Here is a 67,592-nt window from a genome sequence, read left to right on the forward strand (position 1 = left end):
CTTTTCTTATCTTTATTCATGATGAGAGATCCAGAAGATTTTAGGGTTTGTTTGACTGAAAGATAACAGAACGAATGGACGAAAATGCTTAGTTCAAGCATTCTTATAATATGGGAGCTTATTGATAAGGATTAGGTCATCAGTGAAGGAGTTTTTTTTTATATAATTATCTAACATTGAATTTTATTAATTTATATTTGAGGATTATCAGAGCGTAAGGGTATCTCTCAATATAGGGCCAAAAATAAAGAATTTTTGTTTTTTAATTAATTTTAACCTTATTTTTTCCCATCATCTTTGAATTCTTTAATTTCCCTTTTCATTTTTAAAGCATAGAACTATACAGAAGCTTTAATTTTTGGACAATTTTGAAGAATAATTGAGAGTTGAAAATATTATGTCTCTGAGTAAAAGGTGATTGCGACAATAGTATCATAAGCAAGTGGTTACGACTTGTTGATGACTTGCAAGTTGCAATGCATGATAACTACAACTCAACAAGGTCAAAACTGATTCTGTGTGGAACTTGCTTAGTCATAGGAATAAAGACTTCAAGTCGATCTGTAGATTAGATAGACGTTCATTTTGCTGATATCGATCTCAAGCAGCTCTGTGAATCTTGGTACAGTACAAATGTTTTTTTTATAAATAAAATCCATAAAAAAATGAAAAATAATTCCACAAGAAATTATTGTTCTTCCCAATATTATATTCATCATTTTTCAGATTTTTTTTGGCCCGAATAAGAACATGGTACACGATATGAAATAAAGAAAATCGATCCAGAGATCAGACAAGTTTGAATATTGTGCGCGCGCGCGCGCGCACTCGAACGAAATGAAGATTATTAGCTGTAACACTCATTAACATGAGAACTTGTCCCAGAATAGAGATATTCATTTGAGTCCTTGTGTCAATTTGCAGTGAAGTAGTCGTCTTTCTCTCTGCCTTCATACACTGACGTCCTAGGTTTAACAAGGTTATGTTGCTGGTCTCAGGCCATATGAACATATATAGAGCCAAAACATACGGGGGATCGGGGAAAGCTATAATATATACAGATATATATAGAGCATGAGATGAATTAGGAGGTTTTGATTGAAACGAAGAGATCTGAGATGAAGTTAATGTACAAGAAATTTTGTTTATTATATATAGGGGGGAAAAAAACTCTAGGCCTTCTTCTTCCTAAAATCAAAGCCAGCGAAGAAACCAAAATTGAAGTAGATGATAACCTGATGATAAGAGTTGACGAAAAGAGGACAACATAAGCACTTACGATCAGATCGATGGATGATCCACTCTTCGATAATGTTTATATCGGGAATACATAACATACATGTGTGTGTGTGTGTGAGCATATTGATATTTCAAACACAAGCTATACAGTGAAATATACCAGAGTGATATTGATTCGGCTCATCTTCTCCGATACATATGTACATACATACACGATTGTCACGAATAAAAGACGAGCCGAACCAACACCGCCCTTGTCTATTTCTGCAGAATCGAGAGACCTCTGAGACTTTCCTTTTTAGTGGTTCGAAGCAGATAATGTAGCCCCTCTTCCGATAACTAAACACTCTGAAGAATTCATGGACTTGCAGGTTGATTTTTGTAGAGAAAGATAGCTATATATTTATACATATATGCAAGGAAGCACACAAGAGTGATATTGATTCGGCTCGTCTTACAAGCTCCTCATGAGATATGAGAAATGAAAAGATGAGCCAAACCAATACCACGCCATGACTACTTTTGCAGAACCTATCTCGCTTGCGCTGAGACGAGCTTCAATTCTGAGGGAAAAATAACGACCCTCCCAACTTATATATAGAACTAATAAGGGTGTCCAATATTTTATATATATATGTATATATATACTTGTATAACCCACAATAACTTTTCTGGAGAGCAACGTGAATACTATAATTAATATATAAAGCATCTAGAACATTTATCGTGATAAATAGATTCACAAAGCTAAAAATCCACTATCATGGAAGGACTAATTCTCTTAGTTCAAATATGCTCCCCTTTTTTTTTTGGCCATGTGAAGTTCTCTCTTCAAGCCATGTGCCAACATTGTGATGATTTAAAACTGTCTATGCATCATGGCGATTCCCTTGGCCCAACAGCTGTATCATCATGGAGCTCTAATGGTTGAAACAGTATAAAGGTTAAAAGCTAAAACATCATCTTTATTTTAATTATTCACTGCATCGATCTACATATATATATATATATATATATCCTTGCTCTTTCAAGCAAGCATGGAGTTGTATTGTTTTCGATATGGTTTATATATAGTTTATTATTCTACTGTCAATAAGATAGAGTAAATTACTTGAAGGAGCTCGATCGAGGAATCTTATCGGCCGGTAGATTTTACCTCATAAGGTTCCAAATTAAATCTATGCTTGCTTGGGACCATTCATATCACATCGTGCAAATTAATTACCCCTCAAGGAAAAAGTTTATCGTTTAATTATTGGCTCTTTAGATTTAACTGGAGTCTAAGCAAAAATTAAATTCTGACAGTTTGTGTGTACACTAGACGACGATATTTGATACCTTTTTTGTTCTTTTTAGGTTCGTCAAAAGGATTTAACGCCATGTTTAGTATAAGATAAATGAAGGAATTATTTATTATTTATGAAAAGAGATATCTAATTTTGATTGTAATTCTGATATCTAGTATCATAGTATCATATTGTTTACCGCTATCATTTGTTTAATACATAGCACTATCTGAATTTTTCAAATCGAACGAGTAAACCTAAATCAAATTAAATTGACTAAAACTAATTAAAAGAAAAAGTCAAAATCAATTCAATAATTGATTTGGTGAGATTTGTTTTTGGATTATGAAAAATGCATTGTCATAACAGTAATGTGATGTTTAAAATATTTCTTCTAGCATATGCTTGACTTTGACAAGACCCTATTTTAAAATGACAGGGCTTTTTGACTTGGTTTATGAGACCTTGCAACTAAAAGAGGTGTAAGAAACCTGGCCATGAGAAATTGGATGATTGTTTTCAACTATATGTTTAAAGAGATTAATCACTGTGTGAATTGACTTGCTTGTCGATCAAACTCATAATATTGATTTTGCTATTAAGATTTTGCACCCAAATGCCATAATTTTATGAGTTTAGACATGTTCTAGTTACTTTCTTTTGCACAGAATCATGACCTTGTATTAAACAAAAAAAGAAAACTAAAAGGGTCAGGTTTAGGGCCATGCCCATTTAGATCCATCTACTATTTTCTTATGGTAAAATAGCAATGAATGATCATTTAAGAATATTTATATTAATTAAGGATTAATTATTATTAAAATTTGGATAGAAAAAAGCTCAACTAAACTATTGTTAATTTATTAATAAAAGACTAACCGAATTAATAAGTATCTATTTGAATGTCACGATCACAAGTCTTTTAGATAGAACTCACCTTCAAAAGATGTCTCATAAAGGGACGGTGCCCAACTAACTTATAAATTACACTCTACCAATGTAGCCTTTTGATGTGAGATCCATAACATTGAGTTAATTTTAACAATAAGTAATTCTTAATTAATATAAATTTTTTCTAACAATTTTAATTGATATTTTCCCTTTTCTTAAAAAGCTTTCACTTTTTTAAGTTTTTTTTTAACATTATATATATATATATATATAGAGAGAGAGAGAGAGAGAGAGAGAGAGAGAGAGAGATCTAGGGTAGGAATCATTTAAGCCCTTACTAGTCCGTTAGGGTAGGATCAGGAAGGGTCTTACGGCTAGGTTGTTTAAAGGTTGACCATGATTTTCACTTGTGTTTTTGAAACTCATTTCCATAAAAATATTGCAATAATATAAAAATCTGAGAAAACCTATGGAAGATTGCCTGGAATGGACTGCATACGACATCTTTCTTAAAATCCTATCATCTGCCAATTTTTGAAGTTCGTGTTTTATGTAATAAAAACTCGGAAATTTTATCGATCGCATCTGTTTTTGCACTGTAATTTTGCAAAAGCTTGTTGGCTTGGCAGCCTTTTGAATTTAAGAATTGATTTCCACTCCACCATGATGGCTGGGAAATCAATCAGCGGTTAGAATTTTGGATGCACAACCACTGCTCTAACATACTCAACCTAAGTGTATCAAAGATATTACATTTCTATATCTAAGATACACTTTGGTATTTTCGAAACCAGGGATGTTTTGCAGATAAATCTTTCACCCCCACAGTGACATATCAATCAAGCGACATCGAGAGCAAGTGAATTCGTCACAGCCAGGCAATTTCTTTGCAACACGATAGGGTTGTGTCGAACATTACCACACAATTTTGATTTGATGATGGACAGAAACATGTTTCTGGCAACCTATCGGAGGCATCGGTTTATTGACTTTAGACACAGCAGAAAACATGATAGAAGATCTGAATAATATTAGTTGGAAGGCCTTCGGCTGGCTTTTATCTCCTTGGAGGATCATTTTGGTTTGCTAATTAATTCTAGATGGAGTGCTTTAGGTCTTAATTTACTCAAGACTTCACACTGTACGTTTCTTAACAACGCACAATTGGCACTTTGGTCTTTTCATTCACTGCAAGAATACGTTGGCGTCCTTTTAAGTTTTAACTTGCCTTGACCTTGCAATCTTTATTCCTTAATTAAAGTTCCCTTTTTTATGGAAAGAAAATCTGACTAAATTATTTTTTAAGAAAAGATATTTATATCAAAGAAATTTATAGGTAGATCGAGTGTGTCACGTTATTTATAGTATATCTAATTAAAATATTCTTAATTATCTAAATAAAATCTTATGTGATATTATTTTAATTGATTTTATTCTTATAACATAATCATATTTAATTTATAGCCTTTTCTCTTCTTACTATAATTAATGTTATAATCAATTTATATTTAATGCTATTTGAATAGCATATTTTTATTAGATAAATTATAAATGACATGGTGCACCTGATCTATTTAAAATTTTTTTAAATATTAAATTAAATTTTTTTGGAAAAACAACAATCAAGGACCACCAGAAAAAATTTATATCAATCAAGGATTAATGTTGTTAAAACCTAAATGAAAAACAAATACGAATAGACTATCGTTAATTTATGATGAATTATTGTTAAAATCTGAATGGATACAGAATCCATTCAAGTTTTAACAATAAGTAATTTTTGATTGACATAAATTTTTTTCAATGATCCTTGATTAATATTTTTCCAAAATTTTTTTGGAGAAAAAAGAGCACCATGAACCAAATCTACCAAAATAAAAAAACAAATTATTAATTAATTCAATACATATATTAAACTAATTAATCAAGTGCATGGGCCGGTTCATTTTAGTTTTGTTTCAAAATTGAATACAGCCGAAATTACGTAAACACACTCACACAATTTTTCATACTGTGTATGCATCGAGGAATTCTAATTTCTAACCCGTGCTCATAGGTAAAAATTATAGTTCTTATTGATATATAGCCATTTGTGACAACTCACATTTAGAGGGAGAGTCTCGTTTTAACGCTTAACCTGTACTCTCTCTCTCTCTTTCACACACAATATTATGCAAATTAAATGATTCAAAAATATCAAGAACAAATTAATAAATTCAGGACGACAATAAAATAATTGTAATGATATCTTTAATTTATAATATACGTAATTAACCTCTCATGTAAACAAATATACATGTTGAGGTAGATGACACTGCGCCCAACCCATCACGTGTGCGTTGAGGGGGAAAACTCAATCTTAGATTGTAGGCTAAGTTTAGCCGATACATCCGCTTATGGATTAAAAAATAATAATTTTTATATGTGAAAAGCTTATATATTTAACTTTATATATTTAATATATTTATTTCTAATTAAATCAACATATGTAATTTTTTATAAATTATTTATTCTATTATAAATTTTTGTTATTGACTTTATTTAATATATTAAGATTTATTTATCATGATTTGATTGAACATAAATACTTTAATAAGTATATAAGTTTTATACTTTTTATATCTTCAAAAATAAATAAATAAATAAACTAATGTCTTGTTTACACATATTCATCCCAGCAAATCAGCACAAACATGTAGGAAACATGAGAAGAGAGCAGTGGATTAAAAAATCACTCAAATCTAAAGACAATACATCATAAGTAAAGGATGACCACAGGGAGCCAAATTCTTTTCAGTATGGCAATATTCCACTCTGAAAAGTCTTGGTCGTCGCGAAAAATCATGTAGGATCTTTCTAAACCACCAATTTTAAAATTTTAAAGAATCTCTTCCTGTTCATGTGCGTGCGTGTATTATCCCATTTGAACATCATATAATGTATAGCTGGTTCGACTGACTACGTATTGTTTCATTATTGCATTTTAGAGAGTCTTTCAACAAGGATGCACTACACACAATTAAGCATGTGAAGTTCCTTCGTTGTGCTGGATTAGTTATTCTTAAACAACCTCTACAAATAATTTCCCATCATCAATCTTATCGCACAAAGGCGTCCGGCCACCTGGCAGCAACTCCAAATGTTAAGCAGTCTCTAAACCCACCTAGAAATATTATTATTATTTTGAAATCTTATTTTATTATTATTCATATTTTATTTTTTTGTATACTAAACATTACCTAGGAGTAAAGAGTGGGAAAGAGTCTAACACTATGCAGAATATAATATCAAGTTAATTGAGATGCCATGAAAATTATTAAAAAGTTGTGTTGTTAAACTCACTTATATGTATCAACAATTATATTTTATTTAAAATCTATCCCACCGACTTGATCTAGAAAAAAATTAATACATGGACATTATATGTTATTTTTGAATCAAATTAGTTGAATCAAACAAACATACCAGTTTCTGGTGGATTAATATACAGTAATAAAATAATATCCAAATCACATGCAAGATGGCTGAGAGTGATGAGCGGATCAAGGCTTCGAATTCAAGCATGGTCCTCATAAGTCACAACTCATAACAGATGTTCTACTGTGTGTGTGTTTGTGTGTTTGGGGAGGGGGATAAAGTTAACAAGCTAATAATTATATTTTTAAAATTGTTAAAAAAATATGTAACCTTTCAATTTTACTTTTTTTTTTGGTAATTGATAACAATAATAAATTGTTGTCCGGAAATTCAAATGATAATAAACAAATAATGGGCCAGTAAAATAGGGAAAAAAGTATTGATCACCCTAACTTTTCCTTATAAAGAATCAAAGCTTTTAAACTATGTCTCACATTACATATAATACAAGCTTATTAGCTCACTGTTCAATGAGTGAGATGTCCATTTTTCATCATATGTTTAAGAAGTGAAAAGCAAGGGTTTAGGTTTAATTAAAAGAACTAGCCCCTCATGTTGAAGAATTGAGGTTCATATCTCTATTAGGGAATGCGCTGAAAATATAAATTTAGTATTAGACCGGATTTCAAAAGCATGATTAACTTCGATAAAATGATAACAGTGCGCATATAAAGGAGTGAAAAGCAAAATAAGAAGGAGGGGGAAGTGTCAATTGGACAGAATATATGGGCCCAATGCCCAATCATGTTCTCATAAGATCTGTCTTCCGGATGCCCTCTAAGTTGGGCCAAGGCCCAAGAGGGAGAGGGCAGAATGATGACAGGAAAAACGACGGGGGAAAGAAAAACCTATAAAGGAAAGGTGAAAATTGATGATCACTGAACCCTGGACCGGAGTTATCTCTCTCTCTCCTTCGCTGTACTGTTTTCTGTCTCTCACATCCACGCACTCGAAAGCGGTTCATTTTTTGAGGTCTGGGAGTTCAAAGATACAGTTGATGCCTTGTATGGAGGAGCAATCGGTACAGAAACTGCTTTACGAGACGCGACGTCACGCTTCGAGAACCTACACTTGCAATTTCCCTTCCCCATACCAGGTTCTGAAGATCTTATTCACCTCTTCTTCCCACATCCCACTTTCCTGATTTGTTTTCATCTTATCTGTATGATGGATTCACCCATGAAATTTGTAGCGAAATTTAGTCAGCATTATTGATTGGATTTTTCATTTACTCCTGTTTTTCTTCAAATTCAGGTAAATGAGGGTGCGAAGGGAGGCCTCTTACACTTGCTCTCGGTTCGAGGTATATCTGGATTTTCAGCATTGTTTTCTGAGCCTTTCGTTTCTGAAGAAGTTCATCGCACTTGTTGTGCTGATGAGTAGCGAAAATGCTTCATTCGTTATCGGCTTTCTTTTGGTATTCATGTATTTGTTTTCGGATGTACTTGTTCATTGCTTCTATACAAGGACGGAGTTTTTGCCTTGTTCATGTATTCAAGTTGGTCAACATGTTCCGTCTCTACTAAAACTGAATGTTATATCCAGCCATCCGAGTCACCATCTGCGCTAGTAAGATTATTGTAGCGAAAGATTTTGTTGTTTTTCTTCACCAGCTGTTTACTGAATACTGAATTATCCTTAGCACTGGTTCAGATCCAACCCATCTTCATCATTGAGCTTTTCCCTATTATAATGAACCTCTTTCAGTGGGTGCTTGTGTACAAACAGGCATTGAGTTTCACGTGTTAATTACAAGGTGCATTGAATCAAAGTCACAAGGAGCATTGAGGGTTTTGGGTAGTTTTACAAGAGATCATTGGGTTAAACCTTTGTGTTGTCCTTGTGCCAAAACAAAAATGGGACGTCGAGAATTTGTGGATATGGTGCAGGGGAAATGTAGAAGTTATTCATTTTGAGGACTAACTGTTGCCTCACTTATTTTTTTTCTTTTGCCTGTACTTTCTGTCAGAGAATGTGATAACAAATTTTCTCAGTGATGCCACTTGCACGAGATGCATATTTTCAGGACAAGTTGTTTCGAAAAGCAGATCTATTCAAAAATTTATATTTGGTTTGAATATAACCTACATTATTTTCTTTACATTAATTTTATGTTTCTCTCATGTTGTGAAGGTGTCAATCAACTCAAAGAGAAATGGACAGAATATAATCAACCAAAGCGACTTAGAAGGTTGATGTCTCTGTTTATTTCCCCAAGGGGCAAACATGTTGCTGTTGCCACTGGAAATCAAATAACAATTCTGAGTAAAGAGGATGACTTCCAGGAGCCATGTGGCATTTTCAATAGTAAGATTTTCTTCTTTATGTCCATAAATTTGTTTTCTGTAGATCAGTGGATATTAATCATCGGATTATATTGGAATATTTCAGTTTGGGAATTCTTTTGTAGAATTGATGATTGAATCAATATATATTTCTGATAGATAGTCCTCTAGTGGATCAGACAGGGCGTTGCTGCATGCATTCTGTTCACATATAAATCACACAATATTTTTTTAATGATAAATTATTGGGTAAAGTGCATTGATGAAATGTAAATGTTGGGTTTCATCACTCTAAGTTCTTAGACATGGATTAAAAACATTGAGCATATAAGATCATTGATGACCTTATATGTGCACATGCCATAGGAAGCATCACCTTAGATGATTCGTTGTGCACATATATACGATAAACTTTAGTAGCCTCTCCTTTTTCCTTTTGCCTGCTCATTTGAGTCTTTAGATTATGTGAATCCTCCTAGAGATGGTAGTGCAGTCTAGAAATTAGTCACGAATCTGCTGCATTAGCCTATTAGGGCAAGTGTCTGAAAGGAGAATTCTTTTGCACAATTTGGAACATGTGATACAGGATGGCATAAATGATATTGAAACACATTGCGGACTCAAACGGTGTTATTTAGTGTAGAAAACTGAAGTTGAAAAATAATTTCTTTTTGGATGATTTTCTCTCTAAATTTGTTTCTTATGTGCAATTGGTCCACTAGGTTGCAGCCTTTGTACATTTAGTGTAGGAGCCTGGTCTGAGGACGGTGACATTCTTGGGATTGCTGATGACACTGATACACTGTATTTTATCAAGGCGAACGGTGAAGTGGTTGCAGAAATTACAAAGAGGCATTTGAAAATTTCTTCACAAATAGTTGGCATATATTCCAATAGGGACTTAAATACACAGAAGTCTTTCTTGTGAGTATCTTCCCTTTGTCTGCATCTTTGTCTGCATCTCTTGCCTTCAATACTGTTAGAAGAAAATGAATCACAATCATTTTCGTGCTGATCTTCAAATTATTGTTATAATTTTATCTTTTCTATGATTTGACACCACGTCAATAAAATTAAAGCAACCACTTAATGAAGAAATGTTAATTTGAAATGTTGGCTCGGTTTCTAGTTGTAGGTTCACTGTCATTACACTAGACGGTTCACTTCAACATATTGAGATCAGTTATGAGCCAAATGGCTCCTTTTCCAAGAAGATTTCTGATCACAGGAGTCGTCTCTGTAACAATGTTTGTGCCTTTGACTACCATCATGAACTTAACCTTTTTGTGGCTGTTGCCTATCCCACCATCATGTCTCTACCATCTAGCAAACGCTCTGGTATGTTTTTTGCTTATTTTTTTCAGTTATCGTTTGTGGTATATAAATATAATTGTTGATCGTGGACTGGAGTGGTATTTCCCTATAGATTCAAGTTCTGTTTCACTTCTTTGTTTCAGGCATGGTGAAGGGTAGGGGTGACAAGTTTATTTTAGACTATTGCTTCTGTTGATGCCATATATGTGACTTCTTCCTGGTTGGATTCAGATAATCAATTTTAGGAAAGAAAGAAATATTACATCCTAATATATAAATATTTTTTCATCCAAACTAAAGTTCGTGTCCCACAGGATCTTCATCTGGACTTGCTTAAAGTGTGGCAAATTGCTCAGAAACTGCAAGATAAACCTGAATTCATTGATTTTCTTGTATTTTCAACAATCTCTCTAAGCATGAAATATGTTGCATTTTATAGACTTTTTGTCTTATTCTGTTGAGAAAGATTGTCTGTACATGCTTTTGATGTATGACTTTCTCTGATTCGTCTGCACAGATTTGACATATTTCAAAATTAAACATAGAAACCACTGTTCTTTATCTGGTTCAAGGAGTAGTTCATTGCTGAAATTTGCTTTAAGGTTTTAACGTCTTCTGAATATTGTGGAAAAGAGAACTTTTCATATCACTTATCTGCTGCTTTTCCAAGGTCTTCATTCACTAGTTATGCACAATTCTGTAGGGTCCTGCCATCTTACTCTTTGGCGTAAAAGTGCCAATGAAGAGTTGGAGCAGTTGTGCTCTACTCAGTTCGAAGGCATATATTTCAAACCAAAAGGCTATAAAGGTCAGCTAACATATCCAAAAGTGCTAATCTCTATGGAAGGCACCTTTATTGCGACTCTAGATTTGACAGGATCATTTCAAATCTTTAAATTGGACAAAGAAAGCTTTACTCTCTGTAGATTTGTATGGGAGAAGGGAGAAGATTTACCTGATCCTAATAATTTATCAAAAGGAGGGAGGGCATCTTTTATTGGTATTATGGATTTTTCTTGGTGGTCTGATCGTATTATTACTACTGTCAATAAGAGTGGTGTGGTTGTGCTGATTGATATCCTTGATGGCTCAAAAGTTCAGGAAGATGATCCTGTGTACTTTATGCCTGTTCTGGAGAAAGAACCAACATCTACAGGCCACCAATTTCTTTTGGGAAGTTCATCATGCCAAGAAAATTATGATTCTTCTGATGTTGTGGCCTTAGATAAGTTGCAGCAGATGGAGTGGATCATTGAAGATGCACTGAATCAGATTCATTTTTCTAGGTTGCACTGGTGCCTCATTTCGTTTTCTGAGAAATCTATCTCTGAAATGTATGATGTGTTAGTTAGCAGGAAAAGGTTTCAAGATGCTCTAAATTTTGCTGATAGTCATGGATTAGATAAAGATGAAGTTCTGAAGTCTCAGTGGGTGAATTCTGACCAAGGATCCAATGAAATAAACATGGTTTTATCAAAAATCAAGGACCAAGATTTCATCCTTTGTGAGTGTCTTGAAAGAATTGGACCAACAGAGGATGCAATGAAGTCTTTGCTTGCGTATGGTCTCCGTATCACTGACAAGAATCGATTTTCAGAAATAAATTATCATGACAGTAGACAAGCGTGGGATATTCGCATGGCTAGACTTCGGTTGTTACAATTTAGAGACAGGCTTGAAACATATCTTGGAATAAACATGGGCAGGTAACCATGGAAGTTATAGATATCAGTTTTCAAATAGAGAGGACTTTATGTTTTTATTGTTTTTGTCCTAATAAAATGCTATTTTCTGTCATGCAACATTTTCATTCTATTGTTTTGGTTCATTGCCTTATGTTTCTTCTTGCATTAATTTCACAATTTTTTAGGCCTTTATATTCTCATACATCCCTTAAGTGATGATGTCTTCATAATAATATGCACTATATGATTCATGTAAAATGTAAAAAGAATTTATGCAATCATTAGACACCCATTACAGATTTACAACTCTATATCTCCCTATTTATGCTAATAGGAGAGTCCTGTAACTAACTACCTAGACTTATTTTCTCAACTGCCTATTATTCCCATGTAACAATACACTTTTATATTAGGTTATTTTCTTCATCAACAGAAAAAGTAGCATTAATGTGAGAATTTTTGGGTCTCCTAATTTACATTTGAATAAATTGCCACTGAAAGGGGGAAGAGCAAAGGATAAATGGTTATTCTGGCATAGAAAAGTTTTTCTAGAATCCACTACTATATTAACCTAGTCTGTTTTTAAGCTTAACTGGACCACTATCATATCACCATGTATTTGTTAATATTATTGACAAGAAGCGTACAGAGTAAAGCCTAAGACTGAAACTATTCCTAGGCAAGAAGTTCTCCTTAATACTTTACAAACAATTGGTCATAAGATTTCAATGAAGGGAAAATTACAAATACTTTTATGGAAAAGGAAGTGCATATTTTCTCCAACTCTGAATTTTGTAGCCACACCCTCTGTGATTTAGTGATTATGTAAACAGAGGAAATAAATGAAAGGCTTATTTTCTATTCATTCCGACTTCCAAGTAATGCATATAAGAATATAACTATAAAAGTTTGCCAGCAATCAAAGCTCCTAATAATACTACTAAATTTTATAAAAATATGTTCATTTTGACATCATGGAATGTTCTCTGCGAATGAGGTGTTAACAGAGCCATCTTAATTTATTCATGTTTATTTGTTGACCATTTCCTATATCCCCACTTTGTGTGCCATCATATGTAACCTATATTCTTCAATACATGCTTGCATGTGCAAATTTATTGCTCTTGGATTACTTTAGACAAGTCATTCAACACTTATTTTCATCCAGTTATTCTATTGGTTTCTACTGACTCAGTTCATTGACATAGTTTTATGCAGGTTTTCTGTGCAGGAATACAGCAAATTTCGTGTTATGCCTATTAGTGAAGCTGCCTTTGCATTAGCGGAAAGTGGAAAGATTGGTGCCCTAAACTTGCTTTTCAAGCGTCATCCATATTCATTGACCCCTTCCATGTTGGAAATTTTAGCTTCCATCCCAGAAACAGTTCCTGTGCAAACATATGGGCAGCTTCTTCCTGGGAGATCTCCTCCTTCTGGTGTTGCTGTGAGGGAAGATGATTGGGTTGAATGTGATGAGATGATTCGCTTCATTAATGAGTCAGTCAATAGCCATGACATTAGCATCCAAGTCAAAACCGAACTTATTGTCAAGCATAGTGCTGGATTTTCTTGGCCAACAACTAATGAGCTCTCAAAGTGGTATAAAGATAGAGCGAAGGCTATGGATAGCCTTAGCGGGCAGTTGGATAATTGCCTCAGCTTGCTTGACTTTGCCATTCGCAAAGGCTTATCTGAATTGCAGCTGTTTCATCAGGATGTCCTATACTTGTACCAAATTATTTATGCTGATGACAGTGATGGTGAAATATGCTTCAACATGAGTCTTGTCACATGGCAACAACTGACAGATTATGAAAAATTTAAAATTATGCTTAAGGGAGTTAGTGAAGAAAATGTAGCTAAAAAATTACACAACAAAGCAATTCCATTTATGCATGAAAGGTTTAAGGTATCCATAGTTGAAGATGTTCATCTTTGCAATTCTGCAAATCAAAACAAAGAGGAGTCATTTCTAGTCAGATGGTTGAAGGAAAATGCCTTGGAGAATAAATTGGATATATGCTTGTCAGTAATTGAGGAAGGGTGCAGAGAGTTTCAAAGTAACGCCTTCTTCAAAAATGAGGTTGAAGCGGTTGATTGTGCTTTGCAATGCATATATTTGTCCACAGTCACAGATAAGTGGAGTGTCATGGCAGGCATATTATCTAAGCTTCCTCAATTGCAAGGTGTGATTCTGATATTGTAATGCTATTGAGATGTCATAACCTTTCATAATTTGTCAGGGCATGGTTTATTGCTCATTTGGTGTGAAAAAAATTGGAAGACTTCTCGTAAAGTTTTTTTCCTTATGTTCCCTGATATCTTGAATAGTATAAGATTCCTATGTTTGGTATGATGGTTAAAATTTTATCATAGAAATTATATAGTTGGCATTTTATGCTTACAAAACTAAAGAATCGGGGATTTTAGATTCCCCTGGTTAAAATGCATCGTATGCCTCTTGGCATCTTGAATTTTCTTTTGCACCTCGCTCCATTTACATGACTCAAATTTCTTTTTGTTGTTATTGTGGCCAGTACATTTTCATATCTCCATGCAACCAGATTCCATCTCTGATATACTTTATGAACTTGTGATCAAGAAATGTATTATTTTCATGATTTGTACTGAGGCTGACCCTTGTGACTTTGTTGTTGTTTTTCTCCTTAGTCTTTATGGGCATGTCTTTAGCAACTCAACATTCTAGCTATTCAATATTGTTTTGCTGTTTTTTCATTGTATATGTGATTGCATTATAACTTTGTTTTGGGGAGTGCATGTTCTTGATTCCCAAAGGGCCGGTTCCATTGCAAATCATATTTATGCATTACATGTGTATGTTGAATGAATTTTTATTTATACAATTGATTGTGATATAGAAGAGAGAAAAGAAAGTAGAATAGAGATAGAGAAGTAGAATAGAATTGAGAAAACAGAAGAGATAGAGAGAACCAGAGGGATGAGAGAGAGAGATAGAAACTGAATAGTGCTAATTCATTATGTCAATACGCTAATTGCAAATGAGAAGGCATCCTAATATTTATATGATTCCAGGAAATGCCAAGTCACATCATTGAAAGACAGCTAAATGACCTAACTACCCTCAACGGTCAATAACCATCTAAATGACATATACTTTTATTATTTTTGTATCAGACTCATTAACATTTCTTATGCAACATTGAGTGTAATAGAAGTTTTCTAAATTTTCAGATGGTGCATTGCAAGCTGAGAACTTTGAAAGAAGACTTAGAGTTGCAGAAGGCCATATTGAAGCAGGGAGGCTTTTGGCATTTTACCAGGTTTGTATTTTCTCACTTAATAGTTGAAACTTGTTTCCTGTACATATACAGAAGGACTGGGCAACTCTGCAACTTGATGAGCTTTCTATTTTATTTTCTTTGGGTATCTTATTCTTCCCTTTATCTTTTTTCTTCACATAATTGCTTCTCAATGTGTATTTCACTGTGGTAGATTATATAGTTGTCATTAAGCATTGTTTTTCTTCCTTAGACTTTGTTATGTTATAAATGAGGTTATGTAACTAGTTTACAGTATGATTTTAAAAGTTGAGGTCTTTAATATTTGAAAATAGGATTAAGTTACCATTATTGTTCTTAAGTTAGTAGGAATTTACCATACACTTTATTTTTGCAGGTCCCCAAGCCATTAAACTTTTTCCTAGAGCCTTATTCAGATGGAAAGAATGTGAAACAGATCATTCGCCTTATACTGTCAAAATTTATTCGCCGGCAGCCTGGCAGATCAGATAGTGAATGGGCCAACATGTGGCGTGACATGCAGTATTTGAGGGAAAAAGCATTTCCTTTCTTGGACCTTGAGTATATATTGGTTGAATTCTGCCGAGGACTTCTGAAAGCTGGGAGGTTTTCTCTTGCAAGAAATTACTTGAAGGGTACCAGTTCAGTTGCTTTGGCACCAGAGAAGGCTGAAAGCCTTGTCATTCAAGCAGCTAGGGAGTATTTTTTCTCAGCTTCAAGTCTTTCATGTTCTGAAGTAAGTTTAATCCAACTTAATAACTGCAACATGAACATATATTTTATGTCACCCTTTTGCATGAAAAATTGCTTACTAAATTTTTATACCAAATATCAGTTATCCTAATCCAATGTTTGAACTTTGCTACACAGAAAAGTGATTTCTAGAAAGGAAATGGGAAATGTATCTAAAAAGAAAATGAGATAGATGCATATCCAATTTCCCTTATGGAAAACACATTTCCCACCAAACATTAGTTAACGGTTTAGGAATTGTAGTGACATACGACAAACCCTCTGGGCCAAAAAAAAAAAAAAGAGAGAGAGAGAGAGAGAGAGAGATTAGGCTGATAACTGAAAGTTTAGTGTAATTGCTATCTAACTCACCTTCTTGGAGCCATTTCCTCATTGAAGTTCTGGATATTCTTGTAGTGCCTTTTGTTCATGCTAACCTTCTTTTAAATTATTTAGTTTAATAGATACATCACTGTAATTTGGTTCAGATCTGGAAAGCAAAAGAATGTCTTAATCTATATCCAAGTAGTGGAAATGTGAAGGCAGAGGCAGATATAATTGAGGTGCTAACCGTTAAGCTTCCAAACCTTGGAGTGACACTTCTGCCTATGCAGTTCAGGCAAATAGTAGATCCAATGGACATTGTAAAGATGGCAATCACAAGTCAATCTGGAGCATATTTACATGTTGATGAACTGATTGAGGTTGCCAAACTTCTTGGCTTACAATCACCAGATGACATATCAGCTGTTGAGGAAGCTATTGCTAGAGAAGCTGCTGTTGCTGGTGATTTACAATTAGCATTTGATCTTTGTCTTGTTTTGGTCAAAAAGGGGCATGGTTACGTATGGGATTTATGTGCTGCAATTGCACGAGGTCCTGCCCTTGAAAATATGGATGTAAATGCTCGTAAGCAACTATTAGGTTTTGCTTTGAGTCACTGTGATGGGGAGTCCATTGGTGAGCTTCTCCATGCATGGAAAGATCTGGACATGCAAGGTCAGTGTGAGACATTAATGATGTCCTCAGGAACAAGTGCTTCAAACTTTTCAATTGCAGGATCATCTGTTGTCCCACTTTCTGAGAAAAGCAATCCAAATACGCTATACCTAAAAGGTTTTGTTCAAGATTTTGACAGTGGTAGAACAGACAACCAAGATGTTCATCTTGATAAAGTTAGAGACGTGGTTTCCATTGTAGCCAAAACCTTGGCTGTTGAGAATGATACAGATTGGGCTTCCATTTTGACAGAAAACGGGAAAGTCCTGTCTTTTGCTGCTGTTGAACTCCCATGGTTGCTTGAATTGAGTAAGAGCGAACTTGACAAGAAATTTGATACTGGAAAGCTGTACATGAATGTGAGAACCCATGCTGTGGTAACCATTTTGTCTTGGTTGGCAAGAAATGGATTTGCCCCAAGAGACAATCTGATTGCCTCTCTGGCAAAATCAATTATGGAGCCGCCAGTTACTGCAGAGGAAGATATAATAGGATGCTTCTATCTTTTGAATCTTGTGGATGCCTTTAGTGGGGTAGAGATTATAGAAGAGCAGCTCAGAATGAGAAAAGATTATCGAGAATTTTCTAGCATTGTGAATGTGGGGATGACATACAGCTTACTGCATAACTCTGCAATCGGAACTAACCCTGCACAGAGGAGAGAGCTACTGCAGAGGAGATTTAAAGAGAAGCATGCACCACCAACTTCTGGTTATTAATTTCTCTAATTCATTTTGTTTTTATCTTACCTATTTGGCTCTGGGATTCCATCTATATATAGGCTGTTACATTTAAAAGCGTAATTTGTTAATCAGGCTGAAATTGATTGAGGGTCATTTCTTCTGCATTTTCTTGGTCGAGTTACATTAAACACCCATGATTTGTTCGACTACCACTTAATCACTAAGTGGTATTTTATTTCAAAATTTTAACTAACATAATCACACGAATGTTAAAGCAATGAATAATTTATTCTTGCATGCCTATTTCAGTTATATCTTGAACATTTTTGTAGTCTTGTGACTTATGAGGGCACAAGGCTATTGCTGGTATTGATTAAACAATTCAATTTCAAAATGTAAGCTTAATCCTAATATTGGCCTTGAAAGAACTGTTGTCTGATGTATAATTGAAACATACTTTCAACAAGGAGATTGCTAAACAAAGCACAAAGAGTTAGATGATCTTTAAACCATGCAGGGCAAATTTTAATTGAACTTTTCTTTTCATAGTTTGCTGGTATACATAACTACTAAATTATTGTTTGCATTTTCATTTTGTTTTGCAGATGATGTGAATAAAATTGATAAAGTACAGTCCTCATTTTGGAGGGAGTGGAAAATCAAGTTAGATGAGCAAAAGCATCTGACTGAGCACTCTAGAGCACTGGAAAAAATAATTCCTGGGGTTGAAACAGAACGCTTTTTGTCTGGGGACTCTACCTATATTCAGGGTGTTGTTCTCTCTCTCATCGAGTCTGTAAAGTTTGAGAAAAAGGGCATTTTAAAAGACTTGGTAAAATTAGCTGATATATATGGCTTGAATCGTACTGAGGTAAGTGGGCTTGCAGGCATACTTTAGCCTCTTTGAGCTGGTAGTTCAGAGTTTTCCCTGCTCCCTTTAGTCTTGCCATTTTTGGTGTAAATCATTGTTAGGCTTCAGCGTAAGGTAGATATAGACCAATGTTATGCTTCAGGTGGTCTCGGGCTTGATGGGCTTTTACATGTTCAAAAGCCTGCTTTTTTAAAAGGTTAATTGGTTATTTAAATCCATGAATTGATTAGGTCTTATTATTGCTGTTCCTTTCAGGTGTTACTGCAGTACCTAAGTGTTGTCCTTGTTTCTGATGTTTGGATGAATGATGATATTACAGCAGAAATTACTAATTATAAAGGAGAAATAATTGTTACTGGTGCTGAAACCATCAAAACCATCACAATGATTGTATACCCTGCTGTGGATGGGTGCAACAAGCTTCGCCTTGCTTATATGTACAACCTGCTGTCTGAGTGCTACACGCAGCTGGATAAAACTGAAGAATCATTGCAATCAATACACCATGATCAAGCAAATGGAAATATATGGTTAGCTCATTATTACAAGGTCATTGAGAAGGAATGCAGAAATGTTTCCTTTATTAAAAATCTGAACTTCAAAAATATAGCTGGGTTACATGGTTTGAACTTCGAGTGCTTCAGCAATGAAGTTTATGCACATATTGATAACGATAGTTTGTCAGCTTTGGCAAAAATGGTTGAGGCTTTTGTCAATTTTTTTAACGATGCATTACCTCAGGATTTCATGTCATGGCAAGATGTTTACAAGTATTATATACTGGATATGCTGAGAGCTTTGGAGACTAGGGCTACTACTGATGTTGGTATTAGAACTCCAGAATACCTTCAAGGATTTATAAATAAGCTTGAACAGACCTATGATTTATGCCGGATGTATATTGGACTTCTGAGTCACTCTGATGCTTTGGGGATCATGAAGCAGTACTTTGCTGCTATATTGTCTCTTAACAGTTCATACAGAAATCTACCTGATGACTCAGCATGGCAAGACTGCCTTATCATTCTTCTTAATTTTTGGATGAAGTTAACTGAAGAAATGAAGGAAATTGTAGTGGAGGAAAATACAGGAGTAACTATGAGCTTTAATCCAGAATGCTTAATGAGTTGTCTGAAGGTCTTAATGAGATTGGTGATGGAAGATGTCATCTCACCTAGTCAGGGCTGGGGTACCCTATTTGACTATGCTAACAGTGGTTTAAGTGGTGGTTTGGCTGTAGAAATTTATAATTTCTGCAGAGCTATGGTTTTTTCTGGTTGTGGATTTGGAGCTGTTGCAGAAGTTTTTTCCCTTGTATCATCCGAGTATTTAACTGGCTCAGCTAGTGATTGCAGCACAGGTTCCCAGAGTCTTCCCCGTTTCTATTTAGATATTATGGAACCCATTCTTCACGATTTGATCAGTGGATCCCATGAGAACCAGAAATTGTGTCATATACTGTCATCTCTAAGCAAGCTAGAAGGTGATGTAAAAATTATGAAATGTGTCAGACATGTAATTTGGGAAAGAATGGTCCGATTCTCTGATGATCTCCAGTTACCAAGTTCCCTCAGAGTTTACGTACTAGAGCTTTTGCAGTTCATCTCAAGTAAAAATATTAAGGGTTTCTCAGATGATATACAAGCCAATGTGGTGCCATGGGAAGAATGGGATGAGTTGCTTTATGCTAGTAGAAAGAATAAGACTGATGTTGATGAGGGGATATTGGATCAGAAAGACTCTTCTAGTAGGTTCACAAACACTTTGGTAGCTCTCAAGTCATCTCAGCTTGTGGCATCAATATCACCCAGCATAGAAATTACCCCTGATGATCTCTTGAATGTGGATTCGGCTGTTTCTTGCTTTCGTAGATTGTGCAGTGAAGCCAGTACAGATATCCATTTTGATGCCTTGCTGGCTATTTTGGAAGAGTGGGATGGTCTCTTCAGTCCTGGCAGAGATGGGGAAGCCACCGCCCAAGTCTCTGAAGGAAATGACTGGAACAATGATGATTGGGATGAGGGATGGGAGAGCCTTGAGGATGTAGAAAATGTTGCAAAGGAAAGGAAAGAGGACCCAATTTCCGTTCACCCATTACATGCTTGTTGGACAGAGATTTTCAAAAAACTCATTAGCCAATCAAGTATTAGTGACGTGATGAGACTGATTGATCGATCATTAGTGAAATCTCATGGAATATTGCTTGATGAGGATGAAGCCAAAAGCTTGAGCCAGATAGTACTTGACATGGATTGCTTTAATGCTTTGAAGATGACGTTGTTGCTACCTTACAAAACGTTGCAGTCGCAGTGCCTAGGGGCAGTAGAGCATAACTTAAAGCAAGGCATACCAAGAAAACACAGTGGGGACCACGACTTCTTAATTCTTGTTTTATCTTCTGGGATCATTACTTCTATCATCACCGACTCCACCTATGGTGCTACCTTATCTTATGTGTGCTATTTGATTGGAAGCTTATCCCATCAATGTCAAGCAGCTTTGTTATCTGGTCATGCTCAGAATGGGATTAAAAGTAACAATGATAATGGGAATGAGTTGCTTCTTTTCAGAAGGATCCTTTTCCCTAATTTAATATCTGAGCTTGTGAAGGCCGGTCAGCATGTTCTAGCCGGATTTCTTCTCACTAGATTTATGCATACCAATGCCTCATTCAGTCTCATTAACGTTGTTGATGCCAGCCTCATTAGGTACTTGGAGAGGCAGCTTCAATTGCTGCAGGCCAACGAGTTCCCTGTTGAGAAGACATGTAATACACTAGAGAATACTATTGGTGGCTTGAGAGGCAAGCTGAGCAATTTGATTCGATCCACTTTGTCATTGCTCCGTGCTAGGTAGATTATAAAATGGTTCATATTTTCCTCATCTTTGCCTTGCCTCCCTGATTCTTCCGTGTTTGGAATATAGGTGTTTTATCTAGTTAGCATGCAGGAGTTTTTATTCTTGGATGTTTTCTTTCAGAGGGTTGGGGTGATCGATGGATTGTCTGCTTAGCTAGCAGCGAAATAGATATTCACAATTTCACGTGTATGTGTATTAAATGAATTAGGTTTTTTTTTTTTTTGGCATTGCATGAGGAATGAGTTTTTTAAAAATTTTATTGTCATACACACTGATATTTTGATCTGATCATGTATTTATGCGCCTGTTCGATGATTACAATGGGTATCGATTCTTTACTCAAAGCTGGTCATGGAAATCATCTTGTTTACGTGGGCTTATGCATGATACATCGCGGACATTTTGTGATCACGATTCTACTTTTATGAATATCGCATTAGGATGAAAACTAACAATAAAATATGATGTGTGTAGAATGTAAATGATTCATAAATATGCTCTGTAGACCATTACTAAACGAGTAAATTCTGCAACTATATGTACAAGGGTGAAGCCAAGAATTTAAAAATGAGGAGGGTCGCGATTAGAAGAGATATGTAGTATATTAAGTTCATGTAAATTTTAGAGGGACTAGACAAGCACAACGCCTCCATAATTTTGAGGGAAAAAAAGGTGGGGGGCGAGGGGCGGGGGGTTTGTTGGGTTAAGAACTTGGGGGGCATAACCTTTGCCAGCTACCCTCTTTCGGCCACTGTATACACAACCCCTAGGTGGCTTGAAATTTTTGTAAGCGTCTCGGTTTATTATCCGGTGACGACGGCTACAAATGTTGCACCATGCTCCAGTTATGAGTGTAAAGACACAGACAGTGGTATCCTTGCTGCTGAAAGGATGCATAACTGTGATCATTTATCAGCACCAAACAGATTTCGTACGATGCGCGTAGGAATAGAACTTTTGTCGCTCAACAGGGATATGCTAACATTCACCCTAACGAGTCATAAGTAAATCCGTATAGACCATTATAACCAGTCCAGTCACTAGCATCTGATTTTATTATTTTTTCCGTTGGTGAATGTAGCGCTCGATTTGTACTTGATGCAGCTACAGATTTTATTGGGGGAAATAAGGATGAAGAAGAGAATGCATTAGGAGAATGTAAGTTCAGCTCCCATTACAACAGTAAAAATAAGACGATGAAAGAAATAGCATGGCAAGTATTCCATTCCCAACGGGACAAACTGGAGATCCCGCCCCCCAAAAGAATAAACATGAGAACTACCAAAATGGAGATTTCTCCTCGAGTAATAGCCAAGAGACATCTATTGCACTACAGTATTTCTACCAAAAGCACCAACGGAATTGTTCAACCTATAGTTTTCGTCCCCTCCTTCCCATTTTTGGGCAGACCAGTATTCTTTTATAAGCTGTACCTTCATAGTCAAGTAGCGCCTGATGGCGCTTAGACACGATCCAATATATGTAGACTGAAGTATCTGGTCAATCAGAGCCTCCAACCTTCCACAGAACATCATTCTCACATGTTTAAGGGCTCTGACTCGGTGTCCCTTTCCCTCAATTCCCAATCTTCTGTTTCTGTTTAAAACAAGTTAAATTATCAGAAAAGAATACGCACATAAGAAATTCTCAAAGTTCATGTAGCAAAAACATCTTTTCTATCAAAAAACAACAAACGCATTTTTGCATTTTAATTCCAATTAAGGCCAATGACTAAGTTCGGTGGTACATAGGGTAGATCTTATGGCACTAAATGCAGAGGAAGAGAGCACTAAGAGGAGCCTGAGCCTTTACAACGAAACCTAGGAAAAACTAAACCAAAAGCGGATATCTTCTATCATCCTATTCAGATAACAATCAGCTCCCATAATCACCTGTGCCAGCTGTGTCACGACCTTTAAGAGCCTTGGCATGTTTGTATTAGCCACTCTAATGTGATTTTGCACTTTCTGAGACAGCTTGTGAGAGATGCTTTGCCTTAGGAAGCCCAAAATCACGTTTGCAACTCTATTACAAACATGTACTCAGCACGCCAGACACAAGACGGTGATTCTCTCTCTCATCACTATTTGACCCAAAACCCGAAGGGTCAGAAATATGTGAGCAATCAGCCTAATCCATTATTCTACAATTACTAGAATATGAACAAGATTGGAGTGCAAAGTTTTTACTTGGCTTATCTGCAATCACCAATAGTCGCCTCTGCAAGACACATGCCACAAAAAGGAAGATAGAGCACATCCCAAACATAACAGTGATAGGGAATGCATCAACCTGCTCAGGCAAGACATAAGAAGTCAGAATTACACATGCATGGCACGGAGAATTTACTATGCTTTTTTCTTACTGGGTACCATGTTAGAAAAATAAGGCTTGAATGTTCGACAAAGAGTTGCAAGGTTCAGTGGATAATGGCACGTTTAGCTTAACATTGAATCAACAGGGTTATAACCAAATTCCAAGTTTAAACTAAGCAAAATAAAAGTAGGTTTGAATTCCAAGTTCAAGTAATCTGTGCAATTCAAATCTAAGCAGGGGGTGAAACATACATTGTAGAGCACAACGCACACAAAAATGTTCAGAGGAATGCGGAAAAAGTTCATGATGGTGCTCCTGGCTTCCTCAGGAATATATTGCGATCTCATCTTCATAATAGATGGCCAGAATATGCCAACACAAGCCTCAAAAGCACAGAAGCCAAGAACCTGAATGCAGCCCGAGAATGAGATGCTTCCACCTTTTACCCTGGAAGGAGCTACCAAGAACTGTTCCACATCAACCAAGTCATAACATGGTAGAATAGGCATGAGATGTACTCAAATCTTTACTTAAGAAAAAAGGACTGAAAAAGGAGGAAATAAAAGAAAGAGCATACTGAAACAATATCATACATTGGTCAGAATGGGAAGGATTAGTGATGCAGAAGAGATTAAAAAAACAATCTGCATGTAGCTCTCTACTCTGGGGGATGGATGAGCCATCAACCGAGATGCAAGTGAGCTTCCCAACATTGAAGATAACATGAATGTTGCAAAAATAAATCCATGAGGAATCTCTTCATCATTTGGGCTCAGAGCTGGAGTCCATAGGAACACAAAGGTATACATTGAACCTTCAAAGAGAGACTGTATGGCACCTAACAAGGCAATTTTCTCATCTGAAACAGAAAAACGTAGCTATAAATAAACAAAGGAAATTCGCAATTGAAAAAAATACACATAAAACTTCATATTATAGAAAACTTCATGGCAACATGATAAATACAAATAACAAACTTCTCACCTAAAGCCATTCAAATTTCATGACAACCTGAGTTGATAGCAATACCAAGTACTAATTACAAATTACAATTTCTTCTGTCCTGGAGCCATTTAAAAGATTAAGCATTCCATACAGATAGAAACGGAATTGCTAAAGGTTAAGAGTCCAGAACTTGACCTGTGAGGGAACTCTCACTTAAGATCCCAAGTCCCAGCTTCAGGCATACTATACACTAAACTAGGATTAAAAGATGACCAATTCATTCCTAATGTAGATTTAATAAGTTAATTCAGAGTTCTATATTATACCATGTACATAGAAATATCGTTAAAAAAAGAAAAAAACAATGGGCCACGTATGTCTGAAGTGAGAATTCTACCGGAAGCAATGGCCACAGCAGCACCCCTGAACTGGGTAAGCAAGTCCTTGTTCTCAGAAGGATCCCCATAATTTTCCGACCATGATGATAATATAATGGCCATACCAACAGCAAGAAAGCAGGCAGCAGCATCAAAGGGTGCCACAGGTCCAAGAGACAAAGAATCAACAAGTACATTTCCAAAGAGCCCAGACACAATAGCAACGAGACCATTTCCAAGAAATATAGCCTTTGCAAATGTTAATGATAACCATTGTTGTTCAAAGCCCCTCTGACAGATGATAAGTAAACACAATTAAAATCATCAGCACAAGGTGCAAAACAAAGATAATAAGACAATAGCTAAAATGCAACAACTGGTTCATAAAACATGGACTTCAGCATCTATTGTAGTCAATATAACTTTGAATTATGACAATAGAAGTTTCAATTACATAGGGTGTTTCAGTTTGCCCATTTCAACATACCCACTGCTAATGTAGTTTTTTGGGTGTTTGATGATAATGTTGTTAAAGGTAAATTTCTTAACAAACAAAAGAAATACTTTTAAAGCCATATAGTTATAACTCACCTTGTTGTGCTCCGCAACAAGCCATGACTCAAATGCTGAAAACAGTAATGAGGTGGCAATACCTCCCAAAACACGGCCCAACATCAAGATTTTGTACTGCGGTGAGTGTTTAGTGATGCAGCTCAGGATGTAAGTTATACAGTAAGTCACACAAGCCCTCTTCCGTCCCCTGATTTCAACATAAGAAACATGATACACTGAAATGTTATGACAGTTTATGCAGCAAAAAGCAAGATGAGTCGGGGAAAAGTATCTCACTGTTTGTCAGCTAGAGATCCCACAATGGTTCCAAACAGCATGGATGACCCAAAACCAGCAATGAAAAGTTGGCCAATCTCCCCTTTACCGTATCCATATGTACTGTAAAGGTAGTAGACATATGGACCTTGCAACCAGTCTCCAGCTATAGTTATAGAAATAGCATCCTATTAGATTAACAAAAACTTAACAGTAACTCCAAACATTTCTTTTCAACAAATGCAAGAGCACATAAGCGCCTATGAACAAATCAGAAGCCAATTTCTGCAAGCAGTTTCCAGTGTACGTTTTTCCATTAATTAATAGCATTTTATCTAGATACAAATTCATTAGTGACATGCAGCTAAAATTTGACAAACACATCGCATATAAATGAACTAGATTTACTCATTTTAATAGCTAAATTAACTGCTGCAGTGAATAGTCTAGTTTTTAGTATCAGCTCCTTGAATAATTAATAACAAATTTGATAAGATAATTAAGTTTGGTAAGAATTATTGAACACTAAGGATCAAAGGAAATAATTAAGCTCACTGTATTAATTTATTTCCGAAAACAAACGAGAACAACTACAATTACAACTACAAGACCAGAAGATATTCCAGAGCTATCACACAGAGCCAGATTTAATAGAGGAAGGAAATGGCATCCCTTATCAATTAACGACGAAGGGGGCAAGCCAGGAAGAAGAGATAAATGATAGCTTTTGTAATAATTCCTTTTCGTCGGTAAGCCACTTCTCGCAATTTACAGCTGAAAATTTCCCAGACAAACGACATGCAGAGCCAAACACCTCTATAGTACTATCCGCTTAAATTCAGAAAGCGAACAGCAAAAAAACAAAATCTACAATGCTGCCAAATCGCACGAGATCAATCAGAAAAATCACAATAATTAGGATTGATTCGGATCTTGAAAAAAAGAACGTTTTCAATTCCAATCCAACCGAATCACCAAGAAAACCCCGAAAGACTAGATCCAAAGACACTAACTGCGCACAAACAGAAAGACATTCAAATAGCGAGCAGATTCGGGAAAGATCTAGAGAGATAGAGCAAGAACACAGATCTAATGTTGAAAAATGACGAATATACCCATCATAAGTGAATAAACGAGAAGGTAATTGTTCTTGAAGGAATTGAATGCTGAAGATGTGATGACTCGATCTTTGTTGGTCTTGCTCAGCTCGAGTGCTGCTACCACCGCACCCAATGCGCCAAACACGAGATAGTAGAACATCTCCATTTTCGGTTTCTCTGGCGATTTTTGAGTGCGAGTACCAGAAACAGATTAGGAGTGTCCCCAGAAGAACTGAGCAGAGTAAGAATTCTCAAATACGACGAGCAGAACGAGAGAGATGGAGAAGAGATGCACACAGATCTATATATATATATATATATATATTGGATTAAAACGGAGCTACGATTGGGTGCGACGCGACCAGAATGAATACCGATACTAACTACTACTAATTTCAAAAACTGTCCCTCGTGATTGTCCCTCCGACTTTCTTTTTTAGGCTTTGACTCCGGCTAATGTGCTTGGCGAAAAGCATTAGATCAAAAATAAAAAAGCAAGACCTTTTAATCACTTGTTAATTTAATGTTTATTTTTATACTGGACCTTTCATCCAAGGTTTTGAATCGATATGAGTTCTCATAAGGTTGAGTAGATGTTAGTGGCCAAAAACAAAAGTGTGAATTGATATTAATGCTAGGCAACGAAAATATCTCTAAAGAGTTAAAAATTAAAACATATAGCTCGATGGTGGTAATGCGGTATACTCTACCTTTTAGGATTACAAGTGAATATCTAGAATATTTATAACAATTTCAATATTTATAATTTTTTTTAAATACAACTATTGATACTTTATTTCTAGCATGTTTTGGTATTAATCTCTAATTAACAACAAACTTACATCTAGTTAAGACGAGGCAGCTGCCCCTACTAACACTAATTTGATCACTTAGTTATAATAGTGGAAAATTTCACTTACCCCATCTAAAAAATTCTCATTTGCCCCCCTCTTCTACTGCTCTTGCATCACTTAATTTTTTAAAAAATTTTATCTTCACCTCATTGCCAGAACTTTTTCTCACTCATTCAATTAAGGTAGTTAATATTATTTGTATTGCTAATTTTGTGGGAGATAGAGATATCAATGTGAAAAATTAAAAGGAATGTCAGTTCATATTATGTAAATATGAGAATATAATAAAATATTATTGAATATATTTTCAACTTCTCAAATAAAATATTAAACTTTATTTTCTAATAAAATAGAAAATTTTTTTCAATTGTTTATATTAAAAATATTTATTTTAAAAGTGTACAGCTCTTTTCATCAATAGAGTACCCGAGTAAATTATCCAAAAAAAAAAGTACTAGAGTATGATGTTAGATAGTTACTACTTATTCTATCATTTTTAATATAAATTTTTTAAAAAATTAATCTTTTATTCTTTCAACTTTTAACTCACTTATAACTTAGCCCCTCAACTATAACTCGATGCGATTCAGTTCCTTAACTATAGCTCGCTGTAACTTAGTCCCTCAACTTTTGATTTACCTATAATCGGTGCTTTTTTTTAATTTTTTTAAAATTTTTTTATCAAATAAGAGGGATAAAAAATGCTCATATATTATTTTAAAATATCATCTTCTTATTCATTAATGTGAGATATAAGCAAACATGAAAAAAAATTAATAAATATTAAGGGACTAATTTGCAAGTGATTCAAAAGTTAAGAGATTGAGTCATAGGCGAGTTATAATTAAGGATTGAGTCACAACGAGTCATAATTGAGGGACTGAGTTACAAGTGACTTAAAAGTTAGAGGACTAAAAGATTAATTTTTCCTAAATTTTTTCTTATATTAAGATAATTTTATTTTGTAAGTTATTATAATTTTATAGTTGTTTTCTTGTTTCTTATGCGTTTAATTTTAATGAAATTATTCCTCATTAATTTAATAAATATTTATAATTATATTTCAAAATATTAATATTGATTTGATATAAGTTTTGCTCCCGCCAACAAAATTTCCTAGGTCCGTTGCCGTCTCTAATACTTTATTTTGTTGTTCCAAATCTCATAAGTTTCATATGTTTGCAGCTTAAGTCTTTATCATTATTGATAGAGTTAAATTTGCTAATATGCATGTAACTCTGCTTCATTTTATTGTCCGTTAATAGAGTTATGATGAGTTGAATATTATATAAGTAAAATGACTACTAATCTTTTTATTTATATAAATAAAGTAACTATTAATCTTTCTATTTATTTGCCCTAACTATGTGTTTTCTTTTTTTGGAAGCTTACCAATTGTGCATTTAATGATTTTGATTTAATGTCATGCTTTTTTTGTTTTGGTCTTATATATGCTAATATTTTACATAACTCATTATAATTTTAACAAGTTAAAACAAGAAATAATAGAGTTACTGCACAAGTTAGTAACTAGTAAGTCCTTATAATCACATTTAAAAATATAGAAACTAACATTGCATATATGTAAAACTCAAGAGACTTAAAACAATATAAAAATATAGAAATTAATATCAAAGACATTAAAATTATAGATATCGACAGTCATATTTTCTCTATATTTTTTCACAAAACTCTCAAACTTCTATTTTTTATGATATTTAAATTTTAAGACTCCATGCTAAAAAAATTAATTTTTCGTACGTCATTCATATGTATATTTATTGATAAATTTTGTTTTTTATTCAAACATATAATTATTTTTAACTTCTAATAAGAAGCACCATATTTTATAATTATTGAAGTGGATAAGTATTATTGGCAAAAAGAAAGAAAGAGAGAAAGAAAGAAATGGATAAGTATTGTTGATTTAAGCGATAAAGGCGTGATGTAGCTTAGTATCATAATTTGCAATGGCATCAATCACCCCTTGAAATTAAACTTTTGTCTCTCTGAATTTTTCTTCTTCGTAAACAAAATTGTAATGGATGAGTATGAGTGTAATTATATCTCTCCAAAACAAAACCAAAAAAAAATAAAGAAAAAGAAATGACAAAAGTATGATGAAACTGGTATATTAGGGGCTCAAATCTCTACACAACACACACACACACAGTCAAAGATGAACAGCATATTAAGAGTTATCATCTTCATTTTAATTTATAAGATAATTTTAAATAAAATTATGCATGCTAACAAAGATTATCAAATATATCTTATAACCTTATTTAAAAAAATTATATAAATTTTTAAAATACCTTTCATTTAACATAACATTATTTATTCATGACACATTAAATAAATAGAAATAAAAGCAGCAATGGGAGAAGGATAACATTTGAACGAGTATACTTAATAAAATATTATTTTTATTAAAACAATTTATATTTTAAGACACTGATTGACATCCAAATATGTCTTATAATCTAAAATGAAAGATTGCATCTCAATATAAAAGGTGTTTTTAACTAAATTAAGTATGTTAATAAAAAAATTGTTATTTAGTTAAAAATTTATTAAATCACAATAATTTTTAAATTTTACTTTTAATAATGTCAATTGATATCATGGTGATTATGGATAGAGCACACATCTCTTCTCAATTTTCAAGACAAGGAAAAAATATATAATTACTCAAAAATATCATAACATTCCCTTATAATTAAGGGTAATAAATAAACTTTTAAAAAATATTTATATATATATATAAGAAACGGAGGAGTATTTATTAAGAAATAAGCTCTTAAAATGTGTGTGAAGAATATTATTTAAAAATATAATTATTTAAATGATATTTAAATTTCTAGTGAGATTAGTTTTCAATTCTTGGCTGTTTGGCCGTAGAAATACCTTGAAAAATAAAAAAAATAATCAACGTGGCATCCTCCACCCGGGGAAAAGCAAAAACGAGTGACAACGTGCTTTGCACTCTGCGGCTTGATACGGCAATGAGGAACTTTTAAGGGCATGACACGTGGGAACACGTAAGGCGTCAGATCTAATGTCAAATGGGGACGTTGACGTCTCTTTTGTGTCGGCGAATTATTGGACGTGGCAGGGCAGGAATGTCAATTCGACAAGGCCTCGGATCACACCTATGGTCCTACTGCACAGTGAAACATTTGGATTGCGGGCCCCACTCTTTCTCCAATTCAGAGCTGGGATTTCCCATTCTTTCCCATTTTAAAGTGAAACGTCTTAAGTAATTGTTCAAAAGTGGGAAGCTTAATTCAAATTTCGCATTATCTACATGCTTGCATTAAATATTTGCTTACTTATAGATACTTTCCAAGCATTTTATATTGCATTTTAATCCTAGAGCTTGTTTTGATTTTAAATGCAGTACTATTCTTTATCTCTTATATTTATTCTTTTTTTTTAACTATCTTTATAGTATATTCTTGCATGATATATAAGTTACATTGATAATATTTCAACTTATTCTATGTTATTCCTGTATGAGTCATTTTTTACAATAAAAAATTGATGATCATTTTATAACCATAAGTCACTCTGCAAGAAAAAGTAGATTATTAATTATTATTTTTCAAATATTATCTTTTTATAATTTTTTATGAGTAAGGAAAGATATTGCATTTACAAGTGATGTATATTCTAAAAGATGATGCATTCTAAGTAAAGTGTAAAATTTATTTATTTTTTTGGTAAAGAATTTGTTTATGTATTTTAAAACAACATCAATTCATCTCTTCTTAATTTCCAAGAAGTAGCTACAGGTGCCTAACTATATGTAAAACATGAAAGGAGTAAATGATTACATGAAAGGATATTTTAGGAGAGATAACACACATTTTATAAAAAAAACACTAATTTAATTAATTTTTTGATCATGTTAATTAATTAATTAGCTCCTATATTTAGAACGAAAAAAGATATATATATATATATATTTATTCCAAAACATGCTATGATATAATGTGTTTCAACTTCCTACTTACCTTCACCCACAAACATATACATATATCAATCATTGTAAATGTTAAATTTTTAAATTGACATAATAATAAGTAATAATCCTAACAACGACGACAATTGAGTATAATAACCAACTGTTTTGATGACCTCCTTAACTTGTTTTTTATAATGAATTTTTCAAAATGTTTTGACTTAACTTGTTTTAATGCGTAGTTAAGTCATTTATTCTATTAATATTTGAAAACACTAGAGTTCATTTGAAAGTCCTAGCTATCGGAGGGAGGATAAATAAAACATGACACACAGTAAACAGATAATTAGGAAATATTTAAATTTAAACCGGATATGTAACAACCTCATTAGACTATCGTTTGGCTATATTTCCACAAAGAAATGGAATGGTAACGGAATGTCGGTAATGCTCCATTATTGTGGGTCACATTCTGTTGACGACGTTGTTATGTTATTATTATTTATCAGACAAAACAAAGCATCGCCCATTAATATTGCAACATTCAGCGGCCCTCGAAATTGACTAAATTCTTTCCCATCTATTTTGCGCAGTTGATTCGTAATTTAGACCACTTATTCTCATAGAATTTTAATCGTTTATTTATTTGTCTATTATATTGGAAGAAATAGGACGAACACGGTCACTTCATAAACATGATGAAAATGGGGCCAAAAAAAAAAAAAACCACAATTAGTACACATGAATGATTCAAATGGAAGGAGGCCACTTTACTTTTTTTTGTGATTGTGAGCCCAAATGTTCATGTTGTTAATACCGTAAAATCTTGTTTGGTATGCTGGAATTGTGTTTTGAAAATTAGAAATGAAAATGAAATTAAAAAAGAAGTTAGTTTGGGGTGACAAAAATCAATTCCAGATGAAAAGCAAGCAATTGGTGGAATGGAATGAATTCATAAAAAATACTCATTTTAAATTCCATCATCCTTTTTTCTTTTTTTCCCTTCCTCTCTCTCTCTCTCTCTCTCCCCCTACTCAATTTTCCATCAACTTCTCAACCCCTAGCAACCAGTCAGCGACCTTGAACTCTGTCAATAGTGACCTCTAGCTTTGAGACAGTGACCACAAGCGACCTCCAGTGGTAGCAAGCTCCATTAATGGGAAATCGACGACAACTCGTCCTCTTCCAACAACAGCAACCTTCGATTTTTTATGGCTAAAACTCAAAGGCGACTTAAACCCAACCTTCGGTTGCTGAGCTGAAACTAAGACTCAAAGCAAAAGAGAGGTCGAGAGAGGGATTGCTTCGATCTGGGTTAAATTGGATCTTCATCTCCCTCACGATCTTTCTCTCCTCTCAATCTTTGCCCTTTGTTTCTTGATTGTTATAGAGCGAAGGTGCTAAATTTGGATCTCCCTCTCGAACTTTGTCTTGAATTTCTTGAATATGGATTTATTGTTTAAATGCTAGTTTTGTTCATTGTTGACGATTGAATCTAGATTCTTAATTGTTGATTGTTCTTTGGTGGTGGTTCTTTCAGTAGCAATGTGGAGAAAGGTGGCTATATTGGTCTAAGGTGTTTTAACTAAGGGTATTTTGGTATTTTAATATTATGAAATATATTTTTGATAAAAATTATACAAGGATTCTATGAATATACCAAACATATTTTTAAACCATATCTCCATCTTCATTTCCATCTTCACATCCATTTTCATTTTTCATCAAAATCATTTTCATCACACACGAAACGAGGCATAAATTTTACTTTTGCCCGTGCTTTCCAATAAGATAAAAAAAATAGTAGTAGTAAATTTTACTTTTGGTTTGTGTGAAAAATTTTTTGGGACATCAGGTAAAATTATTTGAAGGTCTAATGTATTTGTAATTTATTTATCTTGTAATTTTCTAGTTTTGTAATCAAGAAATTATAACACTTTACTCTTAATGGATAACATAACTGATCCATTTAATATATTTTATAATATAATTGATTTTAAATAGAATTTAACTAATTTTAATTTTAAAAATTTTTTTGACAATAGAAATCATACATGTATACTTAATAATATTCAATAAGCAATACAATATATTATGGAGAAGGATTTTGAAATAAAAAAAATCTAACCAAGTAGGAGTAAGTTAGAATATGTACATAGCAAGTTCCATAACAGACGAGTTAAAAATGATTTGGAAGTGAAGATTAGATATTAGATTATATCATAAGTAACAAAGTTTAGGTATCTAACATTGATTATACAAAATGATGGTGAAACTGATGAAAATGTCACCCATAGAATATAAGTTTGATAGTTAAAACAGAGAAGGGCGTCAAGAGTTATTAGCAAACAAAAATACCAAATAAACTAAGAGAAGTTTTAGTAAATTATTATAAGACCACAAATGCTATGCAATAATAAATATTCCATGATAAAGGGACAATATGAACAACAAGTTGGTGTAACTAAAATTGAGAATGTTGAGAGTTGAGAAAAAAGATAAAAAGGTGGTATCTATTGAAAAAAAATGAAATAAAATTATTTAGGATGATTTAAACATATATAGTAAAAGTGCCAATAAAAGTTGGCTAGATGGTTATAAGTTGGGTGAACACAATGATAATATAATATAATACACATAATTGACCATACTTAGTTGAATAAAGCTAATTTTATAATTCTTCCTTATTGTCACACTAATAATAAATCTTACCCTATCCTCAGCATAGGCCACTTGACCTTCCTCTTTAATGTTTCGATAAAAAGGGTTTGATCTTTCAACCACCTCCATGGTTATTTGGCACGCCCTTATTTTTTGGATGGAATTGGAATATCATTAAACAAATATGTACAAGAGGAGGAGATAAAAAAAAAAGAAATCAAACAGCATGATCAATGATGTCCATCAGATCACATGTTCTAATACTGGCATCAATTAAGTTACACACATAAATTACAAGACCATGGGGAGATTCATTTTCATTCACAAAGATTCTTTTATTCCTATTGGTCCATAACTTCCAGCAGAGTGTGCCAAATCTAAGTCTCTAGTGCGTACTCGTAAGTTGTGGGTTTAAGTTTTTAAGCATCCACTCCTTAAAAGGCATAGTAAAGAATGATGACATTATGGTTTCAAGAAAGACCAATCTCCAACAAGCACAAGCAGCATGGCATTAGCAAATTATGTGGTCAATATCTTCAGTGTTAGCATTATAGCTTGAGCAGGTTGCATCATCAGTCATCCCACAATATTGTCTCTCTAAATTTATGAGGTGACAGTTCTTCATCACAAGCCAGAGGAAAGTTTGAATTCATTGCAATCTGGCCATTTCCATACCCATTTCTAGTAGAACTCAATGTGTTCCAATTAAACTCCTGTATGGCTGCAAAAGCAGAAGCGATTGATTACTCACCATTTGGGGTGAGATTTTAATGGCAAGAGTCTCGAGTTGTACAGCTTGCCGAGGGAGTAGTAGCATCTTGTTTAAGGCATATATTTGAGGAAGGAGACCTTAAAGGATTGACCATTTTCAGCTTCCAGAACCATCGATGTAGTTGCACACAGGCCTTTGAAGGTCAGCCTTAGGAATGTCAGCATATGTAAGAAATTTAAGAGGACCCACATCACCAATCCAGCTATCTTTGCACTATTACCTAGATGCCAACTCGAGTTGAGTTCTGTGTCTGGCCAAACTTTGGCAATCCCTCGTCGAAAGTGAGAAGCTAATTGGTGCGGAAGATATGCTTATGGTATTGTACTTGGCTGAAGAATTTGAACCCAAAGCTTGTTCGGCCGTGTGAGTGAGTTGAAACCAGCTTTGGAGAGGAAAGCATGGTTTTGTGTTCTATGAGTTTTATTCCGTAGGCACCATTGCTAGAGGTTGGCACATTATAGTCTATTGACTAAATTGACTTTTTAAGAATGAATGTTGGTATGCCAGATGAAGTTCCTTATGATTTTTTCTATTATCTTAGAGCAAGAAACTAGTAGCATAGTTGTTTGCATTGCAAAATAAGGGATTGCACTGAGTGTGGCTTTGGCAAAAGTTATGTGACTTGCAAGAGAAAAGAAGGTAGTTTTCCAACTAGTGAGCTTCTGCTGTTTTATCTCTATGAGATACCCATATGTGTTTTTAGTTACTCTATTATGGAGTAGGGGAACCCCTAAGTAACAACCTAGGTAGTTTGTAGATTTGAATTTTAGCATATTGTAAATTTAATTCTTCTCCCTTCCGGAGAAAATTTCTTGAGAAGTAGATTCTTGTTTTCCTTTGGCTGACTACCTGACCGAATGCTCTACAAAACTTGTCTATGACTTCCTGCATTAGAAGGATTTGTTTTGTAGAGACTTCTGTAAAGAGGATGAGATCATCTGTGAAGAAGAGGTGCGATAAAGGTGGTCCTTTTCTACCTATTTTGATGGTGTCTTAGTTGCCTTGTTGGACTTCCTTATGGATAACTTGAGACAGTCTTTCCATATAAAGCACAAAGATATAAGGTGATAGGGGGTCACCTTGTCGAACTCCTCAAGATGGGTAAAAGCATTGGGAAGGGGAACCATTCCAGAGTACCTGCATAGTTGGGGTAGTGATGAAATACATTACAGCTTGGATGAATTTGATAAGGAAACCAACATTGCTGAGTGTGTTTTGAATGAAACTTTAGTTAAGCTTGTCAAAGGCTTTCTCGAAGTCTACTCTAACAGCATACCATTTCTTTTTGTATTGTTTGCTCTTCATAGAGTGGATTACTTCTCGTGTGATAATGATGTTGCCTGTGATGTTTCGCCCTTTGATGAAGCTTGACTGGTAAAGGAGGATGAGGCTTGGCATAAGTAATTTGAGACGGTTGGCCAAGACTTCAATGACAACTTTATAGGCTACGGAGCATAAGCTTATGGGTTAAAATTCTCTTATGGTTGTTAGGTTAGGAACCTTAGGAATTAGAGAAATGAGCGTATTATTTAGTCCAGGATTTAGGAGCTCTTCTTTGAAAACATTGTGTACCACTTTAAATAAAGTTTAACCTACAGTATCCCACTAGCTTTGGTAAAATAGGGCATGAAATCCATCAGGGCCAGGGGCTTTCAAGGGATTCATATCAAACAGAGCAGTACTAACCTTATTAAGTGACACATCTACGTTCAAGATGTTAAGAAAAGCATCAGATAAAGTAAGAAACACACCTCATGATGCATAGGGTTCCACTAATTGCTAAGTCTTAGTATAGAGATGAGTAAAGAAATTGCATGCCATGATGTTGAGTGATGAGTCATCAGATATCCACACTCTTGTATCATCTTTAAGTGTGGTTATCTTGTTTCTTACTTTATGTAGCTTAGCTTTCATGTAATAGTAGTTGGTATTTCGATCTCCAAATTAATCCAATTGCTTCGAGATTTTTGGAGCCATAGTAGTTCTTACTAAAAGCAGGTAGTCTCAAATTCCTTGCTTAGATCTTATTTAGGTAGTGGAGTGAGAGGAGAGGTCGATCTTCAATTGCTTTATCAATCCCCAAGAGTCTAGCTTTGAGATGTCTCTTTTTTTGGCTAATATTGTTGAACACTTACTGGTTCCATGTTTAGGCTGCAGTACAGAAGGACATTATGTTTTCCATAAGTGTGAGGGAAGGGTTCCATAAGTCTTTGACCAACTAGCTGAACTATGGGTGGGTTAGCCAAGCTGCAAGGAACTTAAAAGGCTTTGGTTGTTGAGTTCCTGAGGAATAGAGCCCAAGAGTAATCTTTAAGGGCCTTTGATCGGATTGCAGTTTAGGTAGATGTTGAACATGGCTATTTGGAAATGAAGTAGCCCAGGTGTTGTTGAAGAGCATTCTATCCAGCCCAGCAAAAGATAGCCCACGACTCCAAGTGAAACTTGGTTCGGAGAAGTTGTCATCTATAAGGCCCAAATTATCCACAAAGTTTTTGAAAAGTGGATAACCTTGGTGTCAATAGTTCAAACTGCCTTGATGCTTATTAGAGAAGAGAGTGGCATTGAAATCACTAGCTAGGGCCTAAGGTTCACAGCTTGAATGTGCAATAGAAGTCATATATTCCCATATTGTTTGCGGATAGATGAATCCAAACTAGCATAGATTGCCATGAAGAAGAACCATAAATCCTCTTTCAAGAGGTGAATTTGTGCATGGATGAACTGCCGGTGGTTTTGAAGGATTTTGACTTCAATTTGGTTGGACTAGAGGAGCCAAATTCCTCCTGAAAATCCAGAGGCCTTAATACGATGAGAGTTTGGAAGATTAATCTTCCTTATTACCTTATCAGCTATAGTACTTGAAATTCGCGACTCAACAAGGACGACAAATTGAATTTTCTGCTCTCGAATAAAGGATTTTAGCACAGAATGAAATTTATTCTGCGCTGCACCTTGGCAATTCTAAATCAGAGCAACCATAAGGAAATATCTATGATAATTAGCACTCCATGTTAGAGTGTTCTTGATTGTCATCATCGTCTATCATGTCTTCGTAGGGACAATCTCTTCATAAGAGAATTCACCATCTAAAGCCTGTTATTGAATGGAGGACAAAGTCGGCAAGATTGGGGTGATTATTCTTGTCGTTGGGTTTGCTGGATCCGATTGTGAGACTTGATCGGATCTTAATCCCAGGTTTGGGTGATGTTCAATCAAGGGTTTTGGGCTGAAGAGAGGTTTTGTCATCTTGTTGGGCTGACTTGGTGGGCATCTTAGAGGTTAGGTCTTTTTGGGGAGCTTTGGGGTGAGGTAGGCTCAATGCATTGTGACAAGTTTATCAAAAAAAAAAAAAAAGCGGGGTCCAGCTTTGGCACGCCCTCATTGGAAGCGTAAAAGCCGACGCCTAATCCTGCTTGTACAAGAAGACAAAAGGTTGACGGTGAAGGATATCTAAATAAGAAGAGACTCCTAAAACACGAACCACAAACTCAGATTCTGAGACCAAAATATCCACAGCACACGGGCCACAGGTGTTCATTTAATCATTTCCTAGAAACTACCCAAAACTGAGCAGAAGGCAAGACACTTCCATTAATTCCAATATAATATCAATCTTCAGTTGGGGAAGTTTGAAGAACCAAATTCGATCTCGCCCTCCCGAATCTTCAAACGATGGCTGCTCTCACATCAGTTGCTCTTCAGTACTCTTCCTCGTCGTCTGTGCAACCCCAGATGCATTCCTCGCCATTGGTACCTTCTATAGAACCCACAAATGACCATAAATTGTGGGCGCGAGTGAGATCACAGAAATCCACTAGGCAAAGATTGTACCCACAGAATAATCCGAAAGGGTTAAGAATCCGAAGTGCAGCCACGAAACAAGCGAAATCACCAGGTACGTGTTTAGAGTTTACTGAAATCCGAATGTTTTAGGGCCTTGAAGATGTCATGCATGAACCTTAATCCGCTCATTTCCCTCACTTTTCGGAGGTTTTAGCCGAGGAAGAGTGGAAGAAAAAGCGAGAAGTTCTGCTGCAGAAAAGAGTAAATCTCCATCCCTGTTATTCTCAAATATATTACTCCCTAAAGCACACAGACACGAAGTTTCATTCTTTTACAGTAGTTGCTTCCGTGCCTTTAAGTTTAAATGGAGTAAAACATTCTCATATCAAAGCGAGGAGATACTTCAAGAGTGTTTTTCCTTGGCATCTATAATTCCCCGCCTTTGTTTTCCAATGGCACAATAAGCTGGTTAAAGCAGATAGCTATACTTTGACAATCTACTACAACCATGAGATTAAATATTCAAAGGTGTTATAACCATAAAAAGACTCAAATATGTATGCTATTGCAGGTAAGAAGTATGGATGCCAAGGAAGCCCTGCGCCTTCAGAAAGAAAATAACTTCGTGATCCTTGACGTTAGACCAGAAGCTGAGTTCAAAGAGGTTAGTGAAAGGGGTGTTCCCGATGTCTACACCGGCAAGAATAAAGAACTTTTCAAGCTGAATAGTAATTTAGTCGTACTCTCCGCTTATAGCTTCATTAAATTTGCATCATTTGTCTGTCTCTTTGATGTTTCTATTCTAATTTGTATGGTTATTAGCGCAGGCCCATCCTCCCGGGGCTATCAATGTACAAATATACAGACTTATAAAGGAGTGGACAGCTTGGGACATAGCCAGGCGTGCTGCATTTGCATTTTTCGGTATCTTTGCAGGGACAGAAGAGAACCCCGAGTTCATACAGAGTAAGATACCGTTTCCTTACTAACCCACTTCTAAGAAACCGCGTTCTGAAATGAGTTGGATGAAACTATTGTATGATTATGCTAACAGGTGTGGAAGCAAAAATAGATAAGAATGCCAAGATTATTGTAGCCTGCTCAACAGGGGGCACCATGAAACCATCCCAAAATCTACCAGAAGGTCAACAATCAAGGTATTAAACCTTACTGTGTTTGTTCATACTGTCTCTTTCTACTGCTACCCTAGATTTCAATTCCTGCTCCAAGAATTCCCCAATTATGACTTATGCCAGAGTTGATTGGTGATAGTTTTGTTTTCAAGTTTGGTGCAAGTAAGATATAATAACTGAAACAGGCCATTAAGCTGCAAGAGTGCTCAATCATAAGCCCTTTTAACTTCTAGTGATCGTGAGATGGCTAAATTTGATATTTCCTACAGATCATTGATAGCAGCCTACTTGCTAGTCCTCAACGGTTATACCAATGTCTTCCATCTAGAAGGTGGTCTTTACACATGGATAAAAGAGGGACTGCCAGTTGTTTCAGAGGAATGAAGCTACTGCCAGGAATGTGATTGAAGCAGAGCTTAGTTTTGAACCCCAAGAGGATGCAGATAAATTTATTCATGAGAAGTACTGGTGATGTTATATCTTATTATTGAATATAAGCTAGGGAGTAATTTGAGAATGCATGGACCGATAACAAGAATACATTGAGATTGCATCCCGAGCCTATGCTGGAAAGGGGTCATTTTTTCCAAATACATAAGCATGCCTGCACTAAAAAATTTGAGTTTCATTTCACATTGTATTTCTGTCAATCCCATTGAGGAGTTCAATGTTAAAAACAAAGAAAAATGGCACAAGAAAAAAGGAAAATGGTTGCTTCATTCTTCTCACATTTGCTTTAGCCAATCCTTTAAAGATGCTCTTGCCATAGCAAGAGCTCCATCATAAGTCGATTTCCTCCAATAAAACCACTCATGTGCACAAAAATACAACCTGGGATTCCAGTAACATCAGAAAGCTTGTCATTTTCCAAACCTCTCCAAGGATGAGGTAAAGGTTTTCTGCTGTCAAATCGATATGGTGAAACTGCCACTGCCCGCAATCGCCAGTTCGCACTCCTGTCATCCTACATGCAGCAATTATCCACTCAATAAACATTTGATCCAGTAAATAATGTTTTGATAGGAAAATCAAGAATCAATTATTAAGATCATGCTGGGCAAACAACACATACAAGTCATCCTGGTTATTACAATCCAGAAAGAAACTAGATACGATGATTTGCAAAATCAGAAACGACATTGCAAGATAACTAATTACTGCTTGACAGGTTGATGAAGAATTGACAGAAAATACACATAATTTCCAGCATTGAGTGAGTATCTTATTTCCTCTCAAAGATTCAATGGCATATCCAAAAAAGCTTACCTACCGGGTAAAGAACATATTTGATGGAAGGACTGATATTCATTTCCTTCTCAAGCTCATGTATATGAAGTTTCCACTGCAGAACAAGCAAGGAAAGGCAGTTGTTAAGAGAGAAGAAGATGATGGAGTAGGAGGAGGCTAATTCATTTCACACAAACGGGGCAAGGGGGCAGAGTACGGCCTATACCCTAAACCTAGATGCATGGCACAAGAGGTTAGGCCTTAAACCATCAATAACTATTTAGAATTCAGCAACATAAAAAGACAACAACATAACAACATAAAGGCGATGATATAGAAAATAGAGAAGAAAGTAGAAGAGATAGAAGGAAGAATTGAGAAAGAGAGAGAAACAGAATAGATAGAGATAACTAGAGAGAGTAGAGAGACAAATTCTAATTAATAGACTTCCATTATGTCGATAGGCTATTTACAAATGAGAAGGCGCCCTAATATTTATAGGAATGCTGAGTAAAATCATTAAAAGACAGCTAAATGACCTAACTACCTTCAATAATCGATAACCATCTAAATGACATATGCTTTTATTATTTTCATATCAGACAATGAAGCCCCAAACAAAGCAATAACATGTAACGATACTCCCCCCACCAAAACAAAAAAAAAAAAAAATCCTTGTCCACAAGGGTGGAAGTAACAGCAAGTGCATCGACATTGAATTGAGGGAATTGTTGCTTGATAGCTGAAAGGTCTTCGTAAGTGGCATCTTCAAGTTGAGAGAACTTCCAGCGAATCTTGAGTCCCATGTAAATTATGGTGCTTAACAATCTTTCGGCCTAAAATTTCCTCTGGCTCTAACATAAATTGGCCTTGATCATCAACTATTGGCGAGGTGGGATTAAGAGAAACAACTGGACTAGCAAACTTTTTCAGCAAAGAAACATGGAACACTGGATGAGCTTGAGTGTTAGGAGGTAAATCCAACTCATATGCAACAGCCACAATGCGTTTCACCACTTTGATGGGCCAAAATAACAGGCAGCCAACTTATGCAAGGAAGAGTTATTCAACAAATTCTTTTGAAAGGGATGCAATTTAAGGAAAACCAAATCCCCCTAGCAAATTGACATTTGGATTTGTGTTTGTTAGCTTGTTGACGCACATAATTGTAAACATCTCTCTCCATTCCCTTCCAATAAAAGAAAGAAGCAAGTCTTTTGTAAGTTGGAGTCATACTTGAATGTCCTCCTATGCCATCGGCATGAAAAAATCTAAGCAAATCTTCTCTAAGTCCATGATCAACCCCTACAACAAGCTTACCCTTTCGTTTTCAGCAAATGATGTTCCCAAGTACATAGGCTAAACAAGGGATAATTTTCTAGACTCTTAATGAGTTGCTGCAAATGGTCATTAAGAAGCCAAGAATCCTACGCTCTCTCATATAATGGCAAAATGGGTATCGAAATAGCTAAACAATCCCCATCAAAGCACTTAGAGAGAGCGCGAGCTGCTGTATTGTCACAACCTTTGCGACAAACTATATCACAGTCTAAGCCCCATAGAATATGAAGCCACTTACATTGCTCTTGGCTTAAATCAAACTACTCTAAAAGATGTTTCAAAGGCAAATGGTCTACTTTGATGATGAATTTTCGCCCCCAAAGATAAGAGCGCCACTACTTGACAGCAAAAACGATGGCCAACAATTCACTTTCATAAACAGATAATTGTCTCTTGTATGCAGAAAGTGCCTTACCAGCAAAAGTTGAAGGACGGCCATTTTGAGATAATATCACTCCCAATCTGTGCCCCAAAGCATCAGTCTCAATCACAAAGGTCTCATTAAAATTTGCAGAGCAAGCACCGGAGGAGAGATTATGGCATTCTTGAGGGACTCAAAAGCAATTTGAGCTTGAAAATCAAACAAAACAATCATTCTTCTTTAACAACTTAGTTAAGGGGCTGCTAATAAAACCATAACTCTTGACAAAGCGTCAATAACACCCTGTGAGGCCAAGAAAACCCTACAATTCCTTAACTGAAGAGGGAACAAGCCAAGAGGCAATTGAGTACAACTTCTTTAGGCCTGCTTGAACCCTATTAACTATGATGAAATGGCCAAGAGAATCTATATGGCTTGCAACAAAAGTGCATTTAGAGGCCTTAGCAAAGAGTTTATGCTTTTGTAAGAGCAACAAAGTTGTCTCCAAATGCTCCAAGTGAGTTGTCCAATGTTTGTCGTAAACTGGTATATCGCCAAAGAAGACTTGAATAAACTTGCACTAGAAAGGTTTGTAAACTGAGTTCATTAGACTTTGAAATGTGGTGGGAGCATTAGTGGGGCCAAATGGCATTACCATAAATTCATACCACCCTTCATGAGTGTGAAAGGCTGTCTTAGCAATATCTGTCTCGCGTCCTAATTTGGTAATAGCCGACTCTCAAATCCAACTTAGAGAGAAATTAAGCCCCAGTCAATTCATCTAAAAGCTGCTCTATGACTGGGATCGGAAATTTGCTCTTAATTGTGGCATCATTCTATCTTTTATAGTCAACATCAAAGTGCCACATTCCATTCTTTTTCTAGACTAAAAAAATAGGAGCTGCAAAAGAACTATTGCTTTCTCGAATAAACCTATTGCTGAGCATTTGCTGGATTTGTTTCTCAATCTCAGTTTTCTAAATAAGGCCATAATGATAAGGCTTACAAGTGATGGGTTGATTGCCCTTGAGGAGCATAACGTGGTCAAATGAATGAGAAAGGGGAAAAGTTGAAGGTTCAACAAACACATCTTGAAAACAATCTAAGAGATCTTGCAACTGAGATTGTTCACTGTCAGAGAGAGTGGAGTTTGGTGGACATTAAGCCTATAGTTGATGGGAAGAATGAATTAAGTAGAGATAATTTGTTATCAACATATTACGATTCAAAATGTGTTCTTACAAATAGAGTTTGGTACGTTGTACCTAAGTCCCCTCAATTCAACAAGCTTGCCATCCTAATTAAATTCAAATAATTTCTCAGTCATATCCATAATGAAATGACCCAAGATCTTAAGCTATTAAGCCCCTAAAATTAAATCATATGATCTAATTTTCATAACCAAAAAGTCAAAAGAGAAGAAAGAATCATCCATTTGCCATTCCATATTCAAGCAACATTTGTAATTAAGAATTGTCGAGAATCAAGCATTGTAATTCAAGCCCCTTGTTGTTCCTGAACTAGCAATCGAAGTCTCTTGGCTAACCCAAAATCAACCACCTTGTGAGTACTCCCCATGTCTATTAAAATGATTACCTTCTGCCTTTTGACATGGCCAAATAACCTCAAGGTCAAAGTACCTTGCCTTTCTTCCATGGCGTTGATAGTGCTTGTGGGCTCATCGGGTTCCAATTCCTCTTGGGCATCTTCAAACATGTCAACTTCATCTTCAACAAGGAAAGAAAAGACCTAGGAATCTCGGCACCTATATGCACTATTGAACTTGTTGCCACATCAATAACAATCCCTTGCAATGCCTCTGATCCATCTCATGCTTTGAAACTTGCCTTGAGGGCCTAAAGGAAGCTGTGCTGTCTAGACTAGTGGATGGGTTTGGTTTGAGCTTATTTTGTAATGGACTCATAAAGAACGTGACCTTTGAAACCAAGTCATTTTTATAACCTGATTGGGAGGGAACTTGCAATCGCAATAAGAGAGTCTAGACGGACAATGAGGGAAACAATCTGTGAATTGTCATCACACTAGGAGCATGATCATGGCACGTACGAATTGCAGCCATCTGATAGCAAGCTTGTTTCATCATGTTTGCCAGAGAAGAGGGTTGGAGGCTCAAAAGGCTGTGCTGCACATCTGATCATAAGCCTCCAATATAGCAATTCATGGCTGCCTCTTCTAATAAATCAACCTCCATGAACAATTCATCAAATTTCTCTTCATATTCTTCCACTGAGTCATGCATTTGAAGCATTTTAATGGCAATCATTGGGTTATCATCCTTGATGTCCCTAAACTTGGCCTCTATCTCACAAAAATAGTCAACCCAAGACAGGTCAGAGAGTTGCCTCTGTTTAATGAAGGCAAGGTGCCATTGCAAAGCTCTCTTCTCCAAGTGAATACTTAAAAGCTGAATGCAATGTTCTACAAGTGTTTCATTGACAAAAGAATTGACAGCAACGGTAAGCCCAACCCTTGAAATTAGTGCCGTCGAATTTAGGATACTTAACCATGCTGTGTTTTATGGGAACAAAGTAAGATGATGGTGGTATGGGTAGGAATCCTCAAAAAGAGCCAAATTGTAGGGCTAGAGTGAAAATGGAGGGTGGAGGCGTTAAAGCTGAAGGGGTCACTAGTCTTGAGAATGGAAGGGGTGGCACAGTTTGTGGTGGGATGGCGATGGATTATGGTGGTGGGTAAGTCATAGGCCTAGGAAGAGAGGTAGATGGTGCGTGGGAAGGCTCAACAATTTCAAAGATAGGGGGACGAGTAGGTTGATTAGCCAACATGGAAAGTTGGCCAATATATCCGTTAGTTGGTCGGAGAACTAAGATAACCTTTGCTTAATCTCAGAGACGTTTCATGTGTTCTTTTGGACCAAGATTGATTGCATTTCCAGTCGATATGCCAAATCACTGAGGCGTTCAATGAAGGACCGTGTCTTTGGTAGAGCCATAGCTACAGAGATGGCTCTAATACCTAATGTTAAGAGAGAAGAAGAAGATAGAATAGAAGGAGGCTAATTCAAATCACAAGAATGAGCCAAGGGGGCAAGGTACAGTATATACCCTAAACCTAGACACGTGCCACAAGAGGTAAGGTCCTATGCTATCAATAACTACCTAGAATTCAACAACACATAAAAGACAATAACATAACAACATAAAGATGATAAAGCCCCTAATAAAGCAATAATATGTAACAGCAGTAGGATTAAAATGATCTCCACTTCCAGATAATGTTTAACCCCAATAAAGATAGATTTTACCTTCCGTTAGGATATACAGCACACACTTACAATTATTACAGGACTTGGTTTGCCATTAATTATTGGTCATGTGCACTTACAGGACAAGATTGGTGTAGCTTTATGATTTCTCCACTTGAATCAATAGTTTCTCTCACAGCAAGACAATCCATAACAATTGATCGCGCTGGTAACCATGACTTTTTATAATAATGCACATTCTGTAATACTGAGAACATTTAAAACAGTGGCAATCTGCACGTGTGAGTGTGGATGTGTAGAACAAAGAAACAAATATGGACTTTCTCAAAACAGTCTCACCTCCAAAAATTCACAGCCAGCCAGAGACATTGCTAGATGAAAAGCCTCATTTTCTCTCTATGACTGGTCGGTATCTGTCCAGTCCAAATTTAATTGTTTTATTCTGGATGACAAACTGGTATTAATCGCATATTTTGGAGATTGCTTTAGGTCATATTGATTCAAGCCATTATCCATAGCATCAATTGCCTGTCAAAGAATGGCATTGTGACCAAAAGAAGCATGCATAATATAAAATTATAACTGCTGTGCTAAGTGAAACAAAGATCGTGCTTGAGAAAATAGATCTAAGCATAAATCCCTTTTCACCAATTCAGAATTCTACTGAAACTGTAACTTACAAGAAAAAGACCTCTTTATCAATAACATGATCTAACAGAAATTGTTTAGAAAGCTTAAATATCTAGGAAAATTCAGATTTATGAATAACAAATCTAACGTTTCTATCTAAACTCGAATTTTCATAATCTAAGCATGGCATAAATCCACAATGAGATCAAATACATCAAGGCCAAAAAGCTTTGTCCCAAAAATTACAATTACCATGCCATGCCATGATAATACCTGGTCCACCAGGCTCCAACATGAATATCTATTAATGTAATCTTCATTAGAATGAGTAACCAAAAAGCTTGTCAGCCACGTACATTAATCTAACATGGTACAAATAATAAGAGGTGATAATTGTTTTGTTTTCCAAGGAAAAAAAACCGAAAACAAAACAAGAATATTCAGCATAGTTTCTTAAAGCAAAGGACGAATAATGCAAATAAGGTAAACAAGAAGTGTGATATTCGATCATGAAAAAGATAAATTCATTGTGCACAACCACTTTCCTCCATAAAGTTTCTGTATATAGCTTGATATAACTGATGCACATGAGAATGTCTTTCATCAAGCTCAAGCTCCTTTGCAATTATCTCTAACCCAAAATGCTACAGGAAAATTTGGTCTGTACATTAGCAAGGAGTCATTACTAGAAACACTGAAAGGAACAAAGGAAGAATCACATGAATGAACAATAAATACACGCGCACAGGAACTGTATCAAATCAAAAAAACGATTTGAAAAGCCAACAGCCTTGTAGGCTAGTGGCATTCCTTGGAAAAATCTGATTCAAGGTTCATTCTCAATGGACCTCAAAGCCCACCCTTCCCCACTGAGTCAACAGGTTTTAGGTTCCCCCTTGTAAGCCCTGAAAAAAGGATCTTGGGGGGAATGTAAATATATCAGATAAATCTCTTTCATAACACATCGATAATTTGTACATATTTCACAGAATGTTTGAAGAAGATCGCTAGATAGATGTCTAGCACTGCTTTGAAGAACAAAGGAAATGCAAATATACATCCCCAACCCCTGAGTTACCAAAGACGAAAAGTAGAGGACACCAGGAGAGTTCAAGGCACGTTTATTGATGAAAGTAGTCACTAAACGAGTTCATTGATACAAGAAACGTATGCAATATGCTGTGACCTGTGAGATGCTCAGTCCCTTGTAGACAAGGCCGGCGCTACTGAGTTTAGTGGTAAAGCCATGTCCGAGAACTTCCTTGAAACCCAGTTGATGATGATCGTAATGATGTCTACTTGGGTCGTACTCACCTCCAACATCAACCACTGCATCCAAAGAAACCAAAACCTATCACAGCCCCCGATGATTTTTTTTTTAATCACTAAACCAAATAAACCCAACAAATACATACTGAAAGAGCTAAGCTTATCAAGCAGATTTAATAAAACAATGCCAGCAAAACAATCACAGGCAAAACGGGGAAAACAAAAGTGGGTATTGACTGAAAAATCGGTACGAACCCGGGGCTCCCTGGTTCGAACAATCCGAGCACCAGCGAAGTGTTCGGTGAGACGAAGCATGAAGCAAGCAAGAGCTTCGTCGCAGTGAAAGCTTCCATTGTGAGTGCCCACCCGCTTGGTACTGCTGAGAGTAGAGAGAGCCGGAGCGAAGATGCCACAGAAGATCAGAGGCTTTGGGCCAATTAAGAAACGCTTATTGGAAAGTGGAAATTTGCTGGGCCGCTCCCGCGAGTTTAAGCATTTTTCAGGTTTCGCTCTGCTCTATATCTTTGCAACGGTCAATGGCGGCACTGCGGCTGTCTGAATGATGCTCCATTTCCCTCTTCAGATAGGAAGGGTTCTTCTTTAGTAGTACGATGATTTATTAAATATTTAAACGCTTTATTTAATTTTTAGAGGTTAATTTTTGTATAAAACTTAAAATAATTTTGAATAATGAGGTTATATATTATTTGTAGAATTTATATACTTATCATATGCTCCCTCTATCATTAAATCTATCATTAAATATAAGAAAAAATAATTGATCCACACAGTTTAGAAAAGCTGATTAAATATAATCATTACATTTTTTATTAAATATAATTATGTTTGAAATTAAAAAATTTATATTAAATAAGCCCTATAATTAATGAAACAATTTTTCTAATAAAAATAAATATTAACTTATAAGAGATCATTTGAAAAAATATGATAAATATGTTTTAAATTTTATAATTTTACGTACAAATAAAAACAAAAAGATACGTGATCGTTTATCCTACATTTGAAAATAAAGAGGGTAAATAAGAGAGATTAGTGGTGTGGTCTAGTGAACTTTAAATCAACTATATAACTTTAGAGGGATTAGTGTCAGAAAATAGAAGGAGTGTTATTGGTGAATAATAAATTCATAAAAAAATATAATAAAATTTTTTTAAAATATATAAATAATAATTTGATCCCTCAAAATATTAATTCTAGTCTTTAAGAACTTTTTTAGTCTTTAAGAACTTTTTTATCATAAATAAATTTATATAAATTATTAAATTAGTTGAAAATAAATGATTCATAAATTTATTTTAAATATTCATAACTTTTTTTTAAATATTCACAATAATACATCAGCAAAGCACAACTTCACATATTAAATTTTATTTTTTGTTATATTATTGCAAATAAAAGAAAGAAAGTTGTGAATATTAAACAAAATTTATGAATTATTTATTTTTAATAAAGGTAATTTGATAATTTATATAAATTTATTAATAATAAAAAAGTCTATAAGACTTCAAGGGAATTATATATTTAAAAAAATTATTATCATTTTTCCTAAATTTATTGTGTTCATGTTAGAACAAGTTATAAAATAAATGCAAATAGTAACGAACTCCAACAAACAAAATCAACCTTTCTGAAATTATTATTAATAGGAACTTGAAAACAATTATAACAAGGGTTTATATATTTCAATATTTTATATTTCTTAATTCAATTTTAAAAATATTTAAATTTTAAAAAAATTAAATATGTTTAACTGAAAATAAAAAAATATTAACCCAAAATTGTAAAATCATTAAACCCAAACATTAATTTAATTTTTATTAAAAAATAAATCTGTTATAACATAAACGGGCTTGTTAAGCACCACAATAATTACTTAATTATAGGAGGGTCTAAAAAAAATTTAAAATTTTAATTCAATCCAAGAGAGAAAAGTTAAAAAAATTTTAATGATAAAAAGATCGAAATACCCTCAACTTATTACGCACAACCACTTATTAATTTTCTTACTTTACTTATTAATTTAAAAATATCACTTATAAATTACATTTGTTTATTGGACAATCAGTAACATTAGTTGTTAATTTACTAACTTTACTTGTTAATTTATTATATCAGTTGTAAATTTGAATATGTGTCAGTAATTTATAAATGATGTTAGTAAATTACAAGACATGTCCGTAATTTATAACTGATATTACTACTTATGATTGAATAACTGGTTTCAAGTTTTATATAATTATTGGCATGTCAACTCATGTAATTTGTAACTCATATTAATAAATTAACAAGTGAAATGAAAAAAAATTAATAACTAGTAATGTTGGGTAATAAGTGAAGGGTATTTTAATTTTTTTACTTTAATTTTTTTACTTTTTTTTTCAATTGAATTGAAATTTTAAATTTTTTTGAACTCAGGTGTAATCAAGTGCCTACGATGGTCCTCCATTGAAATTGTCCCAAAAAACTAACCGAATAGCTGATAGAAGGGCACAGAGAGAGAAAGAGAGAGAGACACATACACACACAGATAGAGAGAGAAAGGGGGGGTTCAAGCTTTGAAAACACCCAACAAAGTCATATCTTTGAAAAAAAAAGGAAATAAAACGCCATACTCAACACTGCCTTACAAATTTTGAGAGAGAAGCTCCACCTTCTCTCTAATAATCTAGAGAGAAGGTTCATCTTCCTCTTTGCCTCTTTTGCTCATTCTTCTACTCTTCTCAATGAATTCTAAGTCACCACTTAAACCAAACTTCATTTTTGCTGCAACAACAAACTATGATGAGAATCTCAATCCACCTCCATTGACAAAGGAAGCTGATTTGCTACTCAGGAATGTATATAAATTAGATGAAGAAATTATTGATAAAGGGCCAGATATCCAACAGCATGAATCAAACTCTCAGCCAAACATTAATTACACATCTGGACAACTAACCCAACCTCAACAATTTCTTCCCATACATACGCAAGCAGAGTCTACTGAGGCAAATGCCAAAATCACAAATAGAGAAGATTTAATTCATGGCATTAAAGCATTCAAGGCTCCTATTTCTTATAAGGAATCTTTGATTGGCTATAATGGATGCTATGGAATCAATAAAGGAAGAGACACTTGCTATATAAATGATTCTCTAGCAAAAGAGCTTGAACAAGAGTGGTCACCTACTAAAGCTACCAACTAATTGATGAATCAATTTCCTAGTGTGCCTATATCAAATGAGGAGTGGAAGAAAATATGTACACCATGGATAGATGCTCTGGTCATCAATACCCTGGGTATACAACTAAATCTAAAATCTCTTAAACCCAGATTAGCAAGGATGTGGCAGCTAAGAGATTTCAAGCTGATTGATTTGGTAAATGGTTATTATATTATCAAAACAAAGAATTAAGCAGCCTATGAAAATATCCTTAACGGTAGCCCATGGACAATTTTTGATCATTGCATTTTGGTTCAACATTGGTCCCCAAGTTTTAATCATAATACCAACATACTGGGTAAAGTCGCACTATGGGTGAGATTAAATAATATTCCTATCTAATGTTGTGATAAAGAAATTTTATAGAGAATAGGAAATTGCATTTGCAAAACCTTAAAAATGGTGTCAATACTCTATCCAAATCTAGTTCTCAGAATAATACAGGAAAAACTGAAAGGGGAAAGTTTATTAGAATTAGTGTAGAAGTGGATCTCCAGAAAAAATGTGTTCCCAGAATACTCATAAGAGATCAAATCTACAATGTGGAGTATGAAAGTTTGAGTCTTATTTGTTTTGGATGTGGTTGTTATGGGCATAATAAAAACATTTGCCCTCATAAACCCACAAACTCTGGGGTCCTAGAAAACATATTTTTTATGTATGTTTCAGAAAACACAAAATTTGAACAAGACTGACGAGCAAAATCCAATCACAAAAAAATCCCACAGTTCACATAAAAAATGATAGCATATATATTGGAAACAATAGATAACAGTGAGTCTTCATCAAAATCCAATGTACCGGTTAATATTATTGGAGAGTGGATGAAATTCCAGCGACCTTCCCATTCAAAATATCTAAAGCAACCAATGACTAACTGGCATAATCGCATGAATTGAGGATCTATTCCTCAACACAGATTTAAATCTGACATTCTAGCTGATCTAGACTAAGAAGTCGATAGCAAGAAGGACTTTACAAATCTCTGAAATGGCATACCTTCTAAACCACCTACTAAGGTTGTTAGAAAGGTATGGAAGAAGAAAGAATTGTCAAGAAATAAAAGAAACAGACTAGGCGAGAATGAAAGAGAGGAGGAGACGACTAGAAATGAAAATAAGGATGAGAAAAAGAGCGACTGGGACAAAGGGAAGAGAATAGTAAAGGATGGGCCTAAATTCTTTTGGGACAGCCCAAACGTGGTTAGCATGGACACAGATGTCCAGAATGCATCTCAAAGGTTCAGCAAATGCATTCACAATGTTGTCAAGGAAAATAGAAGAGAAGTGGGCCAATCAAAAAAGCCTATTAACGAGCCAGAGATTAATCACGATCTAAACGAAAATAAAATTAGAATTTCTTACTCTCCTGATCTGAAAATTTGGATTGCCACACATACTAGAAAAGAATCAAATAATCATTAAATTTTATCTCATAACACAATTGGGGATTTGGAAAAGAATCAATTCTATTAGTGCAATCCCAAAGACTCAATTCTCTATTGATTCTCCTGTGGATGTTCAAAATCAATCTTCACCAACCATTGGAGATTCTGATGATTTCATTAATGATATTAATAAAGATGACATAAATGAGGATGATCTTCTAGAAGAGCACTATGGAATTCACCCTCAAAATGATGATCTTGAAGATGATGAGTTTAGTGATGAGGAATAAAAGAATCAATCATCCTTCTAAAAGCTTAACCTCTTTCTAGGTTTTTCTATTCCTTTTACTTATTTATGAATTTAATTTGTTAGAATTGCAGAGGTGCTTGTGGTAAAAGTTTTTCTGGTCGTATAAGAGATATCACTAGAACTTATAATACTTAAATTATTAATTTAATTGAAACTAAATCTAGTGGTACTAAAGCTGATAAAATTGTTATTAAACTTGGTTTTTCTGACTAGATTCGTGTGAAAACTACTGGTTATGCTGGTCGCATTTGGCTCCTTTAGAATAACGATAAGGTTAATATAGATTATATTTACTCTAATGTCTAACTTTTCATTGTAAAATCAAATGCTTATCTAATAATATCTCTTATCTGTTATCTTGTGTCTATAAAGATCTAAACCCTTCAAATCGTACTCTGCTTTGAGATTCCATCAATACTCTTGCTCAAAATATCTCTAATCCTTAGCTCATAGTTAGTAACTTTAATTCCTATCTTTCTTGTGAAGATAAAATTGGTGGGAATGGTCTTAATTGGAGGTCTATGAAGCAATTTAGACAATGCATTAATTATTCAAACCTTCTTGATTTAGATTTCTCTGGAGAAAGATTTATTTGGGAAAAAGGGAACATTAAGGAAAGACTTGATTGGGCTTTTTGTAATACTAAGTGGAGATTCAAATTCAATCAAGCTAACACTTTCCATCTGCTCAAATATGGTTCTGATCACCATCTTATCAGAATTCAGCTTTTTAGTAGAGATTGCCAAAGCCAACACTTAAAACCTTTTAGGTATCACGTTGTGTGGAGTCTCGAGGATTCTTTCCAACCTCTTGTTAAGGAATCTTAGGGTACAAATAACTAGAATGAGGGAAAGACAAACTTTGCAAAATCAGTTGTTATTTGAAACAAAAATAATATTGGAAGCATATCCTCCAAGAAGAGAAGGATCCTACGCCGATTGGAAAGTATTGATAGTAAAAGGAATCAAAGGGATAACTACTTCCTTAGGAAACTTGAAAAATATCTCTGGGAAGATTATAACAAAATCCTTCTCCAAGAAGAATTAATTTAGTGCCAAAAGTCTAGATGCAAGTAGTTAAAATAGGGTGATCATAATACTAAATATTTTCATACTGCTATCATAAAAAGGAAAAGGAATCAAATTCTTTCTCTCAAAGCTAATGATGATACTTAGATTCAAGATCAAATTTCTCTTAAATATGGTTGCTTATTTTAAAAATCTCTTTAAAGAAATGGATCATAATAAACTAAAACTTATCACTCAGAGAAACTTTCCTCCTATCAGATGCTCAACTTTTCTCTTTACATAGGAAGGTTACTGAGGAAGAAATCAAAAATGCGATTTTTGACATAGGAGCTTTCAAAGCTCCAAGTCCAGATAGTCTTAATGCTAGCTTCATACGTACTTATTGGAAAGATCTCAAAGCTAGCATCTTCCAACTTATTTAAAAGGTCTTTAAGGAACCGGATGCAATTGCTGAGATTAATGATCTAGCATGAAAGATTTTCATCCCATATCTCTTTGCAATGTGAGTTATAAAATCATTACGAAAATTATCCTTAATCGACTTCGTGATTATATGAGCTATCTTATTAAAGACAACCAATATAGCTTCATTCAGGGCCGTTAGTAACAATATTATAATTGCTCAAGAAATCATCCACTCTATGAATAATAAGACCGGGAAAAAAAGGATTTTATGGTTCTTAAGATAGATCTTGAAAAGGCTTTAACAGATTTTCATGGGATTTTATACACGATACTCTCCAATCTGTCAGGCTCAATTTTCACCTGAGAAGAATCATCAAAGCTGCTATCACTACTACTCGAATAAAGTTCTCTAGAATGGTTAACCCTCTAATGAATTCATTCCCACACGTGGCATTAGACAGGGGGACCTTCTCTCTCTTTGTCTTTTTATCCTCTATATTAAACATTTAAGCCATTGTATTCATAGTAGTATTGATAAAAATAATTGAAAACCTATTAAACTTACATCTATTGGCCCTCTTATTTCTCATTTATTTTTTACAGAGATGTCTCTTACTCAAGCTTCGATTATCCAGAACTGTCTCTTAAAAAAATATACCCAAATCTAAACTTTTTTGCTCTAGAAATGTCAATATTAACAGGGCTACTTAGATTAGTGATGCTTTGGGAATTCTTCTTACTCAAAATCTTGAAAAATATCTAGGAATACCTCTGTTTCATGAGAAAATTATGAAACTTACCTTTGCTCCCTTACTTGATAAAGCTACTTCTCACCTAGCTAGTTTGGAGAAGTCATTTCCTTAATATTGCTGGCAAATTGGTTCTCATTAATTCTGTCCTCTCTGCTCTTCCTAATTATACCATGCAGACCATGCTCATTCCTAATAATGTTCTGGCTAATCTTGAAAAATGCTTGAGGTATTTTCTTTGAAACTCTTTTAATAGAACTAGAAAGCCTCACCTTCTTTCTTAGGATTGTGTGATTAAGGATAGAAGAAATGGGGGTCTTGGACTCAAAAAATCTCAAAAGACAAAATATTGCCTACATTATGAAATAATGCTAAGGTCTCATCACTCAACCTAAATGCCTTTGGGTTCAGATTCTTCAAGATAAATACAAATACAGCAAGACTACTATTCCAATGGTATGTAAACTAAGTTCTTTATCTTACACATGGAGTAGTATTTGTAAAATTTAAGATAATTTCTTGTCCCAGGTTGGATGGAAAGGGGGTAAGGATAACCAAATATCTTTTTGATATGACAAATGGGCTCCTCTCCCTGAACCTTTTGTCAAATATGCCTTCCCTAATGCTGATTCTATTCTTTATGCCAAAATCTCTGATTTATACACACCTACAGGAAGATGAAATTTCAACCTTCTTAGTCACCATCTTTATCATAATGTGATTAATCAAATTGCTCTTGTAAAACCTTCTAACCCTCATGGTGAAGATGATGTCTTTTATTGGAGACCTTTCTCTAACAGAAATTTCTTTATAAAATTCCCCTACAAAATGTTGGAATCTCAAAATGATCAAAACAATCTTGATATTTGGTCTAAAATTTGAAAGTGGGCTTGTGAACACCGTATTTTGTCCGGGCATTTTTTTTTAAAAATAATAATAAATAACCAAAAATATATAAAAATACAAAAAAAATTTAATCCTTTTTAGGATTATATTTTCAAGAAAATAATAATAATAATAATCATCATCATCATCATCTAACAAAAAAATCCTCTCTCCTTTTACCTTAGATAACCCTTCTCTTAAAAGAAAATTAATTAAAAAAAATATACTATGAGATTGAATAATTAAATAAAATAAAATAAAGAGGTAGTATCACGTGCATGCCATTTTGAACTGCCCAGCTTCAGCAACAAAAACACAGCAGACATGAAACAGACAAAAAGAAGGAAAACGAGAGAGAGAGCAGTCAGCCACGCATGCACGAAGAGAACGCCGGAAAAACGCACGAGCAGACGCAAAAAAAAGGAACTTTCAGCCATGTAGAGAAACCAGAACACGTCAACGCACAGCCACAGCTACACAGAGAACACACACAGAAAAAACAAGCAGAGATGTACAATGAAAGGAAATAGAAACATGCACGTACACTAGAAAGCAGAAAGAAAAACACAGCACCAACACATACGAAACACACACAGAAAAAGTAGAGGCATGGACACGACAGAAGAAAAAGGGAAGCAGAAAGGCAGCACCCACACGCAAAGAAAAAGAAGAGCCATGCAGAAATGAAAACAGAGCAGAGAGCTTTCGGCGCACGCAGAAAATGCAGCGGAAGAGAAGGGAAAAGGAAGAAGCAGAGAAAGGGAGTAATCATTCAGCTCTTCCATCCTCTATATAAGGAGTGACAGGGCTGGGAGAAAAGAGGAGGAGACGGAGGAGGTGAAACAGAAAAAGAAAGACCGAGAGGACTGAAAACAGAAAACAGAGACAGAGGAGAGAGTCCGGGAGAGGAAGAGAAGAGAGAAAGAAAATAGAGCAGAGAAGAAGCAGCAGAAAAGGAGAGGAAAAATGGAGAAACGAGGCGAGAAAAACTGGAAGAAGGAGATCAGAAGTAAAAACAAAGCATAGGAGAACTGAGAGAGAGCACGAGGACGAGCGAAGACTGGAGACGAAAAGAATAACAGAGCAACTGGAGAGAGAGAGAGAAAGTGTGGAAGTTTGCAGGGGCTACTGCCATCACTGACGGTGCACTTCGTCCTCCTCTGTGTCTTCATCTCCTCTTCCTTTCTCAGTTACGGGCATCGCGGGAGCGTGTGTAAGTTTGCAGGGGCTACTGCCATCACTGCCGGTGCACTTCGTCCTCCTCTGTGTCTTCATCTCCTCTTCCTTTCTCAGTTACGGGCATCGCGGGAGCGTGTGTAAGGTTAGTTCACACCTTATTAATTGCTTCTATGAATTTTATATCCAGATGAATAAGTCTCGAATATACGTATTTATTTTTATGCTCATATGCTAAGCACATATATATTTTTTTAAAACTTAAAACAGGAGATTTTGAGAATTTTTACAGGAATTTAAAATGATCTCATACCATAAAGATCAATAAGATTTTACAAGTATGGGGATCAATTTTGCAGATACTTATACGGGTTCTAAAGGCCCATTATTAAAATTAACTCTTTCTTTATACTAAATATTTAAGTTTCATGTGAGATTTTAAGAATCTTTGTAGGAACTTAAATTAGCCACATTATTATGTGGGACAGTAAGTCCTTGTAGATATAGTGATTTTCAATTTTTGTAATAAATAAGTAATTTTTGCAAATAATCATATAATATACAATTTAAGAAACTTAATTAACCAAATTAAATGTATTTAAATTGTAACCATATTTACCAATTATATCTTTTAGCCACGTGAAATTTTTGAATCTCCGTAGGCTTTCTAAGATCATTGTATTATCGTGTGAGTCAATAAGACTCTGCGGATATAACGATTTAGTTTTTAAAATATATATACATATATATTATATAATTAATTAAATTAATTAATTAAATTTAATTCCTGTCTCGTGTGAGATTTTAGAATCTCCGTAGATATTTAGGATAATCATATTACCGTATAAGTCAATAAGGCTTTGCAGGTATGATGATTAAAATTCTTCAAAACATGTATATACATACTTAAAATATATTTTTGATACTTAAAATGTACATAAGAATATAAATAAATAAATTGAATTGCCAAACTCTTCTATCATGTGAGATTTCAGAATCTTCGCAAATACTTAGAGCAATTGCATTACCGTATGAATCAATAAGGTTCTACATGTACTGCAATTAAATTTCTAATCATAAAATATAAAGAAAGATAATTTTAAACCCTTTCATTTCTTTATTCAAAATTCAAAAATTGAGAAAATAATTAAAATTAAATTACCTTTTGTAATTTAAAACACACATATCAAAATTTCAGAAATTGTTTTATTTGCAAAATGGTGAGTTATTTCTAATTAATTTCTCTTCAAAAAATATTTTTACCGACAAACTTTTAAGCCCGAACTACGTGGACTTTGATCCCCATCACAGGGTACGTAGGCCTCAGAGTCAGATTCTGAGTCAAGTCCGTCCTCCCTCGTAAATAAATAAACATTTCTCAAACACATGAATATAAAATGGATAATTAAAATAATTTTAAAACCATATTAATAGAGCACAACAAACTTCAGGTAACCGTTCTCACGAACGGGTGTTGTGGGGTGCCTAACACCTTCCCCACACTCAACCGACTCCCGAACCTATTCTCTGATTTCGCAGATCACCTTTATCTTTCATTAATCGATTTCCCGAGATTTACCTCAAAATCTTGGTGGCGACTCCTCGTTCGATCCGGTTCCCGCCGCGAAGGCCGGGACCTCCGCTCGCGCGCCGTCCGCGTCGCATTTTTTTTTCGGGTGCGACAGGGCTACTTATGAAAAAATCAAGTATTTCCTCTGGAAAGCTGCTTGAGATTGCCTTTAGAGCAATTTTATAATAAATGAAGAGCGTAACCCAATACAACGAAACTGTACTTTTGGTTGTAACTCTCCTAATTCTTTAATTCATATCTTACTTGATTGCAAGAAAGTGCGGGAGGTTTGGCTAAAGCTAGTCAAACCTTCCAAACTAAATACTTTTTTCTCTCTAAATGTGCAAGATTAGATAGCCTGAAATTCAAGAAATGAGGTAGGGAATACTAGCACAAGAAGAACAAATTGGTAACAACTGTTTGCCCTTACCTATTGGGACATATGGAAAGCGAGATGCAAGAAAATTTACTCTGATGATGTTAATCAAGACAAAGATATTGGCTTGTCTTGTACCCAATAAATTATAAATGATATGTGGCTTCTATCAAGAGTGAATATTTTGAATAAAGATAGACTCAAATTTGAGGCTAAATGGTGTCCTCCCGAAGAAGGGTGGGTCAGACTCGATATAGACAGTTCTGTTAACTCTTTTGGCGTAGCGGCTTGCGATGGAGTTACCCGTGATAAAAGAGGAAACTGGATTATTGGATTTTCAAAATATCTTGGTTATCAACCTTGTACAACAACTGAATCATTAGGCATTTTAGAAGGCTTTTAGCTTGGTTAGAATACTAATCTTACTAAGATTAATTTACACACTAACTCTATGGAAGTCCTCTCTCTTATTCAACATAACTTCTCTGATCATCATCCTTTAGCGGTTATCATTAAGAAAATCAAGGAGCTTATGATGAGAAACTGGACTGTCACTTTTAATCATATCTTTAGAGAGGCAAACAAATGTGTTGACTTGCTCTCACGGAAAACTTTTCATGAAAACTATGACCTCTCTATCTACAACTAGCCACCTATGAGATGTAAGATCATCTTAAATTCTGATATATCCTGACTCTTGTAAAACTTGCATGATTTTGTTTGTGTTTTTATTCAAAAAAAAGGTGCTAAATAGCATTTGTAAGAGGGAGAGAGAGAGGTCCAAGCTTTGAAGACACCCAACAAAGTCAGATCTTTGAAAAAAAAGGTGCTGAACAGCATTTGTAGAAGGGTCAAGAGAGGGGGGATAAAGAAAAAGGAAAGTTGAATCAAAAGTCACAAGTGCAAGTATGTTGCTGTAGGTTGACAAATTTAATAAATCTTATTTACTATAGAATAAAAAAATTGTTTATGATGTTCTTTGTCTTTTGTGATATGGGATGTTTATTATTTCGTGCTTGTTTAGATTTTCCCTTTTAATTGATTATTCCATGAAAAATCATGGTTTAGGTAAAAAATACCCAAACACCTTGTTTTGTCCATAATTAATTATTTGGGTGTTAATCACATTTTGAAATAAGCTCATTTCTCTTACTTTTGAAAATAGATTCTCTATGCTGGAGCATTAATTGTGAGCAAAAATTTTACCTTTCCAAATTCACCCATGCACTTTGCAACTCAATGACTTCTCAACACATTTTGAACTTAGTCTCTAGCCACTGTCACTAAACATCTGTGAAATTATTAACATGAGAGTCAAAGTCTATGAGAGAGAGTAGGACAATCATTAAAGGCACATGCGTTGAAAAATTGATCACTTCTACGTTAGTTTTAGTTTTTGTTCTCTTATTTATTTATGGTATTTTATAAGATATCATTATTATGTTTAATCTAACTTTGTTAAATAATGTGAGTTGATTAAATTTTACTTACATTTAAAAAGGAGGGAATATATTTTAATTTATTTAATAGAATTCAACATATTTAATAATATAATATACAACTTTGTCAATATTTCATTAAAGAACAATGTCTCTTTTAGTCATTTAAATGCCTAAAATTAATTTTAACTAAATCATCTAAACATCTTTAATTCTATCGAAATCAATTTCAGAAAAATAATATACAAACATGCTCACATTATAACATAATTAATTATAATAAGAAATAATTATATTAATCAATTATACCTAATTAAAATTCAAGCGAGCCCTTCATATATTATAAACATGTCAAAATCCCCACTATTGAAACTACATATATGGTTCCTTGTTGGTGAAATTATTGCGCTTTATTGTGCAGAAAATTAATAATATATTTGTGCTTTATTTATGGTCACCTCTTTGGCAAATTACTTGGTAAAAGTAATATGACACATGCTATTTATGTTGCCTTTTTTAATGCTTTAATATTCTTAGATATTTTTTATTTATGAATTTGAAATTTTTTAGGTGTTGAATGGAAAATGAAAAGATTTTTAAAAAGAAAATTACCTTTGAATGAAGGACAATCTTCATCAAGAGCTTCTGAATCAAATAGACAACAACAACAACAACAACAACAACAACAAATGAAATTAATTTAAAAGATTTGTCATTAGATTTGGAAAAAAAATTAGAATTTCATCATGTCATCATAATGTTCAAGATAAAGTACATAAATTATGTTTGCAAAAAGGACCATATCAACCTATCAAACATAATTTTCTCGAAAGAAAAAGTGGGAATTCTATGAGAAAATTTTGTTCTTCTTGATTTATAGAATTTGGCAATTGGTTGGAGTTTAGTATTGAAAAGAATGCAGTGTTTTGCTCATATTGTTATCTTTTTAGGCTTGATCATAGGAAGGTAATTAGATGGTGATGTATTTAGGACACATGGATTTACAAATTGGAATTAAAAAAAAAAGCTTACATTTGATTTTAGAGGTCCTAATAGTACTTATAATATTACTTGAAAAAACTGTCAAGATTTGATAAATTAAAATCAATACGTTGAAATTGTAATTTTTAAGCAATCTAAACAAGTTCATGACTTGTATCAAAGACATTTGAATGCATCAATTGATCGTCTCTGCTTTTTGTTAGAGTAAGGATTAGCTTTTCCGGGTCATGATGGGTCGAGTAAGTCTATCAATTAAGGTAATTTTATTAAACTTCTTAGGCTTTTTATTGACCATAATGAATTAATTAATCAAGTTGTTTTGGGAAATGCTATTGAAAATAGTTGATTGATTTTACATGAAATTCAAATAGATATTATTAAAGAGCTACAATTGAAACGATTAATGATATCATCCATGTTCTTGAAAATAAATTGTTCACTATTATTGTTGATGAGTCACGTGATGTATCAAATAAGGATCAAATAGCTATTATTTTGTATTATGTTGATAAAAAATGATGTATTGTTGAGTGTTTTCTTAATATAATACATGTTAAGAAAACTACTACTTTGTCATTAAAGATGGAAGCTTAAAAGTTGTTATGTGACTTTGGGCTAGGTACATCAAGAATATGTGGGTAATGTTATGATGGTACTAGTAATGTTGCTAGTAATATAAAGGTGAATTTAGTGGTTTTAAAAGTTTAATCTTGATGGAGAATTTGTCTGGATTTTATGTGCATTGCTTTGCTTATCAACTACAGCTTATATTAGTTGCAACTGCTAAAAATCATATTCAAGTTACCTCTCTTTTTAATTTAGAGAATACTACAACAAATGTTGTTAGGGGATCTTGTAAATGGCTTTACTTGCTTCATGAAAAACAAATAGAAAATGTTAGCAAGGCATAGGATATAGGTGAAATTTCCAGTGAACGAGGCTTGAATCAAGAATCTAGTCTCAAAAAAAGTGGTGATACTTGTTAGAGCTCACATTGTGCACAATTAATTGGCTTGATATTGATGTTTTCTGTTATAATTGATGTTCTTGAAATTATAAAAGAACATGGATCAAATGCAAATCAAAAAGCCGAAGTCAATGGTCTTTTATACTTGTTGAAGGACTTTGATTTTGCATTTAACCTACATTTAACAAAAAATGTCTTGGGTATCTCACATGAGCTATCATAGGCATTGCAAAGGAAGGGTTAATATATCATTAATGCAATGAACTTGGTAAACATCACAAAGCAGTAACTATGAACTTTGAGGGATGATGGATGGGAGTATCTTTTAGAAGAACTGCAATAAACATGGCATTGATATTCCTACCATGGAAGGTACTATTTTGTCCAAAGGGAGATTGTATCGTGAAAGTAAATCTCAAGTAATCACAGCTAATCATCACTGTTGAGTTGAATTGAATTATTATTATCAAGTTGATCTTCATTATCGACTTGAATTATCATCGAGTTGAATTATTTTATATTGTTATAGCTATGCAACTTTAAGAACTTAATTATCATTTCATTGAGATAAATACACAATTGCTCATTTGTATGTGATAGGGATGCGGAAGCAGAATCGTGCTAGTTTAGAGACAGAACCCTGAAACAACAAAAACACAAGAACAAAAAGAAAGGGACGAAATTTATGACGGAAATAAAGAAAGGTATGAAGTAAACAATAGGATAATGATCAAGGAGAAGATCCTCTAGAGCACCTGCCTCTAGGAACCTCAACCTTCGAAGACACCACAAGAGTTGATCACGCTCTTGATCACGTCGGTTTCTCACACGGGATACCACCACAAAGCACTAAGGCTCATAAGAGTTATAAACTCTAAAATGAATAATTTCATTTAACTTCTGTGTTGTTTACAATAGGGAGCATGCCTAATTTATATAGGCTCATAGAAAAATATTTCCTAAAATTAAAACCCTAATTTCCTAATACTAAAAGGAGAAATAATGATAAAATATTCAGCCACATAATTTAGGAGATGTGATCCTAAAATTATGGGATTACAAAAATTAGAAATTAATATTATAATTAATTCTAATCTTTGACTAGACTCAAAATAGAAAATTAAATCAAAGGACCATTAAAATAGGAAATAATTTAGGAGACAATCAAGGGATCATAAAGGATTTGAAATCACGCCACCCTTGACTTCTTTACTAGGGTTTCATGCCTCCTTGCATGCAAGAGGCTCAACTTGTAGTCTTCCTTGCATTGGGCTAAGGTCTGCATCTCTTGGGCTTGACTCTTCATGAGTTTGGATCTTAAATACATTATACACGTATAGATGCTCTCCTTTGGACTTGAGCGGAGTGCCCCAATGCTCTCCAAGCTCTTGAACTTCTTGCACAAGACTGAACAAGGCTTGCTTCATGGCTTTGGTTCGGGCTCTTGTCATTGGACCTCCAATATGTTGCAATGGGTCTTTAGGTACGTTGGATTGGAAGTATTGGGCTCCTTCTATGTCACCATGCTCATGATTACCATCCTCAGGCTTCGTTGCCATTAATGCTATGTCACCCGTGCCATGGGGTCCATCAGTATGTCTTGCTTGAATCCGACTAATTCATTCTTAGCTTTTTTATAAAGGTGAATTAAATTTGCCAAGCCTATCCATGTGAGTTTTCTTCCTCTAATTTAATATGCTTGATAAATCATCTTGAGACTTACATCATTGATATACGAAGCAATACTGAATTTGTATCATTAAAAGGAATCGGTAGTCTTGCAAAAAAAAAATTGCTGAAAACAAAAAGACATATAATTTATCCCTTAATTTATACTCTTTTGAAATTAACAATGATATTACTGATTGTCATGGCAATAATAAAAAGAGCCTTTTCTGCTATTAAGTTTGTGAAAAATCAATTACGAAATTATATGGGAGATTCATTGATGAATAATTCTCTAATGACTTATATTAAAAAGATATTTTCTATAGCATTGACATTGAGATGATTACTCAACAATTTCATATGACAAACCATGCAGGGTACAATAATAAGATATGTACATGCTTTTTTTTTAAATTATTAAATTATTTTTAAATTATTAATTTTAAAAACGTTGCACCCTGTGGTTTAGGGTCTTGGCACTGCCACTAAAAATAAGTATACCAATATGAGTGAAAAAATCCGTATCCTTAATAAAAATAAAATCAAGTGAATGAATGGGTATATTAATTTCAATACCGGTTTCCTTCTCCTTGTGCTCGTGATACTATTATATGGCCTTGTAGGGCTTTTTTTTTTTGTTGATAAAGCCTTGCAGTTAAGTTAGTTGTGTCTCACAAAAAATGATATTGGGTCTATCATGATTATTTAGGCTACCCCTGCCCACTTGTAGTTTACGAATAACTAAAATTTCACATTTTTTTCGAGCCATCACAGTGATAAATCAAAATTATCAATTATCAAATAATGGTCGTTAACACAAAATAATTTCTTATAAAAGAAAGCCCATCTTAAATTATCAAATAAGATTATTTTTTAATAGAAAAAGATCGACTTTTGATAGAAAGATGCTTATATATATAAAAAAAAAACAACAATCTGTAAAGTTTTGTTTGGTTTCATAAATTCACAAATGGTTTAGTGATTGAGAAGGCGATCAAATAATTTGATTGTTGCATTATGTAATATCCTTTTCATAAAGAAACGGTTGAGCATTCCCTCCGTGTAACTAAATTGTTTCAATCGAACGTTGATGGCATAGGTCACTGCAAGGGGCAAGCGATTGTATGTTGACTTGTTCTTCCCCCAAGCCTTTGTGTTTTCAACTTTCCCTCTACACTGTCTACAGTGCTCGGCTCGGCACATTCTTGTAGTCCTGGGATGCAACACTTAATATTTCAACCACGATTTTCACTCACATTCTACCCTCTTGGAGCAGCCAACCAAGGAAAATGAATGTTTTTATTATCTATCAATACAAAAAAAAAATGCAACATACTTTCTCTTGTAAGCAAACAAGCTTTCTGTGAGATAAGGAATAACTGGGAGGAAAACGATCAATAACTTCTCGATTCGAACTTTTTCGATCCGACCCGAAGAAGTTTTATCCTTCTACTTGTGAAGCTTCCTTTTCTGTTGTCCCCAGAGGCAAACACTCCTCTTTCCTCCTACTGCCGAACCGGAAAAGCCCATACAACTTGCGAAACTCCCTCACCGTGTGAACACTCTCTCTACAGTAGAGCCCATCGGGTTCGCTCGACCCCAAATCCATGCTATTCCGACCCGACCCGCTTTCATTCAGCCTCCGTCCCCTCCTCCCGTCGCTTTGCAACGCCGTGATGACGGTTTTCAAAGCCCGGCTTGGCGAGCTCCGGTTCGATATCATAATCTCGCCGATCTCGGCCGGGCTCATTCTCGCTCCGGTCTGTAAAACCTCCTCCACCTGAGGGAAGAGCTTGTGCTCTTTCACCCCCAAATGACTGCTCGCTAAAATCTTGAAGGTCGAGAAATCGCACAAGGGGAAGTGTATGTGAACATCGATCCTCCCGGGTCTCATCACCGTTGGATCAATCTCGTCCTTCACGTTCATCGTGAAAACCATCACTCGCTCTTCCCCGCAGCACGATACAATCCCGTCCATGAAGCTCAATACACCTGGCAAGTTCAAAGCCGTTGATTTCCCAGTTAAGAACCGATCGAGGTCCTCGATGACGATCACCGACCTACTGGTCGTTTGTAACAACAGAGTCTTCAAGTCGGAGTCGTTTGAAGCCTTGGAGATGTCGATATCGTAGACGTCGTAACAGAGAAATTTTGCCATTGCTGCGATGAAACTGGATTTCCCTGTCCCGGATGCGCCGTACAGGAGATAACTCCGTTTCCAAACACGGCCTAATCGGTGATAGTACTGCTTCGACTTCGAAAACTGTTCGAGATCGGACTTCACCTTGTTCTTTAGCTCGGCGTCCATGGCTAACGTGTCGAAGCTTGCCGGGTGGGTGAACGGGACTGATCGCCACCGCAATTTAGCGTCTGTGTCAGAATTCATGTAAAGTTTGATATCTTTTCTTCTTTTGTCGACTTCATCCGCTGCCGAGAGAATGTGCTGGAAGTAAGGGCGGAAGATTCTGCGTTTGTCTTTCTTCTTTATTCTGAGCACCAGTACTGAATTTGCATCTCCCTCGGATTTTCTGTTCTTCCAGGAAACTTTCGCGCCGAGGAATGAATCGTGAACCGTCTGGTTAGCATCGAGGTGAAGGAAAATTTCACTGGGATTGGAACCGGAGAAGAGGTTTGTGTAATCAGAATCTTCGATGGAAGGTAGTGAATTGAGGTACAAGAGGATTTGGCGGTGAAGTTGATTTTCCTGGAAATTCTCATTGTAAAGTGGGATTTTGAAGGATTGGTACACATGAAGACGGTCTTCAAATGAAATCCACCATTGCCTGAGAATGTAGAGAACTGAAGTTCTGCGGAGAAAACGAACTCCTAGGAGAAAAACAACTATGGCGAACAAGATGGAAGAAATGGAGCTAGCCCAAATCATATTGACCGGAGCTAAACTACGAAAATCTGTTAGAACTTGGAGAATTAGGGGGGTTGTCCATGCATGAGGGATTGAAGGAGGAGTCGGAAAATGAGAAGATCGATTACTTAGCTTGATGAGTTTGAAGAAGTCTGAGTGGTGCCGGCCAGCGGCAAAATTGATAGGTCAGAGAATA

General features: G+C 34.8%; 4 protein-coding genes and 1 pseudogene across 8 annotated transcripts in view; 2 read left to right on the forward strand and 3 right to left on the reverse strand.

Annotated features, from left to right (window-relative positions):
- The first annotated feature begins 7,724 nt into the window (after positions 1–7,724).
- Positions 7,725–21,863, forward strand: LOC129302973 (MAG2-interacting protein 2). 4 transcript variants are annotated; one of them, XM_054941930.1, is made up of 12 exons: positions 7,725–7,929; positions 8,088–8,402; positions 8,967–9,140; positions 9,841–10,042; positions 10,248–10,456; positions 11,136–12,138; positions 13,336–14,303; positions 15,331–15,419; positions 15,775–16,134; positions 16,619–17,840; positions 18,418–18,683; positions 18,939–21,863. In XM_054941930.1, exons 2-12 carry the CDS (start codon positions 8,366–8,368, stop codon positions 21,537–21,539), a joined length of 7,131 nt encoding a protein of 2,376 aa, XP_054797905.1. In that variant the 5' UTR covers positions 7,725–7,929; positions 8,088–8,365; the 3' UTR covers positions 21,540–21,863. The 4 variants fall into 4 exon arrangements, with proteins under 4 accessions (XP_054797905.1, XP_054797906.1, XP_054797903.1 ...); XM_054941931.1 differs by having other exon boundaries at positions 8,088–8,250; XM_054941928.1 differs by having other exon boundaries at positions 8,088–8,136.
- Positions 21,864–22,674: 811 nt separating this feature from the next.
- On the reverse strand, positions 22,675–27,379 carry LOC129302974 (uncharacterized). The gene is made up of 8 exons (XM_054941932.1): positions 27,124–27,379; positions 26,030–26,174; positions 25,772–25,940; positions 25,201–25,471; positions 24,452–24,717; positions 24,110–24,325; positions 23,732–23,834; positions 22,675–23,138 (listed from the first exon to the last, which is right to left on the reverse strand). Exons 1-8 carry the CDS (start codon positions 27,272–27,274, stop codon positions 23,080–23,082), a joined length of 1,380 nt encoding a protein of 459 aa, XP_054797907.1. The 5' UTR covers positions 27,275–27,379; the 3' UTR covers positions 22,675–23,079.
- An 11,480-nt stretch (positions 27,380–38,859) lies between these two features.
- On the forward strand, positions 38,860–40,792 carry LOC129302372 (rhodanese-like domain-containing protein 14, chloroplastic). Of its 2 annotated transcripts, none has more exons than XM_054941198.1 (6): positions 38,860–39,254; positions 39,357–39,403; positions 39,714–39,870; positions 39,965–40,108; positions 40,197–40,299; positions 40,545–40,792. In XM_054941198.1, exons 1-6 carry the CDS (start codon positions 39,032–39,034, stop codon positions 40,657–40,659), a joined length of 789 nt encoding a protein of 262 aa, XP_054797173.1. In that variant the 5' UTR covers positions 38,860–39,031; the 3' UTR covers positions 40,660–40,792. The 2 variants fall into 2 exon arrangements, with proteins under 2 accessions (XP_054797173.1, XP_054797174.1); XM_054941199.1 differs by having other exon boundaries at positions 38,864–39,254; positions 39,714–39,806; positions 39,970–40,108.
- A 31-nt stretch (positions 40,793–40,823) lies between these two features.
- LOC129302373 (uncharacterized) lies at positions 40,824–48,776 on the reverse strand (annotated as a pseudogene).
- Positions 48,777–65,800: 17,024 nt separating this feature from the next.
- Positions 65,801–67,592, reverse strand: part of LOC129301884 (AAA-ATPase At2g46620-like) — a 1,818-nt gene continuing 26 nt past the window's right edge. The window contains exon 1 of the mRNA XM_054940507.1: positions 65,801–67,592. This exon is cut by the window's right edge and continues 26 nt beyond it. Coding sequence (XP_054796482.1) covers positions 65,975–67,417 — 1,443 coding nt within the window. The 5' untranslated portion in view covers positions 67,418–67,592 and the 3' untranslated portion in view covers positions 65,801–65,974.

The sequence above is a fragment of the Prosopis cineraria genome, unplaced genomic scaffold, assembly GCF_029017545.1.
Source record: "Prosopis cineraria cultivar Desert tree isolate PC_DT_omini unplaced genomic scaffold, ASM2901754v1 PC2, whole genome shotgun sequence".
In the NCBI taxonomy this organism is placed as follows: Eukaryota; Viridiplantae; Streptophyta; class Magnoliopsida; order Fabales; family Fabaceae; genus Prosopis; species Prosopis cineraria.

Excerpts from the sequence above, each read along its gene's own strand:
- LOC129302973 (XM_054941928.1), top strand. The coding sequence starts at position 7,831 with ATGCCTTGTATGGAGGAGCAATCGGTACAGAAACTGCTTTACGAGACG. Across the intron at positions 12,139-13,335 it reads CTTGGAATAAACATGGGCAG|GTTTTCTGTGCAGGAATACA; the intron begins GTAACCATGGAA and ends AGTTTTATGCAG. Across the intron at positions 17,841-18,417 it reads GCATGCACCACCAACTTCTG|ATGATGTGAATAAAATTGAT; the intron begins GTTATTAATTTC and ends TTTGTTTTGCAG.
- LOC129302974 (XM_054941932.1), bottom strand. The coding sequence starts at position 27,274 with ATGGAGATGTTCTACTATCTCGTGTTTGGCGCATTGGGTGCGGTGGTA. Across the intron at positions 24,718-25,200 it reads TGCTGTGGCCATTGCTTCCG|ATGAGAAAATTGCCTTGTTA; the intron begins GTAGAATTCTCA and ends TTTCTGTTTCAG. Across the intron at positions 24,326-24,451 it reads TCCTTCCCATTCTGACCAAT|TTCTTGGTAGCTCCTTCCAG; the intron begins GTATGATATTGT and ends GATGTGGAACAG.
- LOC129302372 (XM_054941198.1), top strand. The coding sequence starts at position 39,032 with ATGGCTGCTCTCACATCAGTTGCTCTTCAGTACTCTTCCTCGTCGTCT. Across the intron at positions 39,255-39,356 it reads GAAACAAGCGAAATCACCAG|CCGAGGAAGAGTGGAAGAAA; the intron begins GTACGTGTTTAG and ends CGGAGGTTTTAG. Across the intron at positions 39,871-39,964 it reads AGAACTTTTCAAGCTGAATA|CGCAGGCCCATCCTCCCGGG; the intron begins GTAATTTAGTCG and ends TATGGTTATTAG.